The 72089-nt window shown below is 48.9% G+C and overlaps 1 protein-coding gene across 2 annotated transcripts; it reads right to left on the bottom strand.

Moving 5' to 3' along the window:
- Nucleotides 1-32099: 32099 nt before the first annotated feature.
- Nucleotides 32100-51787, bottom strand: CCNA2 (cyclin A2). 2 transcript variants are annotated; one of them, XM_078676845.1, is made up of 8 exons: nt 51235-51787; nt 45842-46127; nt 45181-45296; nt 44258-44481; nt 36195-36399; nt 34500-34613; nt 32783-32916; nt 32100-32499 (listed from the first exon to the last, which is right to left on the bottom strand). In XM_078676845.1, exons 1-8 carry the CDS (start codon nt 51409-51411, stop codon nt 32448-32450), a joined length of 1308 nt encoding a protein of 435 aa, XP_078532971.1. In that variant the 5' UTR covers nt 51412-51787; the 3' UTR covers nt 32100-32447. The 2 variants fall into 2 exon arrangements, with proteins under 2 accessions (XP_078532971.1, XP_078532972.1); XM_078676846.1 differs by having other exon boundaries at nt 45878-46127.
- Between the last annotated feature and the right edge of the window lie 20302 nt (nt 51788-72089).

The raw sequence follows: 72089 nt of genomic DNA, 5'->3' as shown, positions 1-72089 counted from the left end.
ATTTCACAATTGATCCCACTACACTCCAAATTTCCTGGGATATCAGCACCGCCACAGAAAATGTATTCCTTTAAGGAGGGTATGCTGTAGCTATTTGGCTACCTTCCAGCCCCTAGAATCCACAGAGCCCTGTATTGGGTTACAGACAGCAGATCCATCCTGCACTTAAATACTAAGGCCCACTGTGGGGAAATGGATGCCTGTTTGTTTTGAAATTTTGCTTGTATATTATCAACAGGACACATACTTTCATATTCCAATTTACCCTAGACATGGAAAATTTCTAAGATTCATAGTAGCCAATCATTGCCAATTCAAAGTCCTCCCTTTTGATTTGAAATCTGCTCCCAGAATCTTTAGCAAGTGCATGGCACCAGTGGCTGCCCATTTCAGGAAAAAAGGTCATCAGATACTCCCTTTTTAGGATGATGTGGCCATGCATTCATCTGATCCCACACTGCCAACTTCATATGAGGCCATTTTAACCAAGAGGCATTAGAAATGCAGTGGGTACAGAAGACAGGTTAATTCGAAAGCCGGATACAGATAACTCTTCAAATGCAAAAGACATGGGGCTTCAATGCAAAAACACAGCAGTTTGACTGTACATTTTGCAAAAGAAGATGCATTTTGCATTGACAGCAGACACCTCACTGGATGGAAAGCTGGGGTGCGAACTAACAAGTGTTGCAAGTTAGTAGAAAATGAAACCAGGATTCACTCTTTTCTTCTCCAAATAAGGAACTCCGTTTTGATACGAACCGACAATACAACCAGTATACATTATGTCACCAAATGAGGGGGAGGGAATGTGGGAAAGCAATCACTTTCCTTGTCCAAGGAAGCACAAAAAATATTGAAGGAGTAGTTTCTGTGCTGTAACTCCAGTTCTGTAGTAGGGGTATCTCTGTTATAGTCATAATCTAGTGAATAGTCCCGAAAAATGCAGAACTGCACAGACACTTAAGAGAGAATTTAAAGACAGATAATGCAGCCTATATCCACAGGCTACACTGTCCAGTACTTCAACTAGAAATTCCACCACAAATCCACAAACAGCAAAGCCTGTCCAGATTTCCCTTGCTTTAACAGCATAAACCCTAAGGAATGGTAGAGAGGAAGAAATGGACAGACAAGCCCCCATAGGCTGCCATTATGTGGCTCAGAACAGGATACTGTCCCTTTTAAGAGAACTTTCCAGAACTTCACAGTATCCCAGAATGCACTGCAGGTCCCAGTTACTTTCAGTTCTTTTTGAAGGCGTAACACGCCAGACCTGTAGCATTCCTTACATGAATATCTCTCTCCACCGGGCGGGCGCTTATGACTATAACAGAGATGCCCCCACTACAGAACTGGAGTTACAGGACAGAAACTACTCCTTCTGTAGTAGGGGATCTTTGTGTATAATCATAATCTAGTGAATAGAATGGCATGCCCATCCCCACACCAAAGCGGCGGTGGAGAAAAGAGAAAATAACACCACTACTGTGCGAACAGATTTCGCAGCGAAGCCTGCCCAACCTGAGCGTCTGCCCTGGCATCAGTGTCCCGGCAGTAATGCTTAGCAAAGGTATGGACCGACTTCCAAGTGGCCGCCTTGGAGATTTCTGCAATTGGAACATTACGGAGCAAAGCAGTCGTGGCAGCTTTGCCCCTGGTGGAATGAGCCTTAGGCTTACCCCCTAAGGTCTTATTAGCTTTTAGGTAACACAATTGTATACAGGACACAATCCACCTAGAGATGGACTGTTTAGAGGTAGCAAGACCCGTCCTGATGGATCCATAATTGATAAACAATTGGTCTGACCTACGAATATCCTTGGTTTTATCCAGATAAAATTTCAACACCCTCCTAACATCCAGGGAATGCAGGGACCTTTCCGCTGGAGAGGAAGGATTCTGAAGAAACGTAGGCAAAGTTATGGTCTGGTTAACATGAAAGTCAGATATAACTTTAGGAAGAAATTTAGGGTGAGTACGCATAACAACCTTAGCAGCATGAAATACAGTTTAAGGTTTTTGGCAACACAACGCCTGAATTTCACTCACCCTGCGGGCCGATGTAATGGCCATGAGGAACACCACCTTCCAGGACAGGTGCTGCAACGAAGCCTTATGAATAGGTTCAAAAGGCTCCTTCATCAATCTGGACAGCACCACATTCAATTCCCATGAAGACGAAGGAAGCCAGACAGGAGGGAACACTTTCTTCAAGCCTTCCAAAAAGTCTTTGATCACAGGGATCTGAAAGAAGGAAGTCTGTGAAGGGCATTTCCTGTAGGCAGTCAAAGCAGCCAGATGAACCTTAATGGAATGGACATTAAGGCCAGACTGCGCCAGTTGTAGAAGATATGGAAGGATGACATCTTCCTTACATGTCATCGGTCATAGTTCTTGGACTTGCAACAGATGCAAAACCTCTTCCACTTGTAAGCATAAGAAGTCCTAGTGGAAGGTCGCTTAGCCTCCTTCAGTATGTCCATGCAATCTTCAGGTAGATTCAGATGGCCATATTGCACTCTCAGGAGCCATGCCGCCCAACTCAAAGACGAGAGGTTGGGGTGTAACATCTGCCCCCCGAACTTCATGAGAAGGTCCGGCCTGCACGGCAACCATACGTGAGGAAGGAGAGACCGGTGAAGCAGGTCCGTGAACCACCACTGTCTGGGCCATTCCGGGGCAATCAGAATCATCCGCGCCCTGGACTGGGCTAGCTTGATGAGCACCGCCGGAATCAGGGGAATGGGTGGAAAAGCGTACAGAAAGATGTTAGACCAGTTGATCCATAACGCATTCCCCAGCGTACCTGGCTGGTAGTACCTGGAGGCAAAGTCTCGGCATTTGCTGTTTTCGGCGGTGGCGAACAGATCTACGTCTGAAGTCCCCCACCTTGCGAAGACTTCTCCTAGTACTTGGTCGTTTATGACCCATTCATGGTTTTCCTGAATCAGTCTGCTCAGTGCATCTGCCTGAACATTCTGCACACCTGGTAGAGGGGTGGCCGTTATCGTCAGTCCTCTGGCCAGAAGCCAGATCGCCTGCGCCTCCTGCGACAGAGTGCGCAATCTCGACCCCCCCGTGCTTGTTGAGGTAATACATCGTGGTCGTATTGTCCGTCTGAACAAGCAAAGAGTTGGTCCGGAAGGACGGAAGAAAGGCCTTCAGCGCCAAGTGAACAGCTCTGAGTTCCAGGAAATTGATGTGGTACATGGACTCCGTCTGGGACCATGTCCCTTGAATCTGTAAGTCTCCGGAGTGCACCCCCCAGCTGTGGAGAGACACATCCATCACAATAGTCTGCATGGGAATGTCCTTGTGGAAGGGAACCCCTCTCAGGAGATTCTCCGCCGAACACCCCCACTTCAGAGACTGAAGAGCATGTCAAGACAGTCGTATCCTGTCATCCCAAGACCCTTTACTCTGATCCCACTGATCCTCCAAGCACTCCTGCAATGGTCTCATGTGCAGCCGTGCGTGTGGCGTGAGGAAGATACAAGAGGCCATCGATCCTAGTAGAGAAGACACCGTCCTTACTGTTGTAGATGGAGTGGTCATAAGAGCCTGAGCCTTCCGAAGGAGTGATATTCGTCGCTCCTCCAAAGGAGACACGCTTGCTGACAGCGTATTGATGGAGGCTCCCAAGTACTGGTTGCACTGGACCGAGTCAGGACAGACTTGTACATGTTGATGTGCAACCCCAGCTTGTTCAAGAGAACGCACGCCTTCTGGAAGTGCGCTTGAGCTTCCGAGAAGGAGGAGGCCTTCATCAACCAATCATCCAGGTAAGGGTAGACAAACACCTTGTTCTTCCTTAGGTGTGCGGCTACCACTGCAATGCACTTCGAGCATGTTCTGGGCACAGACTTCAGTCCAAATGGCAGTACTGTGTACTGATAATGATTGGCACAGACTTGGAATCGCAGGAACTTCCTGTGTTTGTGTACAATGGGCACATGGAAGTACGCATCCTGTAGGTCTATAGCACACAGCCAGTCTCCCTGTTGCAGCTGAGGATAAATCTGATGCAACGACAGCATGCAAAACTTTTCTCTGCGAAGACTGTATCCATTGCAAACAATATTCAGCACCCACTTGTCCTGAGTAACGGATGTAGGGGAAGTAACAGCTCAGGGTCGAGACCTGGCCGCGCCCTTGTTCGCTGTAGAGGACTGCTGACCTCCTCTACCCTTCTGGAAGGGCCTCTGGAACTGTTGCTGCTGCTGTCCCAAAGCCTGCCCTCGCCCTCTGCCCTGCGCCCCAAACCGTCTCTGGAACAGGCAGTAGGCTCTTTTCTTTGGGCTTCTCCAAGCCCACAGCCGTCAGTCTCGGCCTCCGCCTTCATGCAGGCCATCTCATCTGCATGTTTCCCGAACAGGGTCCCCCCCGAGAAGGGCAGATTAGCCACTCGCTGCTGGGCCTCCAGCTTGAGTGATGTGAGCCTGAGCCAGGCATGGCGTCGCTGGTTGATCCCATGACAATACCCATGGGCCAAGGATGGAACCTATAGAGTGTCCCACATGGAAGACAAAACCAAAAGGTTAATGCAAAAGAAAGACATAAGTACAGAAAAGACCAGGAGAAAAGGTACAGAGTCCTAAGACTTAATAAAAATGTTCTTATGACATCAAGATAGGTATTTTTAATCACTTGGATTATGTTTCTTTCCTTTCCTTTTTTTCACAATCTTTGAGCACTGCAACTTTGCCCCTCTAGCCTAAACTCGGTCATCTGCCCTGGTTGAGGGTTCAACCATTGGGTCCAAGAACTGCTAGCCTCAGGTTTGTCCTGAGGAGGGGCATATTGGACACCACTTTTTCAATGAAAAAAACCCAGATGACGAAGTTCCACTAATGAGTGGGCTGATGGGTACACTTTCCAGCTTAGGACTCTGTACCTTTTCTCCTGGTCTTTTCTGTACTTATGTCTTTCTTTTGCATTAACCTTTTGGTTTTGTCTTCCATGTGGGACACTCTATAGGTTCCAACTAATTCAGACTTCCGGTACCTTTCGTGTGTTCAATTGTCTAGTTGGGGGACAAGGTACCATAAGGTCTATAAAAACATTTCCCCTCAGGCCCTCCACCACTTTTTGTGTCTAGTCAATACCCATGGGCCGCCAAAAGCGAGCCATCAGCGGCCGCGGTGATGATCTGGTTCGAGACCAGCATCCCTTCCTTTAGGATCTCCAGGAAATCCTCCCTCCTATCTCGTGGCAGGAGTTCCGCAAACTGCTGGAGGGATTCCCACAGGGCCCGATCATAACGCCCTAACGGAGCCACATCCCTAGCGGCCTTCATGGACGTAGAGGCCGTCCAACAGGCCTTCCTGCCATTTGAGTTAATCCAACAGCTCTCCTTATCCGGAGGCACGGTAGAAGACGGAGAGGTAGAGTGTTGTTTTCTGGCCGCCGTCACTATAACAGAGTCCAGAACAGGGTCAATCCTCAGGAAAGCCGGATCGGAATCCGGAGCCCTGTACTTCTTAAGAAGACAGGATGGAGCGGCGTTGTTGCAGGCGTAAGGAACAGCTCCTCCGCTGGCTCTACCAATCCTGGCACGAGCAGTAGTAGAGGGCGAGACAAATGCTTCTTGTGAAGTGTCTAAAAATCACGGATGTTGTAGGTGTAGGAGCCGTCACTGTGATTCCCAATTTCGCAGCACCCCTCAAGAGAACGTGCTGATGTCATCCACGGGAGACACCCTCGTCCCCGGGGAGTCTGATAAGATCGGGGAGAAGGACCAGGTTCGGGAAGAGTCCGAGCGGGACCGTGATCCACACCTCCTGTGGCGCCGTCTTGACCTCATAGAGGACCTGTGATGACTGCACGACCTCCCTCTCCGTCCAGAGCAGGATCGCGACTTCCTTGGCATCGGTCGCCCTGCCAGTTCCACCGGGACGGGAGACTTAGGCTTGGATGGAGTCCTCTGCCGAGGGGTCCCCTTAGGAGGAGTAGGAAATCATGGCAACGAACCATTCCTCGGAGGAGGCCTGTCAGCCGGCAACTAGGGTTGCGGTGGGGGCGGCAGAAGTCGGGGTGGGGTGGGATCCCACAGAGGACATCCTCTCAGCGGAGGAGGCGGAGTAACTGTCTTCGGCCCAGCAGGGGTATACACAACAGAGTACACCGAGCTCAGTGAACCGCCCTCCTGACTAGGCTGGGACTTTGGAGAGTCTTCCCTAGGCACTGGACGCCTGCCAGATTGAATCCTGGCGCCAGAACTCCTTCCGCACCTACCCAGCATCGAAGAACGGCGACCCGACGGCAAGCTTCGCCGGCAAGCACCGATCCCTCGACGGCGACCTTCTACACCTCGACGGAGACCTTCGCCTCGACGTCAAGGATCCCCTCAGCGATGACCTTCTCCTCTTCCCAGACGGCAAACGGCAGTGTCGCCTCGACGGCATGCGCAGACGCCGGGCCTCTCGACATCGAAAACTCGACGACGAAATAGTCACTGGAGACTTAGGCGGCGGCCTGTTCAGGTCCCTCGACGCCGAACGTCGGCGTCACCTCTACCCAGAGCCCTGGGGAGACAGGGAACAGACTGCAGTCATCCCTCTCGACGTCGTGGTCGGTGCAATCGACGCTGACGGAGAATGGTGACGTTTGCTGGTCTTCCTGCCCCTGGGGAGCCCCCCAGAGGCCTCAGCATGGTCAGAAGAAGCCCCTCCAGACCCACCTTGTGCCTTCCGTCTTCTGTCTTCAAGGCCCTGAAGCCTGATCTTCATCCTATCCCTCAGGGTCCTGCTAGAGAAACCCTGGCAGATGTCACACTCCTCTGGGACATGGGATGAAGGAAGGCAGATGATACACATCTCGTGTGGGTCAGACTTGGCCTTCTTCCTGGAACACTCAGGGCATTTGTCGAATAATGCAGGCATATTTGACAATCAAGAGTGCACCCAAAGACAAACAGGAAGAAACAGCAAAGTACTTCAAGAAAAGCACTCAAATAACTTTGAAAAAGTGATAAATATCACCAATAAACCCTTGAAAATGGTTTAATGAAGATAAGACTCAATCACACATGAAAGACTCATCGGAACATAACAACAACTTTGATCTGACAATAGTAACTGCTGTATTTTAAATTATTTGTATTGCCATGGCGTTTTATAGTTTTGTAAAGATTTTAATTAATCATATACAAATAAATATTACTTACTTACTTACTTACCTTGAAAAGGGAGAGCTCAATGCTCCAGGGTCCTGCTTGCAGGAGCCGGAAAAAAGAACTGAAAGTAATAGGGACATGCAGTGCATTCTGGGATACTATGAAGTTCCGGAAAGTTCTCAAGGCACAGTATCCTGTTCTGAGCCACATAATGGCAGCCTATGGGGCTTGTCTGTCCATTTCTTCCGCTCTATCATTCCAGAGAGTTTATGCTGTTCAAGCAAGGGAAATCTGGACAGGCTTTGAGGTTTGTGGATTTTTGGTGGAATTTCTAGTTGAAGTACTGGACAGTGTAGCCTGTGGATATAGGCTGCATTATCTGTCTTTAAATTCTCTTAAGTGTCTGTGCAGTTCTGCATTTTGACACCTTAAGAGATTATTTTTGATTGCTCCGGGGTCCACGCACATGGGCGGGACTATTCACTAGATTATGACTATACACAGAGATCCCCTACTACAGAATTGGGTAATACATCATATCCTGGTTAATGCAGAGCATCTACCAGGCCTGTTGAACCACTGGGCAGATAGTTTCAGCAGACCAACAAAGGGATTTCACAAATAGGAACCAGTTACAGCTACGGAAAATATTCCAAAGACAGGGCCAACCAAAACTACACCGATTTGCTACCAATTATAACAAGAAATGCCAGTTTTACACCAGCAGGCAGACATCTACCAGGTTCGCTGGGGAGGGGGAATGTCCTTCTGATAAATTAATCATGGACCTTTGCGTACACATTTCTTCCAATCCCATACATACTAAAAGTATTGTGGAAAATGAGAAGGGAATCATGTTGAATAATCCTCATAGCTTCATCTTGGCCAAGACAATATTAGTTCACAGAGTTGTTTCTTCTATCAGCAACGATTACTATTGGAATCAACACCGACTTTACTGTCTTGCCACAATGGGCAAATCCTTCACCTGATCGCTCTCTCAACTGGTCAGCTTGGCTCCTGAATCCAACATATTCCATTTATTAGACATCCCACAGGAATGTAAAGAAATACTTTCCAAAGCCAGAGCAATGTCTACAACCAGAATTGGTTTTGTAACTGATGTATGCTAAAAAGAATCATATGTCTGCCTTGCCTAAAAAAATATTATCGTATCTTGTACATTTGTCAAAATCAAGACTCCGTCATGCTTCATTAAGACTATTTGGCTGCAATTTCTCATCTTAAAAACACATGGAATCAAGCATCTCTATGTTCCAACAGACATATAGAATAATTTCTCAAAGGCCTCGGGGGGGTTGGGGGTGGTCCTCCAATAAAACATCCTCCTCCTTTGGGGAGACTCCAGTAGTGACTCAACTAAAACCATTTGAACTGATTTACAAACCAGACCTAAAATATTTCTCATGGAAAGCAGCACTTTTATTAGCTCTCACGTCAGCCGGAAGGTTAGGGGAGACCCAAGCCTTCTTGACAATGGAGCCTTTCCTTCTATTTGGAGAGGATAAAGTCATCCTATGAACCAATCCTCGATTTATTCCAAACGTACCTTAGGATTTGCATTTGAACAAGCCAGTAGTTCAAGGCATTTTTCCCCAAATCCAACTACTGCAGTTGAAAGAGCACACCACCCGTTAGCTGTTGGAAAATGTCTAAGCCTTTACAGCGAGAAAACAGAGCGATCCGAAATCAGATCAGTTACTCAGGGCATATGATCACACTCATAAAAGATCACCTCTACCAAAGTAGGGTATAATTCGCTGGGTGTCTACAATCGTTTTATGCTATAAAGAAGCTGGCCATCCATTACAAGGAACTATTAAGCCTCACTCTACAAAGTGTCTCAACGTTCACAGCACTCTTTCCTGGGGTATCTACTGCTGACATATGCATTTTGTAGTAACATGGAAAAACAGACATTTATTCAACAGTACGGGGTAAATTCAGCATCTTGAAAGGAAGTAGCAGTAGGTCAAGCAGTCTGACTTGCTTCACTTTTGTTTCCCTTCAACTGCTTTAATGCATGCGAGTATGAAATATATATTACAGAAGAAAAATTATTTACCTGTATCTGAAGTTCTCCAGTATTGGTATCTTTTGTAGATTCACATGCCACCCACCCTCCTCCCCATCTCAGGCAGGCAAAAGAAACGACAATACTCCTGTGCTCTAAAATGTGAACTTGCTGGCCTGAGTGAAAAGCGAACGCTTTGCTTTGCTTGGTTGAGTTTGGGCATTTTATAAAGATGGACCGGCTACTGTTGTGTAATGTTGGAATGTTCAGTTTACTGAAATTCTCATAGTTAAAGCACAACTGCCATCTGAGTTTATATAATTGTTCTGTGAAGAGTCTTTGCCATTTTCTTTTTTTACTGCTCTTTACTGTCTATATTCATGTGACACTTTTCTGGCACAAAGCTACACAAATGTGTGCCTCCTGCAGGATTAAATCTCTGAACCAGTGAAAGGAGTAGTTTCTGTCCTGTAACTCCAGTTCTGTAGTAGGGGTATCTCTGTTATAGTCATAATCTAGTGAATAGTCCTGCCCATGTGCGTGGACCGCAGAGCAATCAAAAATAATCTCTTACAGTGTCGAAGAATGCAGAAATGCACAGACACTTAAGAGAGAATTTAAAGACCGATAATGCAGCCTAAAAAGGCTACACTGTCCAGTACTTCAACTAGAAATTCCACCATAAAATCCACAAAAACAGCAAAGCCTGTACAGATTTCCCTTGCTTTAACAGCAAAATCCCTCAGGAATGATAGAGAAGGACCTGGACAGACAAGCCCCATAGGCTGCCATTATGTGGCTCAGAACAGGATACTGTGCCTTTAAGAGAACTTTCCAGAACTTCACAGTATCCCAGAATGCCCTGCAGGTCCCAGTTACTTTCAGTTCTTTTTGAAGGCGTAACACACCAGACCTGTAGCATTCCGTACATGAATATCTCTCTCCACCGGGGAGGCGGGCGCTTATGACTATAACAGAGATACCCCTACTACAGAACTGGAGTTACAGGACAGAAACTACTCCTTCTGTAGTAGGGGATCTCTGTGTATAGTCATAATCTAGTGAATAGAATGGCAAGCCCATCCCCACACCAAGCGGCGGTGGAGACCAAGAAATTACGCCACTATTGTGCGAACAGATTCCGCAGCGAAGCCTGCCCAACCTGAGCGTCTGCCCTGGCATCAGCGTCCAGGCAGTAATGCTTAGCAAAGGTATGGACCGACTTCCAAGTGGCCGCCTTGCAGATCTCTGCAATGGGAACATGACGGAGTAACGCTGTCGTGGCAGCTTTGCCCCCTGGTGGAATGAGCCTTAGGTTTGCCCCCTAAGGTCTTATTAGCTTTGTAGTAACACAATTGTATGCAGGACACAATCCACCTCGAGATGGACTGCTTAGAGGTAGCAAGACCAGTCCTGACTGATCCATAATTGATGAACAATTGGTCTGACCTACGAATATCTTTGGTTTTATCCAGATAAAATTTCAGCACCCTCCTAACATCCAGGGAATGCAAAGACCTTTCCGCTGGAGAGGAAGGATTCTGAAAGAACGTAGGTAAAGTTATAGTCTGGTTGATATGAAAATCAGAAACAACCTTGGGAAGAAACTTAGGGTGAGTACGCATAACAACCTTAGCAGCATGAAATACAGTATAAGGTTCTTGGCAACACAACGCCTGCATTTCACTCACCCTGCGGGCCGATGTAATGGCCACGAGGAACACCGCCTTCCAGGACAGGTGCTGCAACGAAGCCTTATGAGTAGGTTCAAAAGGCTCCTTCATCAACCTGGACAGCACCACATTCAAGTCCCACGAAGGCGAAGGAAGCCCGACAGGAGGGAACACTTTCTTCAAATCCTTGATCACAGGGATCTGGAAGAAGGAAGTCTGTGAAGGGCATTTCCTGTAGGCAGTCAAGGCAGCCAGATGAACCTTAATGGAATGGACATTAAGGCCAGACTGCGCCAGATGCAGTAGATATGGAAGGATGACATCCTCCTTGCATGACGTAGGGTCATAGTTCTTGGACTTGCACCAGATTCAAAACCTCTTCCACTTGTAAGCATAAGAAGTCCTAGTGGAAGGTCGCTTAGCCTCCTTCAGTATGTCCATACAATCCTCTGGGAGATTCAGATGGCCATATTGCACTATTTCAGGAGCCATGCCGCCAAACTCAAAGACGAGAGGTTGGGGTGCACCATCCGCCCCCCGAACTTCGTGAGAAGGTCCGGCCTGCACGGCAGCTTCATGTGAGGAAGGAGAGACCGGTGAAGCAGGTCCGTGAACCACCACTGTCTGGGCCATTCCGGGGCAATCAGTATCATCCGCGCCCTGGACTGGGACAGCTTGATGAGAACCGTCGGAATCAGGGGAATGGGTGGAAAAGCATACAGAAAGCTGTTCAACCAGTTGATCCATAACACGTTCCCCAGCGTCCCCGGCTGGTAGTACCTGGAGGCGAAGTCTCGGCATTTGCTGTTTTCGGCAGTGGCGAACAGATCTACGTCCGGAGTTCCCCACCTTGCGAAGACTTCTCCTAGTACTTCGTCGTTTATGACCCATTCGTGGTTTTCCTGAATCAGTCTGCTCAGTTCGTCTGCCTGAACATTCTGCACACCTGGCAGATGGATGGCCGTGATCGACAGTCCTCGGGCCAGAAGCCAGTCCCAGATCGCCTGCGCCTCCTGTGACAGAGTGCGGGATCTCGAGCCCCCCTGCTTGTTGAGGTAATACATCGTTGTCGTGTTGTCCGTCTGTACAAGCAGAGAGTTGGTCTGAAAAGACGGATGAAAGGCCTTCAGTGCCAAGTGAACAGCTCTGAGTTCCAGGAAATTGATGTGGTACGTGGACTCCGTCGGGGACGTCCCTTGAATCTGTAGGTCTTCGGAGTACGCTCTCCAGCCCTGGAGAGAAGCATCCGTCACAAGAGTCTGAGTGGGAATGTCCTTGTGGAAGGGAACCCCTTTGAGGAGATTCTCCGCTGAACACCACCACTTCAGAGACTGAAGAGCATGTAGAGACAGTCATATCTTGTCGTCCCAAGATCCTCTCCTCTGGTCCCACTGATCCTCCAAGCACTCCTGCAGCGGTCTCATGTGCAGCCGCGCATGTGGCGTCAGGAAGCTACAAGAGGCCATCGATCCCAGTAGAAAAGACACCGTCCTCACGGTCGTGGACGGAGAGGTCATAAGAGCCTGAGCCTTCCGAAGCAGCGATAACCGTCGCTCTTCCAAAGGAGAAACGCTTGCTGACAGCGTATTGACGGAGGCTCCCAAATACTGGATGCACTGGACCGGAGTCGGGACAGACTTGGACATGTTGATGTGCAACCCCAGCTTGTTCAATAGAACGCACGTCTTCTGGAAGTGCGCCTGCGCTTCCGAGAAGGAGGAGGCCTTGATCAACCAATCGTCCAGGTACGGGTAGACAAACACCTTGTTCCTCCGCAGGTGTGCCGCTACCACTGCCATGCACTTCGAGAACGTCCTGGGCGCAGACTTCAGCCCGAACGGAAGTACTGTGTACTGATAGTGATTGGCGCCGACTTGAAATCGCAGGAACTTCCTGTGTTTGTGTGCAATGGGCACATGGAAGTATGCATCCTGTAGGTCGATGGCGCAAAGCCAGTCCCCCTGTTGCAGCTGAGGATAAATAATGATGCAACGACAGCATGCAAAACTTCTCTGCGAATCCACTTGTTTGCTTGTCGTAAATCCAGAATGGGCCTGAACTCGTTCTTGTCCTTCTTGCGGACCAGAAAGAACCAAGAGTACAGACCTCTTCCTCTTTGAGACAGAGGTACATCTTCTATCGCCCTTTTCGTTAACAGGATATCGGCCTCCGCCTGGGGCTCGCGCAGCTGCTACTGCGAGCTGACCGGAGGAATCGATGGAGGAGGGCTGATGAACCAAAGACTGTATCCATTGCAAACAATATTCAACACCCACGTGTCCTGAGTGATTTTTCTACACTCTGCCAGAAAAAATTGAACGCTTCCCCCCACCGGAGCGGGTAACGGATGAAGGGGAAGTAACCGCTCAGGGGCGAGACCCGGCCTGGCCTTTGGTCGCGGTAGAGGCCTGCTGTCCACCCCTACCCCTCTGGCGTTTTTGGAAGGGTCTCCGAAACTGCTGTTGTTGTCTGGAAGACTGTCCTCTTCCTTTCCCCTGCGAGCCGAATCGCCGTTGGAACTGGCGGTAAGGTTTTTTTGTCCTTGGGTTTCTCCAGACCCACAGCCGTCAGGGTTTCAGCCTCGGCCTTCATCCGAGCCATTTCGTTGTCTGCATGTTTCGCGAATAGTGTGTCACCGGAAAACGGCAGATTGGCCACCCTCTGTTGCGCCTCAGGCTTGAGCAACGTAAGCCTGAGCCAAGCATGGCGGCTCTGGTGGACTCCGTGGCAGTAGCCATGTGCGGCTAACAGCGCTATGTCCGCAGCAGCACTGATGGCCTGGTTGGAAACCAGCATCCCTTCCGAGACAATCTCCATGAAGTCCTCCTTCCTGTCACGTGGTATCAGGTCAGCGAACTGTTCCAGGGAGTCCCACAGCGCACGGTTGTACCGCCCCAGCAAAGCAAATCGCTGGAGGCCTTCGTCGTGGTGGAAGCAGTCCCACAGGCTTTCCTACCAGCCGAATCAATCCAGCGGCTCTCCTTATCCAGTGGCACTGTGGAGGACGGGGAGGTAGAATGCAACTTCCTGGCCGCCGTCACTATCACAGAGTTGGGCACTGGGTCCACCCGTAGGAAGGCCAGGTCCGAATCAGGCGCTCTGTACTTTTTCAGGAGTCTTGAGGGAGCAGCCTTCACCAACGCCGGTGTAAGGAACAGCACTTCCGCCGGTTCGACCAGTGCTGGGACCAACGGCAGAAGAGGGCGAGACAGGTGCTTGTGAAGCGTCTCGAATATCACGGACGTCGTAGGTGTAGGAGCCGTCCCCGTGATACCCAACTTCGCAGCCCCTCTCAGGAGCACCTCCTGGAACGTGCCAATGTCGTCAACCGGGGACACCTGAGTCTCCGACAGAGTAGGCGAATAGGAACGGGTCCTAGATGATGCTGTACGGGACCTGGACCTATGCCTCCTGTGGCGATGTCTAGATCTGGTGGATGACCTGTGTCTACTCCTCGATCCGGCTCTCTGCCTGGAGCGCGACCTCGATCTTCTAGGCCTGGGACGTTCTGCCGGTTTCCCCAGGGCAGACGGCTTGGGTGGTTCCTTAGACTTAGGAGGAGTCGGAAGCCTGGGCAACGAGACCGACCTCAGTGGGACCGGAGTCGGCTTGTCTGGCACAGGGGGTCCTAGGTCCTGTTGGAAGTGGCGGCAGAGGAGGCAACGGAGGAGGGGTTGGAGCCCTCGGAGGAAGACCTCTTGGCAACGGAGGAGGAGGCGGAACAGTCTTCTTCGGAGTATACACCTCCAAGTACACCAATCCCGGTGACCCGCCATCCTTTCCAGACTGAGGGGAGCCCCCCCACAGTCCTAGGCCTGCACAACTCCTCGACGTCGAAGAATGGTGTTCAGGCGTCGAACGTAGGTCCCGCGACGTTGAGCGCCCCTTCGGCGTCGACCGTCTTCCATGCTTCGGCGTCGAATGGCTTCTATGCCTCGACGATCCTTTATGCCTCGACGGCGACCTCGACCGCGACCTTGTCCGCCTCGACGGCGACTTCTTCCTCGCCGGAGATCTCTTCTGCCTCGACGGCGATCTCTTCCGCTTCGACGGCGGCCTCGACGCCGAGGATCCCCTCGACGACGATGTCCTGTTCGTCGACGGTGTCGCCTCGACGCCAAGCGCTGACGCCGGGCCCGTCAACACCAATCACTCGACGTCGAAGATGAAACCGTCACTGGGTTCGACGGCGGCCTGTGCAAGTCAGACGTCGACGGGCGAAGTTCTCGACCCAGAGCCCTGGGGAGACTGGGAACCGGCCGTGGACCTCCCTCTCGACGTCGTGGTCAGTGCTACCGACCCAGACGGAGACTGGGGACGTTTGATGGCCTTCCTGCCCCTGGGGAGCCCCCCAGAGGCCTCAGCATGGGCAGATGAAGCCCCTCCAGACCCACCTTGCGCCTTCAGCCTTCTATCCTCGAGGCCCTGAAGTCTGATCTTCATTCTGTCTTTCAGGGTCCTGCCAGAGAAGCCTTTGCAGATCTCACACTCCTCTGGAACATGGGAAGAGGGCAGGCAGAGGATACACACCTCATGAGGGTCTGACTTAGCCATCTTCCTGGAGCACTCCGGGCATTTGTCAAATAATGAAGGCATATTTGACATCAAAAGAGTGCAAAACACCAAGAAGAAAAGCCCAAAATTACTTAGAAAAGTACTAAAAATCGATTTTTTTTTTTTCACAACAATTTTATTGATAAAGATGAGCATATGAAATAGAGTGGTACCCCACAGTCAGGATGGTACCACCAACATACCGATACAATCATGAAATAGGACTGAGTGTCCAATCGAGGAACCAGTGTAACTCAAGGATTCAAAGAAACATTTTCCCCTTCTTTATCTTTTCGGTTACTTACTCACCCAACTCCCAGAACCCTCCCTGGAACCCACCCTAACCCCATGCATGTGTGTACGTACTGCGCCAATGCAAAGTCCTGATGTGGCAATTGCGTGTGTGGGAAACGGGGTCACCGGGCCACATGGGGCTAAAGGTCTTCCTCTCGTTCCGCTGGGGGGTCCAGTATCAAGCCCCTGTAGTCCGCCCACCTCCTCCATACCTTAAAATGCTTACGGGGGCAACCCCGTGCTTCAAAGATCGGTCTCTCCAGACCCATGCAGAAGTCCATGCCAGCCTTCCATGCACTCAGGGGGGGGGGGCCTCACATCTTTCCATGCTCGGGCTAGGTCTCTTTTGGCTACCACTAGCCCCAGAAGGAGCAGGTGTCTCTTGTAGACATTGCCACCAACCCCCTCCAAGATGTGCAGTAGGCCCAGACGGTGAGTACGGGGGAGGGTCCAGCCCAGCACCTCCGACAAGCAGCCCCACACACCCCTCCAGAAGCCAATCAGTCTGGGGCACAACCATACTGTGTGGAGCAACGTACCCATCTCCACCCCACAACGCAGACACTCCGGGGACTCAATCAGTCCTGCCTTCCACAGGCGCTCACGTGTATAGTAGGCTCTATGAAGAATTTTAAATTGTATGAGTCGAAACCGTATTGCAATAGCTGCTCCCCTCGGGGATTCCAAGGCCTCCCGCCAATCATCTTCATCTAGTTGACCGATATCAGCCTCCCAGGCCGTCTTCAGTGGAAGAAGGGTGGAGGAGCAATGGGTGACCATTGTCTGGTAGATGCGTGAAACTTTTTTATCCCCAAGGTCACCCATAAAGACCTTCGCCTCAATTGGGCTAAATTCTGGGAGTGAGTCAAGGTTGGCAAGGCTGGGCATCAGTGCATGCCGGAATTGTAGATATCGGAAAAACTGAGATTGGGGCATATCGAATTCAGTACTAAGAGCCTGGAAAGACTTGAGCGCCGTTCCGGACATCACATGGCCCAGCTGCGAGATACCGATTGCGTCCCAGCCATCGAAGCCTGATAACTTAGACAGTTCGGGCAGCATGCCGTTATGCCACAAGGGCGTTTCCGCGGTCAGTCTGCCCCACCAGCCCATGCGACGTAAGGCCTGTCGCCACACTGCAAAGACAAGTCGAGTAACCCTCGGCAGCGAGCGACGCAGTCGGGGTGAGTAGAGGACGGTGTGGAGCGAGTTATCGCCCATCAAAGCACGTTCCAGGGCATAGGCTGGATCTCCACCGTCACCATACCACCATTCATTCAGAATGAGAAGATGCGCGGCTTGATAATACGACTGTAAATCTGATGTGGCTAAGCCCCCACAGTAGGTGGACAAAAAACACGTACGCAGTGCCACTCTGGCGGCACCCCCAGCCCAAAGAAAGCGGCCCAACACTGAGTTGACCTGCTTGAACCATTGAGGCGGGATAGGATACGGATGATTCTGTAGTTGGTATAGGAGGCGCGGTAGCGCCACCATCTTGAAAATAGCGGAGCGGCCAAAGATCGACAGGGGCATCCGAGACCAAGTCTGGACATCCATCTGTACCCGCTCCCAGACGGGCATTAGATTACGTTCCCAGGCAGTGTCCGCCGAGTCCGAAAGAAATACTCCAAGGTACTTCAGACCGGTCGTAGCCACTCGCAACCCCGAAGCCCAGGGATCCGTTACCGTGCCCCCTTCCAGTACCCACAACGTGGATTTATGTAGGTTCAGATACAAGCCTGAAGCCTCCCCAAATAGTTGCATAACCTCTAGGACACGCGGGCCCGAGCGCTGCAAGTCGGTAAGGAAGAAGAGGACATCGTCCGCGTATAACGCAATCCTATCCGACAGGGTGGCATTCCACTGAAAGCCCCGAATCAGCGCATCTTGGCGCACTCTGGCAGCTAGAGGTTCCATGGCCAGTGCAAATAAATAGGGGGAGAGAGGGCACCCCTGTCTGGTCCCACGGCCAATGGGGAACATTTCCGACACCGCCCCGGCGACCCGCACCGAGGCTGTGATGTCAGTATAAAGGAGTTCGATGTATGACAAGAAGACTGGGCCTAGGTTAAGACAGCGCAGTAATGCAAATAGGTACGACCAGCTAACAGAGTCGAAGGCCTTGTTAATGTCGGCCAGCAGCAACGCCGCCTGGTCCCCCAAGACCCCAACCGCGTCAATCGCCGCCTGTGCGCGTCGGATATTATGTCGCGTTGCCCTGTGAGGCATAAAGCCTGCTTGGTCCGAATGGACCAAGTCCGAAATATACGGAGCCAGACGGTTCGCCAGGGCCTTGGCCAAAACCTTGGCTTCAACATTAATTAATGATATGGGTCTATACGAGTCATGGCTATTCGGGGGTCTGCCTGGCTTCAGAAAGACCACTATTTCCGCATGGCGCCAGTCCGGGGGCAATATCCTCCGTGCACGTGCCTCCTCAAGCACCTGGCGATAATGAGATCCGAGCTGCACATGAAATTTTTTGAAAAATTCGCACGGGTAGCCATTTGGGCCAGGGGCCTTACCGGCATTGAGTTGCCCCAGTGCGTCTCCCAGCTCTTCGGCTGTGAGGGGGGCATCCAGGGCCGTCTTGGTCTCGTCTGAAACCGGTACAGGCGGCAATTCTGCGAGAAAACGAGCTAAGTCGCCTTCAGACAACTGGTCGCGAGGAGCGTATTGGGCTGTATAGTATGTGGCGAAGCTCGCCGCCAATTCGTTTGGGTCGGTCAGGACCTCCCCATCGCCATTCGTGAGACCTGGCAGTATGAGGGGTTGGAAGTTGTGTTGGCACAGTCTATGGAGCATTGAACATGATTTGTCCCCCCATTGGTACACCCGACTCCTGGTGGCCAGCCATGCCTGTTTGGCTTCATCCATCAAGAGGGACGCATATGATTGCTGTGCCTGCAGAAGCAGCCGCATCCCGACTTCACCACCTCCCTCGCGGCTTTCCCGCTCCAGTGTCGCCACTCGCGCAGCCGCCTCGGTAGTCTGTTCTCGACGCCTCTGACGGGCCGCCGAGCACCATGCGATATCCACCCCCCGTATGGTAGGCTTCATAGCCTCCCACACCACTCCTACATCAGCACCCTCCACTAGGTTTTCACGCCAGTAATGGTCAATGGTTTCTCGCAGGTGCTTAGTATAGGCCGGTTGTAGGAGATGCCACGAGGACATCCTCCATCTAAACGGCTGTCGTCTCCGGAGGAGTTCCACTCTAACTGAGACGGGGGAGTGGTCAGATAGGCCCCTCGGCAAGATGTCAGCGCCCCTCACCCTATACAAACATTCCCTAGGCACAAACACAATCAAGCCTCGAGAACGAGCCGTGGACAGCTGAAACATAAGTATATTCTCGGGCTGCAGGGTGCATATGTCGCCAAGTATCTACCCAGCCCAACCCCTCACTCAATGCATGCAATCTGGTGGGTGGAGGGGAAGGGGGGGGGGATCGCGGTCTCCTCTAGGCGCCTTCGGCGATCTACACATACATCCATCACATCATTCCAATCACCCCCAATCACTGCCAGCGATCCGGAGATGTCCTCCCACACTGCAAACAACCTCTCGGCCAGGGCCCACTGCAGGGGGGGAGGGGCGTAAACACTGCCAAATACCACAGATTCCGTGCCCACCATGCCCTTAACAAACAGGTAGCGACCCTGTGGATCCACCCACTGCTTCTCATGGACGTATGCCACCCTGTGGTGAATCAATATGGCCACCCCCCTGGACCCCCTAGAAAACCCCGCATGGAAAACCTGTTGATAACCAAACCTCTGCAGGCCCAGAGTCTTTGTGCCCATCATGTGAGTTTCTTGAAGCAAAAGCACATCTGCAGCTTCTTTCTTCCCCCAGCGTAACACAGCCCCGCGTTTAATTTTGTCTAGTAAACCCCTGACATTCCACGTAACCACCCGCATAGAGTCTTCAGGGCGGCGATGAGTCGATTCAGCCATGGTCCATTAAGATCCACCATATGAGCCCTCCATTCCCGCGCCACCCACCGCACACCACATGGAACATTATTGCGACACACACATGCATACTACTGTCTACCCCAAAAAGGAAGAAGCCCACCAACCCCTCAGCCCCACAACCCCAAACAGTCCCCAACCCCAACTCAGCGGCCACATCCCCGACCGCCCACATCCCGCCTCCCCCCGCCCTATACCTCAATGAACTATGAAGTACCTGTCGCGGCATGGGTGGTCTCGAGACCAAAACGTAGGGCCCGGGCCCACCCATACCAATGGATCCCAACATCCCCAAAAAAAAGAACAGTAAAGTCACCCCCCCTCCCTCAGTGTCCCTCTCTCTAATGGGAGAGTGGTAGCCCCTATCACGTAGTCCCCGACACCCCACAACTCTATCCACGATCAGGAGACAGAAGCAGCACTGTCCCAGGGCAGCAACACAGCCAGGTAATCAATGGGTCTCAGGCGACCCGGTGAGCCCAACCAGAATTCACAGCAGTAACAGTAGAACAGGGGAGCCGAGGCCCCGGAGTCCTCAGTGATCTGTCCCAGATTGTTCCGAATCCTCGGTTCTACCACTGTTCTGTGTGCCATCGACCGAGGCCGCGCGCCTGCGCGAGTTGGAGCGTTTGTTACGACCATTCTTCGTCGTCCGATGTCTCTGCGCCCGTGGTGACCCCTCAGGAGAGCCCGGATTGAGCCCTGGTTGAGAATTCGGCCTGAGCAGCACCGTTTCATCTGTCCATTTGAAAAGGTCCTCCGGCGTATCAAAGAACAGTGTCTGTGATTGGAAGATCACCCTCAGGCGCGCCGGGTACAACAGGGAATACTGGAGCTTAAGGCCTCTCAACTTTGCCTTGGCGGCCAAGAAAGAGCGACGCTGCTGTTGCACAAGTTTAGTATAATCAGGGAAAATCATGATCTTACTGTTTTCATAAAGGAGGGCTTCCTTGGTTCTAGCTTCCCTCAGTATGGCGTCCCTGTCGTGGTAGTTCAGCAGTCTAGCGATTACCGCCCTAGGCCGCTCGCCCTCAGGTGGCCTTTGCGTCAAGGCGCGGTGCGCTCTTTCAATAATGAAGCAAGCAGATAGCGTCCCTGGGGGCATCCAGGACTCCAGCCACTGTGTGAGGAATTGTTCCATGTTGCCTTTGTCACAGCGCTCCGGAAAGCCAATAAAGCGGAGGTTATTGCGGCGCGCCCGCCCTTCGGCATCTTCCACACGGAGCGCCGTGTTTCGTTGCGCAGATTCCATCTCCGCCATTTTCTTTTTAAGGGTATTCACGTCGTCCTCCACCACTGATACCCTGGATTCGGTCTCGGTGATTCGCGCCACGGCATTTCTCAGGTCCTGGCGCAACAGGGTCACATCCGCGCCAACTGCCCCAATCTTGGCGTCTAGCATGTCCCTTGACTGGGTGATGGCCGCCATAAGGGCGGCATTGTCCAGCCCCCCTCCAGGCGGAGCACCCCCCGACGGTCCAGGGCCCCCACCCTAAAAATCGATTTTACAGTGAAGAAAAACCCACCAATAAACCCTTGAAAAGGGAGAGCTCAATGCTCCAGGGTCCTGCTTGCAGGAGCCGGAAAAAAAGAACTGAAAGTAACTGGGACCTGCAGGGCATTCTGGGATACTGTGAAGTTCTGGAAAGTTCTTAAAGGCACAGTATCCTGTTCTGAGCCACATAATGGTAGACTATGGGGCTTGTCTGTCCAGGTCCTTCTCTATCATTCCTGAGGGATTTTGCTGTTAAAGCAAGGGAAATCTGTACAGGCTTTGCTGTTTTTGTGGATTTTATGGTGGAATTTCTAGTTGAAGTACTGGACAGTGTAGCCTTTTTAGGCTGCATTATCGGTCTTTAAATTCTCTCTTAAGTGTCTGTGCATTTCTCGACACTGTAAGAGAATATTTTTGATTACTCAGGGGTCCACGCACATGGGCGGGACTATTCACTAGATTATGACTATACACAGAGATCCCCTACTACAGAAGTTTAGCCATACAGAAACGAAAGTCTTTCTTCCTGGACACTGGCCCCAATACAAATTAGTGACCCTCTACAGGACTGGTCAGTTTTGGTCTCATTTAATTCTGAGCTGGCCATCCATTACAAGGAACTATTAAGCCTCTATCGAGCGTGTGGGTCGAAATTACAAAATGTAACTCCATCTTGCTTAGACCAAGTAGATTCATCACCACATTACATGGACATGCATTAGAGAATATTGTATTGTGCAGAGCTAGACTGCTGTTAAAATCATAGGTATATTCCAGTCTTTGGCGGCAGATCGATTTCGAGTTTGTACCACGCTGTAAAGGATGCTCCTTTTTCTGCTAGTCTTATCTGCGGTACCAGGCTAAGCTATTACATGTTAACTAATTCCAACTGTTGTGTGTTCAAACTGGTTGGTTAAATTAGATTGCTGGAAAAGGGTATATGCCATTTTTAGAAATAACATGCTAGACCAGGGGTACTCATAGTACGGCCCGCAGGCCAGTGGCGGCCCGGCAAGCCTTCCTGGGCGGCCCGCGGACATTGCAGACACATGTGTTAAAAAAAAAAATTAAATAGTGTTGCAAATACAGTTGCAGCAGCGCGAGGGGGCCGGGGGATTCCAGTGATTGTCAGAGGGGAGCAGCAGGGGCCTAAGAGGTGAATTTTAACAAAGCCTCATTAACATGTAAATGGTCTTTTAAAGACCATGAAGTACTTGATGGGGCTGTGTGCGCGCGGCCGGGGAAGCTGTCTCAGCCCGGGCTGACACAGACACACACAGGTGAGAGGACAGGGAGGGAGGGAAACAGAGTGGGAGACAGGGATGGAGACACAGAGTATTAACTCGAGCAGCTTAAATAAACAGTATTTCCAACCGAGTTACCAGAGAAACGCTTTTTTGGTCCCGAACCCGCTTTTGCATTGATTCCCGTAGTAGCAGTAATAAGTTCTGTTCGGCAGTAAATACCACACAGATGCTAATTCGATCTGCTGTTGGTACTCAGTTTACTGGCTTCGGAATGATGGACGTTTAAATCTTCCTTTTGGAAGTTGAATTCCTGCTCTCCCAAAGACTGCATTTTGTCAGTGACGAGTGATCAGCCCACGCTCTCCAAGCAATGAGAGTCTCATTACCAAACTTTCCGAATCACCTTATGCCCGAAAGGGAGCTTTAAAGTGGCGAAAATTAAAATGAAACTGGATGGTCCGACCCTACCTGCTCATCATTAGGATTGTGCAAATTAACTATTCTGCCTCCGAAGGCAGCAAACACCACACAGCTGTAAAGTTTCACGTTGGTACAAAATGGACCCAACTGATATTTTGCAAGGTATTTCACACTACCATTTATTTTTTACGGGAGCTTTGGCATAGAAAAAAAGTCTTATTGGATATTTCCCTGCATAACCATCCTGTGGGATTTTTACATATACTATTTTTCGGGGGTTTTTCTTACAAAAATGCCAAATCCGTGGCTTTTGGAAAGTTCTTTTTTTTAAGAATGCACAACATTGATATTTCAGCTTCGTACACCCCTCCTCACATGCACAAACCCAATATCCAGATTTGTTTATCCCTCTGTTTCACGCAAAACTATCATAACAAATATAACTTTCAAGGTAAAGCGCTTTTAAGCCTGAAGTTGCTAAAGACCATTTTGAATACTATTCCACAATACTGCACGCGACGTAAATAATATCAGGATAGGTTTGGACGATGTATGTGTAGCAAACATTTCTGAAGTGGCAGCAAGGAGATGAACGTGGTTTTCTGGAAAAAAATTCAAATAAATAGATCTAAAAATATGCCAAATCAAATTCACTTCCCACACAACGAAACACAAAGATTAAACTATCTACCTACTAACTAAAAGTTGGAAAAATATACAATTCCAGTTGGAAATTCCTGCACATTTTTTAAGGCAGAGATCAATTTACATGCAGGACATGAATTGATCGAATTGGCCCCAGGTCAGGTCTTTGGTGGCAGTGCAGCTGAAACCGTTTACATTCTAGCTTGGTTTTTGTGACAGATTGGAAGCCTCTTGCCTTGCATATTTGATCATTCACTTTTGTTGTGCCTGTTTATGAGGGAAATGGGTTTAATTGCAAATTGATCAGGAAACTCATCCTCCGATGACGATTCTCTGGGATTGAGAGAGCACCTTGGGTAGCACAAACCTAGCTGGGAGTTAATCAAGTACTGAACAGTGAGAGACAGCCCAAAGTCAGAGTAAAAACACACATGTGTGTCTCGGCTGCTACCTGGAAGCAGCAGTGGGGCGGGGTGAGAGATGGTTTAAAAAAAATCACTTATCTCCCGGCCGGCCGCCACCTCTCCTGCATTTTCTTCCTGGCTTCTTGGGGGGAGACAGGAAGCACCAGGGCTCTTAGGCTCCCTGCAGCCAATCAAAACGTTGTAGTGCAGTATTATGATTGGTCTGAGCGCCGTGAGACTGCGCTCAACAAGGAGCTGGACTGGAGCTGCAGGGGCCTAAGAGGTGAAATTCAACAAAGCCTCATTAACATGTAAATGGTCTTTTAAAGACCCATGAAGTACTTGATGGGGCTGTGTGCACGCGGCCAGGGAGGCAGACACAGTGGGAGGGAGGCAGACACAGTGGGAGGGAGGCAGACACAGTGGGAGGGAGGGAGACACAGTGGGTGGGAGGGAGACACAGTGGGTGGGAGGGAGACACAGTGGGTGGGAGGGAGACACAGTGGGTGGGAGGGAGACACAGTGGGAGAGTGGGAGACACAGTGGGAGAGTGGGAGACACAGAGGGAGAGTGGGAGACACAGAGGGAGAGTGGGAGACACAGAGGGAGAGTGGGAGACACAGAGGGAGAGTGGGAGACACAGAGGGAGAGTGGGAGACACAGAGGGAGAGTGGGAGACACAGAGGGAGAGTGGGAGACACAGAGGGAGAGTGGGAGACACAGAGGGAGAGTGGGAGACACAGAGGGAGAGTGGGAGACACAGAGGGAGAGTGGGAGACACAGAGGGAGAGTGGGAGACACAGAGGGAGAGTGGGAGACACAGAGGGAGAGTGGGAGACACAGAGGGAGAGTGGGAGACACAGAGGGAGAGTGGGAGACACAGAGGGAGAGTGGGAGACACAGAGGGAGAGTGGGAGACACAGAGGGAGAGTGGGAGACACAGAGGGAGAGTGGGAGACACAGAGGGAGAGTGGGAGACACAGAGGGAGAGTGGGAGACACAGAGGGAGAGTGGGAGACACAGAGGGAGAGTGGGAGACACAGAGGGAGAGTGGGAGACACAGAGGGAGAGTGGGAGACACAGAGGGAGAGTGGGAGACACAGAGGGAGAGTGGGAGACACAGAGGGAGAGTGGGAGACACAGAGGGAGAGTGGGAGACACAGAGGGAGAGTGGGAGACACAGAGGGAGAGTGGGAGACACAGAGGGAGAGTGGGAGACACAGAGGGAGAGTGGGAGACACAGAGGGAGAGTGGGAGACACAGAGGGAGAGTGGGAGACACAGAGGGAGAGTGGGAGACACAGAGGGAGAGTGGGAGACACAGAGGGAGAGTGGGAGACACAGAGGGAGAGTGGGAGACACAGAGGGAGAGTGGGAGACACAGAGGGAGAGTGGGAGACACAGAGGGAGAGTGGGAGACACAGAGGGAGAGTGGGAGACACAGAGGGAGAGTGGGAGACACAGAGGGAGAGTGGGAGACACAGAGGGAGAGTGGGAGACACAGAGGGAGAGTGGGAGACACAGAGGGAGAGTGGGAGACACAGAGGGAGAGTGGGAGACACAGAGGGAGAGTGGGAGACACAGAGGGAGAGTGGGAGACACAGAGGGAGAGTGGGAGACACAGAGGGAGAGTGGGAGACACAGAGGGAGAGTGGGAGACACAGAGGGAGAGTGGGAGACACAGAGGGAGAGTGGGAGACACAGAGGGAGAGTGGGAGACACAGAGGGAGAGTGGGAGACACAGAGGGAGAGTGGGAGACACAGAGGGAGAGTGGGAGACAGAGGGAGAGTGGGAGACAGAGGGAGAGTGGGAGACAGAGGGAGAGTGGGAGACAGAGGGAGACACAGAGGGAGAGTGGGAGACTGGGAGGGAGACACAGAGGGAGTGGGAGACTGGGAGGGAGACAGAGGGAGAGTGGGAGGGAGACAGAGGGAGAGTGGGAGGGAGACAGAGGGAGAGTGGGAGGGAGACAGGGAGAGTGGGAGGGAGAAACAGAGGGAGACACAGCGGGAGAGTGGGTGACAGGGAGGGAGACGGAGGGAGGGAGACGGAGGGAGGGAGACAGGGATGGGGAGAGGGAGAGGGAGGGATGGGGAGAGAGAGAGGGAGGGATGGGGAGAGAGAAAGGTGTGTATGCTGGGTCTGGTGGCTCAGTGGACGAAGGTGTCTGCTGCAGGGACCTGTGTTTAACCTCATGGTCACAATTTTTGTTTGCTTTAGCCCCTCCCCCTCTGACCCCGCCCCCACCAGTGCAGCCCTCAGGCACAAACCACACTGTATATTTGGCCCTCGAGAGAAAGTTTGTGAGTACCCATGTGCTAGGCTTTTCTGGAGCTACTGGCTTAAGAGGTCATTCAGCTGAATGAAGCTTTGCTGTCAAAGAATAATCCTGCTACCGATTAAAAATTGGGCACAGACATAATTACCCAGTTGAGTGACTGTTAGCCTCTCATCTGTAGTTCTTTACTAATAGTCATCAGATCTTTAAGCTCATTTACTTTATCAGGAAGACCAGAATTATGGAACAGTACCCTCCCTCTTCATAACACCCATGTGTTTTCAAATAATTGTGTAAATGAAACCCTTACCTGTGGTCATTCTTAAAATTCCTTCCATTAATAAACCAACTTCAGCAATAAGAGGCCGAAAGACCCTCCATCACCAGAACCTAGCTCAAGCTTTGTGACCGACCCACTCACTGACAAAACTTGCCTGTCAAAGTCCTAAGTGTACAGAGACACAAAGCAGCCCACCATCATATGCCAAGATGTTCTAGAATTTCTCCTCAATCTTGGAGGAAAAGGAAGTTTTAAGTACTAAAATGCCTCAACACCATCCAACAAAAATATGAATGCACAAAAAACTACCACGTAGGTTGGTGGCAAGGTTACGCATACGTTACCTGAAGACCACACATTTGAAATCCAGCAGGCTGACCTAATCTTCAAAACGCACATTGAATTACCCCTTTGTATTCCATCAGCCACACAACCGGAATCAAAATGTGCATTTGTTTTTGAATAATCAGACGGAGGATAAAAGTAAAACCATGAAGAGAACAGCATGCTTTCCGATGCCACTGACCGTGGTTTGTTCTTCTAAGGCGGCCCCCCTACCCTCATCCAGATTTACCAGCCAACCCCCCTGGGGTGATCGCTGCGCATTATTCTACTCACTTTCCCACATTACCTCAGAGTTACGTTTGTGGGTGGAGTGACTTACTCACCCCCTTTTTAAAACACATGAAAAAGGGACTGGTCCTCATGCTGCACCACTGCATAGATCACACACCTTTGCATTTAGAGTTATTGCAAATACTGGGGACCGACTGATTTGATAATCATGGACACAATCCCCATGCCAGACCTCAAGATGGCCGCCTCAGTGGGTTGCTCCATGATACTCCACTACTCCTGGACAATAGAACTGGTCTTCGACCTTGATCACAGCCCTCACCCGACCTTGCTCACCCTTCTGGACTTACTCTGGGATCTTTCCTGTGACCATGGAGACTTCGCTATTTGACTGATGCCCGGTGGAGCTACCAGATAGCTAAAGAGGAGATGGGCTGTGGACTCCCCTCGGCCATCACCTACCCAGCCAGACTTTATGCAGATTTTCCTTAGTCTCTCCATCATACTCCCACCCCATCAAGATATGGAATCTGAACCTATGTGACCGTGGAGACCTAGCTTTTTGACCAAAGCCCAGTGGAGCTACTTGATAGCTGAAGAGGAGATGGGCTGTTGACTACCCCTTCAGCCGTCACCTACCCAGCCAGTCTTTGGCCAGAACTTACTACGTCTCCCCATTGTTTTCTCCATCCTACCCCTTAATTACACCCAGTTCTTCCTCACGCTCCCTTTATCCCTCCACTTTGTTCATTGTTTTCCCATTGAGACGTAGCGGTTGGCTGATGCCCGGGGGAGCTACTTATTAGCTAAAGAGGAGATGGGCTTGTGGACTTCCCCTCGGCTGTCACCTATCCAGCCAGACTGACTCTTTCGTCTCTCCATCCAATCTACCTACCCCATTACCCCACCCCCTTATCCTTCTAAGCTTCATTTATTTCGTCTTCTACACTAAATGTTTTTTCTAGTAACTGATGTAATTTGTAATCTGTGGAAATTTATGTAAAGCACTCTGATACCTCCGGGCCTAGCCAGCACTATATAAAACTCTAAAAAAAAAGTTAAAAAAATAAAGTAACGTGATAAACTATAGTCTAGCCTAAGCTGGTATGTTATTTCTTCTAGTTTCAATAGTACAGGAGTGTGACTGCTCACCCTTGATGTTCCAAATCAATCTGGGCTTTGCATGAAAACTATCAGTGCTAAAGGATTACCCGAGTGCAACAACCACTCCGTTTCTTAGCACCAAGCATTTGATGAACTCATACGTCTAAAAAAATTACAATCTAAAAACATGGCAGGCCATAAGAATTGCAGTTCGCTTCTGCCAGTACCCATACACAAAAAAGTGCATTTGCAAATATAAATTCAAAATGAACATGCCCAACACTTACTGGATGCACCTACTCCCGCTTGGAGTAATAATAAAGATGCATTTCATGTTCCCATGTCAACTACCACTGGTTGTAAATTGACAGGGCCAGCTCGTGGAAATGTTAAGCTCCAATTTGCATGCAAATGGCAGCATTCAGACTACTGTGCTGGGTTTAACTAGTGAATAACGATTTGGATGGCTACATCTTCGTATCTAATCCTGATCCAGGGATGTAAAAAACATTTACCAGCAGTAAACTAACGCCACTAGGTGCCACCATAAAGCTGGACCGACCAGACTACCAGTGTATATAAAAAACACCATGCAGACATTGTTCGTTTTCTTAGCTTCTATAGGAAATAGGTCGGATGTCTCCTCCAAAGCTTTCAGGGTTTAAACGTAATTGTACGTGCCCCGAGCAGATATCTTTGGATCTTCACAGCATGTGTGTGGTACAGGGAAATGCACCACACTGCAGGATCTGCTCCATGTTCCTGAATGTGAAGGTCATAGAGGACCAAATGGCAAAGGCCCTGACACCAAAAAGTATATCCTGGGGAGACAGGAAAACATTGCAGTTTGGTCCTGGTAGGGACTCCAGGTCCCACTGCTGCCCTGAGATAGGGGCTGCTGTTGCACTCTTAAGCACCAGCACTCTCGAAGGTCACGCCCAGGCCCATCTCAGATCAGAAGAGGCAGGGCCAGCCCTCTTGGTTTTTGAATTCTGTAAGCCCCAGGACAGACTGACGCCAACCCAAGAAACAGTTGTTGCAAATACTTTTTTGCACCCTCTTTTTTGTAGTGCAATTGGCTACTCATTTTCAAACTAGAGTCTCTCAGATCTCCAGTCACCTGCTGCTCCTTTAAGCCATTTTTGTTGTACATCTGTGCTTTTAAAGTTTGCCAGCCCAAGGGCTGGTGCTCCTGGCCATGGGGGGGGGGGGGGGGGGGGGGGGGGGGGGGAGGGGTGCAAAAGTGATTGTTAGGCCTGCAGTGGCCCCGCTTCCTACTACCCTACCTTCCAACTACCACCAGACTATCCTACCTGCAAATCTGCACCCAAGCTCCGTTGTGTTGAAAAGAAAGCCAACGGACTGGGAGCAGGGAGGCACAGCCAAAATCTAGTAAAGCCAAACAGGTCGGTAAGTCTGCAGGAAGCATCTGTGTGCTAGATCGCATCAACGATCTTTTAGTCAAATGAGAGGAAATTCTTGTTCCATCTGTTCCAATTGAGCCTACTGCCCCTTAAAACAGGCCTCCCATTTAGCTCAAATCACAAAAACACATTCCCCAAATGCTCAAACCTACCACACGCAGTACTAATAAATCCCCCACCTAGCCACATCTCACTACCCTCCACTGCTGATTAAGCTGAACCAGGATCTCAGCACCTCCTACTATTGACCCAGACTTGGGTTCTGCTGACACATCTTATTCGAACCAATAGATGCTCACCGCTTCTGAACCAGAGTTGTACTCAAATGTGAGGAGAGGGGGAGGCAGGGAGATGGCACTGTAGGCAACAAGGGAAGGTGGTATTGTTGAAATTGGTGGCGAAGTCTCCTCAGATGGGCTAGCTATGAACGACCATGTTGCTTCAAGGAACAGAGACTCTGTCCATCACCACCCCTTGTTGTAAATATTTTTGTCCACCCTAAGCGTGGAAGGGTATACTCCGATGTGAGTCCCTTGCTCATTGCACCATCAGGATTCAAGCGAGCCGAGCCGAAGACGGCTGAAATGCCAGAAACCGGTCCCCGGAAGCTTGTTTCCTTCCCAGTGTAAGAATTGGCTTTTGTAGTCTGGTCTGCCCTGTTCCCATGATGCACTGGGCCAGGGACAGACTAATTTGCATACAGCCAGGTTCTGAAACTGGGATGGTGCAATGAGCTAAAAAACGGTGTTGGATCTAGCCCTGATCTCTTGACTGGGTGAGAGTATTCTGCTTAATTCAGAGACTCTGTCCATCACCACCCCTTGTTGTAAATGCTTCAAGGAACATAGCAGATTTGAGGATAGAAGTCAACACGCTGAAATCCGCTGTCCAAGATCTCAAACGGGTCAAACTTCTACTAGCCAGAGGAGACTGTACTCCAACCCCCCCCCCCCCCCCCAGCTCTACCCAGCAAATACTCAACTTATCAATAATCCACACTTTCCCATGACAGAACCCGATCCGCACCCCACAAGCGCTACCACCAAGTGCACCCCTGTACCACCAGTTACGCAAATAGCTCCTATAGGGACACAAAATGCATGGCCACAAGCCAACAAAGGTAGCTGTGTACAGCAGGGCACAGTTTCTAGCCTTGTCCACTCGCCTCTATTCCCTAGTGCTGACAACCCCCCCCCCCCCCCACTAATTGGCACAAGCAAATCGAAATGCCTCCAAAGTGTATTTACATGACCAATGTGACCAAAGTACCATCTCATGGGCAACACGACAGTGAAGACTCCCGAACCAATAAAACCATCCATTGGATCTGCCGCCGGAGGGGCTGTCACTCAGTTATAAGGGAAGACTTCTTGCATGTTAAAAGGCTAATCCGCCCCAACAATCAGACTGCATAGAATTGCTCCTGGCAGATGGGAAGGTGGCCCACAATCTGATAGCTTTGGAAGCTAGGTCAAGCTCTCCTAGTATCCAGCTTAAGTACAGACTCCCCCCAACCTACACCCCTGTCTATTTTCAATCATTCATGCTCATTTGGGCTTAGACTCCAACCTAGTAACAAATTATTTATATTATTAAGCAAACTGCATGCACTAGAATATATTTGGCGAGATTTCATAGCATCCAAACTGGTCGATCTATCATGTGAACTTTTAATTTAAAATATTGTTACACACAGGAAACATTCACTGAACAGTGTCCGTCAGGCATTCACTTCAGAATTTGATGAGCAGCAGTTCCTCATGACGTTAAGTGTCCCTGTAATTCATACAGCCAGAACTACATTTTTCAACTACACTGCTGCAATGTCAATTCAGCTGAAGTGGTTGACACTTTAGTATCCAACAGTAGGCCCGTTAAATGACGGACATCTGGGTTACTAGCAGTCATTAAGGTGCAATTAGAGTACAGGGCGAAAGGTTACCAAAAATAGAAATACATTTAGCTCACCCCAGTGAAACGGTCTAAGTGAATGGGTTCAGGCTTTACATCTTCCTAGATGCAAGTATGGTTTGTTTCTTTGGAGGTCTGCAAGCGTCACCACTTATTCGCCTTCTCCAATCTGGATAGATGGCCGTGCTCAGACGGATTCAGCAGAATAAAGACTTAAACAGCAAACTCCAATTGCGTTACTTAAGTCCAAATTTTAGCTTTTTTTATAGCCGACATGGTGTTTAATCAAATTGGAGCATCACTAATTCTGATAAGGGAAAGTCTGGATGCACCAGTTGCAAATGTAGTGGTGGAGGGAGAATAGCAGTTTACCACAGGTTATTAAAACTTAATAGCTTCAACGCAATTAAAACCCAGGGCAAGATCACTAGCTAAAAAAAGCCACAGGTTGCACCACCTGCCTCGCATAAGGCATATTAAATGCATGGCTGTGCAGCAAAGTGATGTCTACAGCCGCCCCCGCCCAAAAAACCAACCCCTCCCATACCTTCTGTGCTCTTTGAAGGTTCACCATATCCCAATCTTAACAGTTGTCCAAGCTCACTCAAGTGTCCATTTCATCCGAACATGCTAATCCAAGAAAGGCTCCTTTTTTGGCAATATTTGTAAAAGCAATGTACTGCATTTGTCAACATTTATTATGAAAATATTAAACATTGATGCATACAGCTTCGGATTAACAATTTGCTATCTGCCTGGTTGTGTTCAACAGACCAGCTGTATAAAAGCATAGCCAAAGCTAAATATCTAAATTAAATGTACAAAAAACAAATTTACACTTAAAAACTTAATTTAAAAAAGTTGAACAGTTGGTTTCATAATTGTGTAATCTAATCAATCCCGACTGAAGTGTGATTGTAGGCATTATGAAACAAAAAGTTGAACTCAAAATTAAAATAACTGTACAACGTGTGCTTGCAGCGTAATATACATGATAAAAGCTCAGTCCATTAAAATAAAGTGAATGTCTCTGGAGGGTCAATGAGGGATACTGCATGGTACCTGCAACAAAGGAAACAGATTAATGCATTGAGTGCGATTCAAAGACTTAATTTAAAATCACCATTTATGTCACAAGCTTAATGATGCAGTGCTGAAGGGACCAATTCTATTGACAATACAAATAAACCCTCTACCACAGGCCCAAGACCTAGGTGACCAGAGCAGACCGCCCCAGAAAATTAAATGTTGCCCAAGCACCCGAAAAAACAAATTGCTCCCAAGAGATGGCCCATAACTCTACAACCAGCTCACCCAATAAACCACTAAAATGATTTGCTCTTACTTTGCGGATTTGTACTTTTCCCGCACAGACTGCTGTTGGTGAGTTGCAGCTCCAATGAAGGTTCGGTGCAAGTCCACAATGCATGGTTTCAAGTCTTGAAAAGTGTAGCCAGTCAGTTGAACTAAAGGTTCCGTCTGTTAAAAATAATTTTTAAAAAGCTACGTTGAAACGCCAAACAAGCCAATTTGTAACAATCATTTAACACCTTTTTTAACCATATGGGCTGGGATAGCAGTTAATCTACTGCAGTAGTTCTTAACCGGTGGTCTGCAACGTCTACGCCAGGGGGCTGCAAATGCGCAGAAAGTCATACACTATGTGCTTCTCCGATTAAAGATTGAATAAAGAGATATAGATTAAGGGTATAACTAAATGAAGGAAAATGTAACATTGACAATTTGAATATGTTAAAGTGTGAAGGAATTTGAAATTTGAGGCTAAATATTTACTGATTCATGGGAGCAGTCAAGCAGAATGATATGCACAATGGGCAGGCTCAATTAAATTTCGAAAGCTCCAACCATGCCATGAAGATATTTTTTTGTATTTGTGAATTAAATAAAACCTCCTTGGTCTGATTAATGCTTGTAGCCAAATGTGTGTACAGTTTTGTGGTTCAAACCATCAAAATGGCTTAAAGCAGCGGTCCCTGGATTGCAATAATGATCATTCAGTGTATCCAGAGGTCAAAAGGTTAGGAACTACTGAAAATTCCCCAATCTACCCAAAAGTGAGCACGGGAGGCAGTACGTTTAACGTGAAAAATCATGTCTAGTTATCACAAGCAATTTACTTTATGGTGCTCAAATCAGAATGTGTTTGCAACTTTAATATGGTGCACACCAACTACCACGAAAACCCATCCCTGCTCCACACCTGCACAATTATATTAGAAATGGAAAATAAAATTTCCACTTTTACAGAAACTAAAGGGATGTCAGCATTCCTGTGCATCTTCTGGAAGCAAGAATTTTACACTTTAATTGTAAATTCACAATTGTACAGCCGGTTCTGCACTTCATGGACAGCCAGCATGAAAGTCCTAGAACTTTGGCTCCAAACTACACAATTGAGCTATTCAGTAACCTAAAATTAGAACCTTTAGTGAATGAAATATCACTACACAGAACCACTGACTGCTGGAACAAATTGCATCCAACTGTACTAGACCATCTGGCTTGTCAATCAAGTTCAAGCCCTACCATGAAGTCAAACGGCTGTTGAAACATTTACCTCCATACTACTATGGAGGCGCACACCAAGCCCTTAGTGGATTAGGCATGCATTTTATGATGCCCTCAAACGATGGAGCACAGAAGTTTAAGGAACCCATATATATATATATATATATATATATATATATATATATATATATATATATATATATATATATATATATATATATATATATATATATATAGGCAATATAATGCCTCATTAGGACTCACCGACCAGTTTTCCGTGGCTGAAATTGGTTGCTCCCCTAACAACCTACATTCTTTTAAAGCCATTCTCTGGAGACATTAATCTCACCCTACACCCCCAGTATACTGCAATAAACTGGAAGCCACCTAGTGGCTTTTGAGCTTGCAAGTGGCAAGTCCGCAAATGGTTAAAATCTTGCTTAAACCGATACATGCTCATGGCAGACAGTTCATGATTAATTCTTATACATAAACCCCCCCCAACCTTAAATACCAATAAACCCAATACATACCCAGGGTACACACGAGAGTGTGTAGTTCGCTAGAACGAATGCGGCAGAAGCAAGCACAGATGGAAGATATTTCAGGAAAGGGTCTGCATCTATTAAGCTCAGCTCGCCAAGATACTGTAAAGGAAACGCAGCATTAAAACCACTCTAAGAAATCAGAAGTTTTTCATACAGTAAGTAGTGTGTGATATCTACCCATGGGTAGGAGGCATCTTGTGGCCTAGTGGTTAACCTAAACGGTAACCGTTCCATCCCAGACTCACACCTTCACTGTAAGGCCACGAATCTTCCCATGCCTAGTAAAGCAAGAGCTAGGCTACAGCAGTGGGTAAACCTCACTTGCTGTGCACAATCTGGGGCATCTTCCAATCACACTCCTGTTCAGTACTGGGTCTCCCCAGCCAGGTGAGTGCCAATGTGTTTTCATTCATTTTAACATTAGCAATATCCACCGACACTAGCCTAGTAATGAAGTGTTAGTACAGGCGATTGCAAACAGTTAGCAGGGAAGTACGCAAAGTGTAGCTTTGTTAGTGGTTGTGACTAGTACACATTGAGATACAGTTTACAATGGCTGAATGTTTAGAATAGAACACCAAAAATTCACTTAAAGCTGAAAACTCGTTACTAGATTTAGAAGTTACAAAGCCCACTACAGATGCATGGTCAAATATTATAGGGGGGGTTTGGGGAGCACGGATGATGTGTTCCTCTGGTAGCCCCCGCCACATAAGATACCCACCAGGAGGTAAACTTCTGAGAACAGGACAGTCACATTTAAAGTAGTGATCCAGCAAAGGGCCCTCCCAAAGGGGGAGGGGGAGCTGCAAGAAGGTCTGTTGAGGCATTGGCTAGTACTGGGGCTCAACTCTCCCAAAAAAAAAAAAAAAACAAGTCTGGAAGATAACCGGGAGTAGACTGGAGAACTACACCCAAAGCAGTCTTTATATGGCAATTGATACCAGCCCAGATTCACCATAATATAGACATCACACCTGGACGAATTTAAGGTAACAAGATGCATCACATTGGGGCATCTGCAATAGGATGTTTAAATACAACTTTCCACTCTGGCTATGCCATTGATCAGCATCACACCAGAAAAACCTAAAGTGACTAGGTTACATTTACTTCTAAAGTGCTCAGTTAACAAAGTTCTGGGAAGCAACATGCTGGGTAACAGGTGAGCAATAAGCAGATGGCACAGCTCCCCCACAAGACACAGAAAGAGCCATAGTGAACGCACAAGATAGTATGCAAAACATTGTAGGTGTAGGACATCTAGCGCTTAACACTGGCATTTAAGAAACAGCAAACAATAAAGTAACCCTGAATCACAAACCTTAAAGTTTTACACCCTTTCAGGTATGGCTAAGAATAAACAGTGGCACCCCTACAGACAACTGACAAAAGTGATAGGTCTACCACACAAAATAAAGTTACAAATATAGGAGACTGAGGAGTCTGCATGTTTCCTTTTGCAGCAATGTTCCTTCACAAGCCAACTGGACACAAATGCAGCAGACCACCAAGATGGATACTTCAGGTAGACATTCCTGCACCGACCCTAAGCTGATCCAGACTGTTGTAGAAGTTTTAGCAGTTGAACAGGAAGGCAAGTTAGTGTGATTGCTATACAATGCCAAATGACAACTTATCTAATTCTCTTTAAGAAAGAGAAGATATCCATGCGCTTACCATACACAAGCTCTCCACTTTAGGACTGACATGCTGGTGCATAAAGTACTGTGTGAAAAACTGTTGTATTGTCGGTGCTGCCAAGTCAAACGATAACACTTTCAGAACTAAGTGTTCCATCTTCAATACTTGTTTTTTCGTGTAAGTGTCATCTGTGATGTAAACAAACTCTGCAACTTCTGGAGGGTAGATTTCTTCAAACTTTCTAGAATCCAAGTAAAAGAACCACATCACAAATTATGGACTACAACAACTCCCTCCCCAGCCACACCACCATTGAGAAAATTGCAGACATCACTGGTAGAAACCTATCAAGGGGTGCATAACATCCTGCCAGGCCAGTCTGGCACATGAGTTTCTGGCAGAAAATGGTAAATTCATCTCATTTTAATTAATTAAAACCTCAAAGAACTGGCATCAAGCATACACGGTTTTGTAATATATTTCATTTCACCCGATGTGGGGAAGGGACATAGCGAATCCTATTATGGAGAAGGATTATGTTAAGCCCCCAGCACCTCTGAGCCCAACAAGATGCATTAGACTTTATCCCAGACCATCAGCAAACCAATGCTAGCGTCCCTAGCACGCACTACAATGTCCATGCGACATCTGGCAGGGGAACTACATTTTAACTCAAAGGCCCACACCCTCAGATGTTCCAGCTCCTACACAGCAGGCAGGGGACATTGACTAGACAGTGCATGCTTGCAAAACTTGTGGCAAGGAAGAGGGGGTCAAAGTTGTACCCACACACCAGAGGACCCTCAGCTTATAATGGAACAATGAGTGCCTACACCTGCTACAGTTCTAGAAAGCCATTACCTTACATGAAACTTAGCGAGCAACATACAGGTTCCAGTTCGCCCATTGCCTACTGCATGGCATCGCTCAACTCTGCAGTCCGCTTTACATCCAAAATGCACCAACCACATGAAGCACTTTATTGCTAGTTTACTTCACACAAGCTCCTGCCCATTAGATACCCACTTCAATCTGAAAAATTATTCAGGTCAAAGTTCAAGCCAACATCCCTCTATTCTGGTCTCATTTTAAAGCATGCTCACTAAGCTGTGAAGGCAGGGCCTCTGGTTAAAGCATGTTGCACCATCTCACAAATGCAATTAACAGGAAACCTTCTGTAGTAGTCACAATCAGATGTTATGGTGACATCAGGCAACCACCAAACGTTCAAGGAGATCATAGTTGAATAAGGTCTAAATTAACATTTAGGGCCATGTGTGACCAAAACCAAAAAATACAAACCACAATGAACAATTTACTCAAAGACCAATTCCAGTACTGTGGGTAGAACTGCCGAGTTAATAAAATAAGGTCTGTTAGTACAGGCATTTGTTAACCTCCAGCTGAGAGAATCCACATAAATACCTTTAACTAAATTGACAAGTCAGTTCTGCTTCTTGGGTCTCAGAGAGCAGAAGCTAGGAAGCTACTATTGGAGCTGTGGTCAAGCGAAACTTTAGTATCCAACACTATAGAACAATGTGACTTGCAAATATTCTGTTAAACCGAAACCCTACACCAGCCAAACAGTGAGGTCAATATAACTAGTTTACCATCTTTGCTCATGAAGTGTGGTACTAGACTCATCTAGAGGGCATACCTTGCACGACCACTTCTATCCAGGTATAGAAGCACTAAAACTAAGGGCATGGAGTGGACTTTTGATGACTATGCATAAATGTAGTTTCATTAACCAACGGTGGCCAATCTTCAGTTAAGTGAGAGAGAGGGAGAGACAAACGTTTACCCATTTCACATTCCTACACTGGATCACAGCTCAGGGCACCAATTTAAACCACTTTAAGAATGTTAGCCGGAGATGCAGGATAAAGAAGAACTAGTTGGGGCATTGGTTATAGCAGGAGAAATACCACTACAGCTTGAAGGACTAGCATAGTACAAGTTAAGCTGAAAAATCCCTTTGTATAATGAGCTAGTAGGTCAGGCCAGCAGTTTAAGAGACATAGGTTAAAAGACCCAATCCCCGGATGCTACAGAATCTTTAACAAAAGATGACCAAAGAGGGGAAATGAACGGGGGCGTAGCCAGCCAACATGGCGGACGCGAACTGTTAGTGCTACGACTTAGCGACCTTCTGCGGTTGCCAACGGCGCAGCAGCTAGTGAGGTGCCGGCTGAGGGACAAATCACAGAATGGACAGCCTAGGGCTGACAGTCTTGGCACCCCCCCTGTTGGGGCTTCAGAGTGGAAGAATGGAGCTCCAAGCGGCGGCCCTCGCAGCTAAAATAGACACTGCAGCAGTGGAATGGATCGGCACCACCCTGGAGCAAGCAAAGGAGTCCTTAGAGACACAGATCGATAAAGTCACGTCGGAGTTCACCCTTCTCCACACCCATCGTAAGCTAGCAGAGTCGGTCACCCCACAAAGCCAGACCCTTCAGGAGATCCAACCTGTTCAAAACCACACTATTGCACTCCAAGATATGATCGACAGAGTCCATGCGCTCGAAGACTGCATAGAGGATGCGGAAGGGTGCTCACGGTGCAACAGTGTCCGCAAGTTGGGCCTTCCGGAGGGCAGGAACCCAGAGCAGTACGCTGAGAACTGGTTGCGCGACCTCCTGCCCTCGCTGCAGTTTGTGGTAGAGAGGGCGAACAGAGTGCCAGCGCAGAAACACAGGCCAGGAGCTCGCCCTAGTCTGTTCCTCTTCAAACTCCTTAATTATCGGGACAGGGACGTGGTGCTCCGTGTAACCAGGAAACTGGGCAACCTGACTTTGGGAAACTGTTGTGTGATGTTCTTCCCAGGCTATACAGCACTGGTGCAGAGACGGAGGAGTACCTACATGACAGTGAAGCGTCAACTAAGGGAGCTGGAGCTGCCTTACTCCCTGTATCCGTCCCACCTCAGAGTGGTCACGAAGGAGGGTACCCGCTTCATAATGCCCAGTCAGAAGTTTGGGACTGGCTGGAGAAGACGGGGCAGTGGAACGGACCAAGACCCCCAGGCCCGGCAAGGCAGCTGGCAGGAGAGGAGATCGAGACGGAACAGACTGCGGGGGCCCACCGAGACATGGCGGGCCCAGTTGCACCCAGTCCAGAGAAGATCAGAATGGAACGCCAGGAAGCTCTTGAGGCGGTGGCGACCCTTGGAACAGCGAGTAGCTGCATGGAGACACCTACACAGTGACCTAGGAACCAGTGGATAGTCATCCCCATCCACCGTGTTCTCCGAAGATTTGAACCAGCCTGTGGAGACGCCTCAGCGGCTGACCAGATCATGCGATTGAGCGCTGCTGTCGCATCACTCCACGACTTAGAAGCATATGCACACAGTTCTTTCATATGTCCGCACACATGCGGTTGAAAAGTGCTGCACGCTGGAAGCGCCTTTGACACTTAATGCGATGCATGCGCACAACCGAGAGGTGACTTGCTTGTCGGGTGTGGACACACTGCACAGATGTTATAGTCGCAGGCTCCTACCGCTGCAGCCCACACCGGACCTGCGGGACGGACCAGCTTATGGCTCATTGTACACCTCTTGCGAGCACAGGAGGCTTGAGACAGGGGCATAGCGCAGACTAGTTGCTGACATCACACACACCCCACCAGCTACTACACTGGACTAGCTCTCCACCATAAGTGTTTTAATTTGAGGTTTGGATGTATGCCCTTTCGGGGATTCGCCCCACTAGTGGCACTGTTTGCGGTTGTTATGGTTTTAAGTTGCAGCACGCTAACATGCTCCCCTTGGGTCACAACTCTGCCTCCTCCCCAGCCCCCCCGACGCAACTCCTTTGCCTCGCGCTGCGATGACTTACCCAGACACATGATGCACACTAACATCGTGGCTTGGAACATACGTGGTATGCACACCGTTGAAACACTACTCAGTCTTTTCCTATCTGCAACGCCACTCTGTAGGGATTGCCCTCCTGCAGGAAATCCACATGACCCAGACATAACTTGACAAACTCTGCAGGCATTGGAGGGGGCAAATCTATGGTACGGTCTTATTGGCGCATGAGCGTGGAACCCTGATCTGGGTACGGGCGGGCATTCCCTTTATATGTGAAGAAACAAAGGTAGACCGAGAGGGTAGGTATTCCCTAGTGCGGGGGAAACTGAATGGTCAGGAGGTATTAGGATCACTATATGCCCCGAACATAGATCATCCTTCCTAGTGCAGCTGTCCCAGATCCTCCACCCTTAGGTTGGGCTCCCTTGGTGGGGATTTTAACATTGTACTAGATGTACACGTGGACATTTCTCCCACCTCCCCCTTAGAGCTACAGTGGTAGCGTCCAATGCGCAGGCGTTCAGGAACTGGCTTTCACACTGGGCATTACAGGACTTGTGGCGTGTACTACACCCAAATGACAGAATTTATTCTTACTATTCAGCGGTCCATGGCTTATATGTCCGGTTGGATAGTGGGTTCCCAGTACCTGCTCCCACTTCTTGCACAATCTGAGTACTTGGGGAGGACACACTCCGATCATAATCCCTGTGGTTTCAGATCAGCTGTGAGGCGGACCGCCGCCTGTCCCTACATGGAGACTGCAGCCTAATGTACTGGAGGATTCAATGTTTCGCTTGTCTATGGGCACGGCCATCCTTGCATATTTCAATGCCAATGAAGGGACAGCGAGCAATGCCATGGTAGAATGGGATGCTCACAAAGTGGCCGCCCGGAGGCCACATGCAACATACACAGAATGCTCCACGCCTCCCTGGCGCGCCTAGAGGCTGAGCTCCTGCGCTATGAGCGGGAAGGTAAGGGGGTGGGGGAGATTGGCACTCACGGGCTGGGGGACCTTCGCACCCGGCATGCGGAGCTTGGAGAGGTTGAGATGCCACAACTATGCAGCACACACGGCCAGAATGCATGCCAAAGCGGACAGAGCAGTCAGTCTGCTGGCCTGGTTGATAAAGCAAGAGGTGCACAGTTGCCAGATAGGAGCTCTCCATACAGCAGGTAGAGTGATAGTGTACACAATGTGAAATCCACCATGCCCTAACGGCTCGTTACAGTTACACAGATCCCAGGGCATTGGCCCCAGGCCCATATTGGAGGAGTACTTGGACTCTGTCCAACTGCCCACGGCTTCTGAGGAGCAGGAGATGCTCAATGCACCCCTCATTGGAGGTGATCCAGTCGATGGCATCCGGAAGACCACAGGGCCAGACAGCTTGCCTGCCGAATACTATAGATCATATCAGGAAACCTGGACATCATTACTCCATTAAGTTATACGCGGTGGAGGAAGGATCACTGCCCCCCCCTCTATGCTGGAGGCGTTCTTGGGTTTCCCTGCCTAAACCGGACAGAGACCCCCACGGCCCTGGGCTCATTTAGGCCTCTGGCGATGCTCAACGTGGACTATAAGGTCTTTGCAAAGGTGCTAGCGGAAAGGCTGGCACCAGTGGTCCCCCACCTAATCCACACTGATCAGAATGGGTTTGTCCCTGCGAGATCAGCGTCATTGAACCTCAGGAGCTACTTCAGGGTGGCAGCTGAGGCCAAGCGGGAGTGGCCCAGGGCAGGGTGCCTAATTCTGGATCTGGAGAAGGCGTTTGATTACCTAGAATGGGGCTATTTATCAGCAGTGTTGCTGCGCTATGGGTTGGACATGGGGTTCCCCCCACATGGTCAACTTATTATACAGGAACCCCGTAGTACGGGTGTGGTTGGGCCCTTACATCTCAGAGGAGGTGAGCCGAGGCACTGGTGCCCTGTCCCAGCTACTGTTTGCGCTAGCAATCGAGCCCCTGGCCGTAGCCATACGAATGACTCTCGGTGATTGTGTCCCGATGGGAGATGCAGTTCATCAGGTATCGCTTTATGTCGACGACCTGCTGGTGTTTGAGGCATATGGGACGCATACCCAAGCAGCTGGCCAAGTTACTGCACACATTTGCTGCCATCTCAGGGCTCCGAGTAAATACAGATAAATCTTGCCTTTATGCTTTCAGTGAAGGGATCGGGGACCCGGGATACCACCTCGGGGGGGGGGGGGGTACATGAGTCCAATGGAAAGAGGACACCTTCAGGTACCTGGGGATACAGATATATTGTCGCCCAGCTGACCTGTTTGTTGGGAATCTTGGGAGGGTGGTTGCAGCGCTTAGGTTGCAGGTACACGCTCCCACTGACGACCACAGGCAGAGTGGTGCTTGCTAAAATGGTCATGCTCCCCCGCCTCCTGTACAACTTTGTCAACTTACCGTTATTCATCCAGGCTTCTTTTACTATGCTCAATAAGATGCTGCGGGACTTTATCTGGGGCACCTCTAGGCATAGGCTGGCGCTGCAAAGCTATTCCTGCCAACGGACCGGGGGGCCTGGCTGCTCCTTGTTTTGAACACTACTACCTAGCCACGCAGCTACAATGGGTTGCTCGCTGGCTGGCAGGTAGAGATGATACAGCCACAGTAATGCCGCCATACTCTCTAGAGCGTATAACTAAACATTTTCACCCCATAGCTGTGACTGAGCGCCCAACGCTGCTCCTCATGGCGGTGGCATACAAGTGCTACTGGAGAGCCTTATACCTTGCAGTACAGTTCCTTATGCGCAGGCTATACCCTTGGAGGGCTCGCCTAGTGGAGGGGTGCTCACGTCTTCTATGCTCACGGAATGGTGGGAGGCCGACATTCATATGCTCGGAGATCTATAAAGGGAAGGGGAGCTTACGGCATACGAGACGCTGGTGACAGGAGGGGCTTCCTTCCGGGGGTTCTTAATGCACTGCTCGCTGATGGCGAAGCTGACCACCAGATGGGGAGATGCAACCACGGAGCCCAGGCAGTATTTAACCATGCAGTATCTCCACGTTATGGGGAGGGGCAGACACTGGCTTTGCTGGTTTGCGGCATAATTACAGGAGCACGTGGCAGTTAGTTTGGACCCCCTTAGAGACAAATGGAAGCTAGTCCTGGGGCGGCCACTAGCAGACAGGTAATGGGAAAGGGTGCTTAAAAGTCGGTACGAATCCCCAGAAACATGATTGCCAGATCCAGCTTTTTATTGTCCACAGGGCTTACCTCCCGCCCGAGTAGATGAAGTACTTCTGTCGTGACGATGCGCTCTGCCCCAGGTGTAGAGTTAGAGACGGATTCCTGCACATGCTGTGGAGTGGTCCTGGGCTGGGCACTTACTGGTGAGCAATTAGCGAGCTGCTGTGGAGTTGCACAGATCGAACCATACCCTTTGACTGGCCAGAGTACATCCTACACCATTTCAAGAGATCCCCCAAAGATAAGGTGACATCCAGTTTCCTGGACCTAGGGCGGGTGGTAGCAAAGCGCCTCCTCACAAGGAGGTGGAAAGCATATGACCTACAATGGGCATGGAATTCCTCATTTCAGGCAGGGGCCAGGGCAGAGTGGACAGCCACACGCAACGATGGGGATATGGAAGGAACCCATGGCGGCACACTGGGAGCGAATGCTTGGTGCATTACAGCAGACGGCCAGGTAAGGGGGCACAAGTGGTGCAGAGGGGATGGGAAGCACACATGAGGGTGGGTGCATGCCACAGACCGTTCTCCTGCCGGATAGTCAGATATGCTTTACTCCTGCTCCACTAGGACACAGACAACCATGCCAGCGCAGCCACAGATGAGTGTGTGCACCAGTAGGGAGGGGGTCGAGACAGCGAGTCAAATATACATGAGGTTTCTGCTGCCGCAGTATGTGTATATATATATATATATATATATATATATATATATGTATATATACACATATACACACACATCTGTTTGCAAGCCAAAGATGGGTCAGCCCTGAACTACACAGACATTGAGAGGTCAGCACTCGGTACTCCTGGATAGTCTCGGAGTCTGCATCAGGACTGGCGAACTACAGTTCAGTCAACTCTGACGAGCATCTTTTATCCCAGTCATTACAAAGCTTGAATTCTTGTTACATAATATGACAATGCTCGAATGCATTTATGAATGACATGCCTCTGACTATGACCTTTTATAAGTGATGCTTGTAAAGTAAAGAGTAATTCTAAAATAAAAACAGATGACAAAAAAAAGGGAAATGAACAGCCAAATACTTACGAGGCTAACAACATAGCAGCAGTTCCTACAAGCTGGAGTTTCCCTCTTAGGACAGACATGGAGGAGAGGAAGCGGTCTATGTAATTCACAGCTAGATACAGAGTCTCATTTTGCAATTTATATTCTTCGCCAACTTCTACCAGCCAGTCAACAAGGATGGCCCTCATATTGTTTGTGATATCTGGCTGTTTCTTCATGTAACCTGCTTTAGGTTTACATTTTATCTGTAAAACAAAATCCAGGTGTCATTGCTAAGAATTTGAAAAAGTTTTGTTCTATGGTCATTTCAAAGAAGGCGATTATTCAAATAAGTTAAGGTACACATTATAGACACTAGTGTTCAATGTTAACAAAATACTGAATAAGTTGCCTCCCCAAAAATAAAGAGTATATTAATAGTTGTTTTGTGCATGTATCCCTGCATCAAAAAGTCACAAATTTGTTAATACATGCCAACTCCAGCATCACAATACATGTTGCTGCAGTCTTAAGGCACACAAAAATAGGGAACAAAATCTGTTCCAACGGGGGAGGAGGGGCACACAAAACACCATCCTTCACCAAGCCACGGGATTCAGCTTTAGACATGAAGAGTTTAAATGCATCTATGTGGCACTACTAAATACTTGCTACTGCCACAAAAACTAAAATGGTGTAAGCCTACTTCTAGAATCCCTTACATTACTGACTCTGCAACCAACACCACATACACAAATATATCCGTTGTACAAGAAATGGAACCGACAGTAGCAAGTTAACTACTTCTCGCAGCAAATGGGACTAGGACAAATAACCAGAATATTCCCTTAATGGCTAGTGATTGGCAATGTAGCAATGTAGCATTGGGAGCAGACCAAGTTTAAGACACTCAACATCTCAGGATTTCAGCCTGAAACAGTGATCACTCAAGATGATTTTTTTACCTCCATCTCCCGGATGTAGGCATGAATATCTGCGGCATAATCTGGAACTTCATTCGCGTTTACTGGTTTATCTTCACCTTCGTGTGCAATGGACATATCCAAAACCATTGGTGAATCTGAAGGATGCAAAAGGAGGGAGGGGATTGAATGGATGCTAGCAGGCATTCAAATATGTATTGTCATTTAGAGTGTGACTAACATTAAGCACATTTTAATTATAGAGCAACGTCTTAAGGTGCAAATAAGAGGAGCTGATGTGAGGTTGCACTGTACTGAAAACATAGCTTCTATGTGGCTTAAAAATAAGTTCAAGAGGAAAATTATACGATATTAGTTGAGCAGAGTGCAAAAGAGGTAGCTAATGAAAAGCTTAGATAGGAAAACCTTTAAGTAAGATGTTCAAATGCCAGGCAAGATAATTTGCACAAGGCATTTTTCAGAATACTCTAATGTGTTAGCTGACCTCCAAAAGAGAATGATCAGGGCCCCCCAAAACCTGGAAAATTCCCCATCCCTCTTAAAGCCATGGCCATTATAGTAAAACTACAAGCATGCACTAAATTCTTGTACTCCCACTTCACCAAAACATGCGATTGAGAAATGTGTTTAGGCAGCCCAAACAAGAGATTTTCTCCAAAGCCCACAGCAATTTGATATTCACCAAGCGCAAGGCATTGAAGCGTGGCACAAGACGCACCAAAGCTAACGTCCATTGAACATTCTATTGGTATAGGTGCCAGAGGCCTCCTCTGCCCAAGGGAGGTTACTGCTGAAGTTAGTTCCAGAAGGTTCTCCTGCGATGCGTTCTTCTTAAGGGCAGTGGGCCTCTTGCGACTTGCGCCATCAGGCTCGTCCACGTGTATAGTGAAAGCAGGTTGTTTGCTGCCTGCTTTACCAGCTGCAGCCTTTCCATAGTTCTCATCATTGATACCTTGAAGGCCAAGTACCTGAAAGGAAGAAAACAAATGTCAAATAGAGTCCTATAGAACTGCATAAGCCATATTTAGGACCTGTTCCAAGACTCCTAAGAGACTCCCCACAAAGAGGCTCGCATGTGACATTTAACAAGGCTCACGTTCATCTCCACAATAAAGTACACAAGATCAACATTTTGTAGACATAGGGTGCCCTTTTGTGACAGTACTGATCTAATCACCAGCAAGGTTAAAAGTCCAGCATAAATACTGCATCAACTGTACAGATAACAGAGGTTACATGTACTCGTCCATGGAACTTCTATTCTTCCTTAAATTTACCTGGGGTGGTGGGATAATTTGATTCAGACGCCACTGAGCCATAAATGAGGACTAGGTTGTATAAGTGCATCATAATAACATAACATTTGTAACTGGAAGTGTTAAAGTTTGTATTTGTGTTCAGACTCGGGGTTGCTTGCACTGAAGAATTTCTTATGAATGGTTGCAGTAGGCTGTGACCCTTGATGTCAGGTCAGAGGCTTCCATGATGCCCCACGAGAACAAAAGTAATTGTTTTAAAGTGGAAATCAGGATGAACTGGACATTAAAGAATACCCCCCCCCCCACCAGGAGCATGGTAAACGCATACCAAAATTTAAGGAGTGATGTTAAAATTAGGGATCAACGTGGAACTTTAGAGAATATACCTCAGTCACAATTGTTCCCTGTGAAAAGTCCTTGACATTGCTCAGAAAGCCTGCATTTCCCACAGCAAGTCGAATGGTTTACACATAGCTCTTAGAAAGGCAATCATACTTGAACTTTAATATGGAATGCAACCCAGGGAAAGACTAGTCTTTAAGGGCAGATCATGTGCACCCTTCTTTACGAAGAAGGTTCCTGCCAGTTCTCCAGGCTGTGGAAGACTGAATGTGGTAGCAACAACTGGTTTTGGTGGCAGAACAAGTCTTGTACTTGCTACCTAGTGAAGAATTGTCTACTGGCCTCTGCAGCAGAGGCTTTAATTTGTCCACACTCCCTAAAAACACACTACAGACGTGTATATAGCCTTTGCATGGAGAGGGCAGTAAATGCGGCAGTGGCAAACCAGGAATCCATTTTGAATTCCTGCCCCATGTGGTACCCAAGATGGTGTAGAGAGGGTTTAGAGAGCAATGTTAATTACAGGGCTTCTCCAAATCAGTCTTAAGATGCTTTATATTGGACCACACACACTAGTGGATGGTTGGTGACAGAGGGTCCCTTTGTAGTTGTAGGGAAAACCCTTGCCTGCTATACTATTCTACAGAAGTCTTTAGCACAAGTGGAGGGAAATAGGAAAGCATCTAATAGGGAAGATCCAAAACAAGTCCAAAGAGCTCCCATTTCCACCCCATGTTCCTGCTGACATTAGAGGTCAGAGCCTAGCACGATCCATTCAGAAAGAAAAGCCTGAATGCAGTCTCCGAACTAGACTTGTGAACTATACATTCCCTGTCTGCAAACCATGAGGTGGAATCCCTCAATCACGAGCCAAGTTCTCAACAAGAATCTTAAGGTCCCACAGAGAAGGCAGCAACTTGTGCTCCAGGTTTTGGAGGAGTCACCAACTACCAGCTTGTGTTGGCAGGTTGGGAGGGGCGGGGGTTGAGATCCTGAAATCACACCATGCAAACACTGAAGGGAAAGCCCACTGACTGCACAAGATGGACATTGGAGGCAGCTGAATAATCGGCCTAGGAGGAGGACCTCCAAGATATGTGCGGTACCAGAATGGCCAACCCCCAAGCTAGGGAAGGATCTGCACTGCCAGCTAAGAGGCCCTTGTGCGCTGGGTCCGTCCACAGTGAACTGACAAGCTTGCCGAGCACCTACAGGTAGGACACTGCCCATCTCCCCCTAACCAAGCGGTGACGATAAGTTACCCCTCAAGACACTTAAGTGAATGGTAAATTAGCACTAGACAAGAATCACTAACTCGTTCGGCGATGGCAACGAAAGCAACAGGACCGGGGACAGGTGTGCAATGTAGAAAGCCACAGTGCCACCTGGGTGGGTTCTTAGTTTGGCAGGTATGAGCACACCCTCCATGCAAGGACTAAGAACAAAATCACGTTTGGACAGTTGGGAGCAGGGGTAAGCACATCTGCTTCCCAGGAACTCTGCAATCACATTAGCAAAGAGGCTTCCCTACTGGCCAGATCTGGTGAGAACACATTTCAGTCAACAACAAGCAAGGAAGAGGGCGAACAGACTTTCCACAATTGCCAACAACAGATATTGGGACAGTTAAATAGCCAACCCATTAGGGTTTCAGAAGGAAAGGGAGGGGGCGGGGAGAGGATGGACTACAAATAAACAGGGACTAGTCAACCTCCCAGGAGGCAAGTGTCCGAACTGGGCAGCGTGTGAACACGATAACCCATTGTTGCCAGAAAGTCTTGGCCAGCCTTGTATCTCAGTGGCTAACCACGCACACAGCAACTGCAGTCTACAAACTGTGCCTGCTAGTTTGACTCCAGTATTCCAGTTGCGTTTTTGGTTAAAGTAATTCCATTAACAGGTAAAATCACTGGCCAGAAAATTAACATTTCTTTGTCACCCCACACGGCCTTCCCAAGAAACCCTTGAACTGATGGGCTTTGAGACCCTGAGGACCAAGTGCTAACGCGTTGACCCTGGAGCTCAGTTTTGGGTTCCAGTTAAGTGAAGCCACAGGGACACTGGTTCAAGTGGTAATAAGCATTTTTCCACTAATAAATAGCCAAATTACCATTGGACGTCCGAACATGTCTTTACAGTGTTAAATTCTGAACTCTTTGTATCTAGAGTTCATCTAGATCGTAGAAGCTAGAAGTTGTACCCTCCCAAATGTTTCCATAATATAGCATGATCCTATTAATTTGCACAGAAGCTGCAATTCAAAGTAGTTTAAAAATATGCTATTTTAAAAAACAGGTTAATTCCAAAGCAACGCCAATAAAACATTTGAATTATTGATTAACAGGAGGGGTGGCTGGTATGGTGGGCATGTAAAATGGTGATGCTACAAAAGTGAATGAAGTTTAGAGGGCGACTCAGGTTTGACAGAAGGTCAATAAGTGCGAAGTGCAAAACCCACCAAATGAGGCGACGTGTATGCTATGAGAGATTAGTTTAACCAGGCCTTTATGTTTGTGTATACTGTAATCTGAGACAATTTAATCACACATACATACACACCCACCATATGTCTGTCTACATTTGTTTCTGCACCAATCCTTAAGGAGGCATTGTAACCAACATTCAAAATAAGGCTCGCGCTAAACCTTTAAAAAAATGTGTACTAAGGTGTGGCTGGCTGTTGGCCTAGGTTAGAGCGGTAGGCAGTGTGGCTGTGAAAGACACCAATGTTCCTCCAGGTCAGTGGTAATCCGCACCCGCACATTCTAAAGAGGTTAATGTGGTGTAGACAGCCCCCACCCCCTCCCCAATTCCAGTTGAAAGGTCTGCATCCTCAGACTTTAGCATGTACCGGATGTTGACATACCCAGACCATAGTTAAAGCTGCTTAACTGCTAGGAATAAGCTTTAGGTGCTAGTAGGCAGTTATGGTTAACGTCTACTGAAGCCATCTATATCAAGTAGGCTGCACCCCAAGTGGTCTTCACTGGGTAGGGTTGTGCGAATACCACCTCCTTTTATTAAATAAGTAATGTGCGGCACTGCTCAGTGTTATGTTACTGTGTTCAATTTAGACTATTCCACAAGCAACTGAGTTTAGTAGTCGACATAGAAGAGCCCGTAGTACTGCTGTTGGGTTCTGTCCTCTAGCAGTATACTTAGTGTAGGCGCCTCTTAGTGGCTCGTACTCCCGAGGCACCAGTTTCGAGAGACCTGTAGTGTGATTCGCTGTAAGGGTCTTGGTAGTAAGGGTACAATTATGTAGTACGAATGATATGGAAAGTGTTCCTATTGCGCGCGATGGCCAGAGTAGTGCTCGTCTGGTCTTGTATAACAGTATTTGAACGTGTAGCATACGGTGCTTTAGCTGTATACAAGAATGTAAAGTTGCAGATGTAGCTGCGTGAGAAGTAATTGCATTTATATAGCGCTTCCTACCCCAGACAAGGCTTTGTTGCGCTATACAGCAAGTAGCACGTTACTCTGAATGACTGGTTATTGTTCGAGATGAGCAGGAGCTTTCTCTTCCATCGTTACGAGGGCACAGCTCGTTACGATTATAGCGCAGGAGTGACAACTGCGTGCCGGTGATAACCATCCGTGTAGTGTGATCAGTTTCTTGGGCGGGACGGAGTAAATACATTTGGGCTAATTGAGACTTTTAGGTACTTACGGCAGCGTAAGAACGCACCTGCTTAAGAATTACTTTTGTAGCCTGTCGGTACAAGCAGGTGTTACGCTATCGTCTTAAAACGCTGCATGTGGTTGGCAGGTAAGAATATAGTCACGGGAGTAGTAGTTCCCTAGGCCGTGCCTTCTAGATAGTCGCCAGCTTCCAGTCGGAATGGGAACACATGCATGGCAAAGTTCTATAGTTAAAGGAAGGGATTGACTGCTGCGAGTTGGGGGGGGGGGGGGAAACGTAGCAGGGTGCAAGAGTTTCGGAATCGAAAGTGAGCAGACTCCGCTTCCCTACAATGACTAACTAGATAGAGGATTGCTGATCGTGATCGAGTCCCCGCTCATTAGGACCGGGGACAATGCAGGTCAGAGGCAGTGGCCGCCAAAAGCGACGCAGCAGCTGGTTGTCAATTGAACTACAGGAGCAGTGCGCCCGGCCAGGGCCCGCACAGTGCAGAATGGGGCCACGTCCCACGGATCAAACCACCCGCCAGCCTTTACACTAACTAGCGCACACCGGGAACTGGCTTCTTGGGTACACATACCGGTTGCTATATATATATATATATATATATATACACACACACACATACATACACACACACACAGAGGCGGGGAATTGGACGCATTAATGAGACATAATGGCTGGCACTGGAACAATGCTCAGTACGGAGATAACCCGGCCTGCCAGACAACCCATCGATGGCACTGGAGGTGCCCCATGGTAAAGCAGACTAAAGTGCGGCCGTACCGCCTGGACAGGATCCCTAATCAAAGAAGTACTGATACCGACCTGCTGGGGCTGCTGCTGTCGGCTGCTCCGCTGAGGCTGCACCCTGGCCACGCGGTTATTCTGCAACACGCCCAGCACAACGCGTCCGCCGGCGGCGCCCAGAGCGGCCCCGTTCTTGCCCGGCTGCACGTTCTCTTGATTCTCGTCTCGCATCTCCGAGGCCATTTGCGTGAACATGGTGCCGCAGGCGCAGTTCTTGGGCAGTGAATGCAGAGAGAATCGAGTTAAAGGGGCAAGAGGAAAGCAACAACATGCGGATCCCGCACACCGCGGGGTCGTAGAAAGGAAGCTTAGGTCCCGGAGGATCAGGTGCTGTGCATGGCGGCAGTGCAGAGTAGCCACTCCCCGGAGCAGCGCGAGCCTGGGATCGGGTACGGTGCAGGGCTCCCCTGCTGCCGGCTCGCTTATTTCAGTGCGCTGCTCTATGCTTGCGTCGGGGGTCTCTGCGCGCGAACTCCACCGGCTTCAATCGCTACTTTTGGCTGCTCCTGCAATTTCTCCTTCTTCCTATGCAGGGCAGCTGCATTCTGAATTCAAGTAGCCCGCGACTATTGAAACGGGCCAATCGCAGCGCCGTGACGATGACGTAGGCCTGGGTACGGCGGCCTGCGTGGTTCCAAAGCAAGGAAAAGGCGAGACAAGGGCGAGAAGCGCGTATTTCGAACGGCTTAGTGGCAGCTGCGGAATGTAGTAGTGCGGCTCACGTCAAGCACGCCAGGAAGGGCGCAGGCGCAGTGTTGCATTAATTAGGTAAAGGATTCAGCAAAGATTTTGAAATTGTTTGAGTGGCAAATTAATCTTATATTTTCTTCTATGTGTACCGACCAAGGGTTTGGAGTGATAAGAGTGACCTGTAGGAAAATAATCTGGCGAATTTAATTTGCAAGGAATTGGGGGGAATTACAAGGGCGAAAGGAAGAGTAAATGACACCTTTGGGTTACAGTTCCCCGAGCCTCAACTTTAAATGGGAGTGTTGGCATTGTAATTGTATTGTATTCGTTATGTTAGAACAGAACCTTAACTTAAAGGTTCTGTTCTGAATGTTGGGTTTTGAATGGGAAGGGCAGTTGGCCCTGAGGCTGGCAAGGGAAAGGTCACATCTCTTGGTGGGCTGCATAAAGAAGAACTGTAGTAAAATTCACACTTCACAAGCGTCTTGACCAGTCCTTTTATTGGAGCATCCTGGTTTAAGTGTCATCCTCAGATAACTCCCAACAGAAAACCCCACATTCATGCCGCGGTCCGTGCAGGTAACAGCGGTGGGGCCGGGTAAGGGGGGATTTCGAGGGACGATGCAGAGGGAATTTTATTTATTTATTTAATTTACCGTCTGCATCGCCCCTCGAAATCCCCTCGTACCCTGCCCCACCGCTGTTACCTGCACGTACCACGGCTGCCACATTCCAATTTCTATTCAAAGACACACATTCCTAACTAATATTCCTAAAATATTGGTCACTGGAATCTAAGAAACAGAACATTCCAATATTCCAACACATGGACCAAGTACATAACTACTACATATCTTCCTTCCTTCCTTCGGGTAAGTGGCAGCACAAGAAGAAGGAAAAGAAGTATCGTCGCTTTTCGCGTTCTCCCCGTCGGTCAGCCAGCGTGACGCAGGAAGCAAAAGGGAGTCGTTCGGCTCTGCCCGCGGAGCCTGTTGGGTTGACTCAGGCCTTCCCTCGCTTTCCGAGAGCTGGAGCGACCCCTGCCCAGCTTCACAACTTTTACGAAGCCTTGCATTCCAGCTTTGGGCAGCCTGACTCCGCCGGTGCACCCTCCGTCCTCGAGGACTCGGTTGGGCGCTCTAGGCCTTCGATTGCAGCGAATTCCCCTCCGGTGCCACAGAGCCCCTAAGGATCCAGGCCTGGATCCGTATCGATGCCGGTCGGCGTTGTGACACCTTTTCCGGCGCCAAATCCAGTGACACCTCCGCCCCCTCTGACGCCGGTTGTGTCCCCAGCCTCCCCCTCGATGAGGACACGGAGCGGGACCGACATCGTCTAACGTCGGGACCGTCGCCGACCGGTACTTTTGTACCCCTGTTCTCTCCTGATGTTTCCTACCGCCCTGATGAGCTACCAGGAGAGGGAGAGGAGGACTGGGAGGGGTCTGTGGTCCCTCATGCAGACCAGTTAGGGGAACCGGACTGGAGAGAGGAGATGGGTGATGCCAGTGGTCTGGACACCTCCCGGGACCGTGGCATGCTTTCTTCCTCTACTGTGGCTACGGAGGAGGGTGCCTCTTACGCAGTGGTGTTGCATAGGGCGGCAGAGGCTTTAAACCTCGAGTTCCTATGGTGGCGATCAGGGCTAACCTCCTGAAAGAGGTGCTTCAGCAGACAGCGGCCTCTTCGGGGCCCCTGCTGCCGTTCTATGAGGCCTTCACGGACTTTCTTTTGGGCACTTGGTCCGAGCCCAACACAGGGGCTCCTGTGGGTAGAATGATTGCCCGACGCCAACGCCCGGCCCCGGGCAACCCCATTTTTCTCTCTCACCACCCTACCCTAAGAGCTTGGTAGTCCAAGCCTCGACTTCCAAGGGCGCATTCCCTAACACACCACCTGATAGGGAATCCAAGAAGCTGGACCACCTTGGGAAGAAGATGTTTTCTTCCTCCAGCGTGGGACTGCGGTCGGTGAACACTGCATGTCTCTTAGGCCTTTACTCCTACATGGTGTGGGAAACGGTTACGCAGGTGCTGCCACAGTACCGGGAGGAGGCCCGGGCTGTGCTCTCCCTTTCGTGGCTACATAAGGGGTGTCCCACCATGTTCCCCCCAGAGCCACAGGCCTGCGCAAGCTGTCCAACCTCTGCGCGGCCGGGGACGTGGGACCTACCGTTGTGGGTCTGGGGGCCCATCAGGCGGGCCAGTCCACCAGCGCCCCCTCTGAAGCAGTCCACAAGCCTTCCTAGTCCGACCTTTCAGGGCCACCTTTTGCCAGTGGGTGGCAGGATTCCCCATCACCTCCCCCACTGGCTCAACATCACGTCGGACAGATAGGTGAGTTTTGCAGATAGTTTGAAGGGGCTACTCCCTCCCCTTCGAGACTGCCCCTCCATCCATGCCACCTCAGACCGATCGCATGTCAGAGGATCACTTGGCCCTTCTCCAACAGGAAGTTACGGCTCTCTTGGCCAAGGGAGCCATCAAGCACGTTCCTGCCCCAGAACTAGGTCATGGTTGTCATTCCCACTGCTTTCTGGTGCCCAAGAAGGACAAGGGCCTGCGTCCTATCTTGGATCTCCAAAACGTCAATCGCTTCCTCCGGAAGGAGAAGTTCAAAATGTTGACCCTGGCTCAGGTCTTGTCTGCTCTCGACCCTGGAGACTGGATAGTAGCGTTGGACTTGCAGGACGCTTATTTTCACATCCCAGTCCTGCCCGCCCATCAGCATTACCTTCGGTTCACGATAGGCCACAAGCACTTTCAGTTTACCGTGCTCCTCTTCAGCCTTACCAGCGCCCCTTGGGTGTTCACGAAAGTGATGCCGGTGGTCGCAGCTCACCTGCGCAGATCAGGGGGTACCAGTCTTCCCCTATCTTGACGACTGGCTGTTGAAGGCAGGCTCGCCCCAGGCTGTCGTCTCCCACTTCCAGTCTACCGCCGACCTCTTGCATTCGCTGGGGATCACCATCAAAGTGCCAAAGCCCCCCTGATTCCTTCTCATTTTTATTTGTAATTTTTATTTTTTTTGTAAACAGATTTTATTCAGTAATATCCAATCAAGCAGGAGCAATACAATGGGAGTTTAGACTTCCATCATGCTGTTGACAACATTTATCGACAATCATATCTGCTGGTTGCACATTGCCAGTTACGGATTCTCGCCACGCATGGCCCTCTCACAAAAGGGTAACAGTATTTGGCGGTCAAATCAGAGTCCTTAGGTGAGCTATGCTCTATATCCCTGTGACGGCAGATCGACATCTCTATTGTCCGTTCCAGTACTAACTCACAAAAATCTCAGCAAACACTAAAATAACAAAACCCTCTCCTCCCCCTCCCCTATTCAACTCCTATCCATCCCACCCCACATGTCCCTCTATCATCTCTGTGTCTGTGGAGAATGGTATCTAGTCATGCAAGTTATCAGGCTCAATGGAGTAGCGTGGCTCAGTGGTTAGAGGCGGCAGACCCGGAAGCTGAGATCGGCCGTGGACCAGGGTTCGATTCCCCGCCTCGGCGGGTCTCGGGCTCAAAATTCCACGGACTCAACAATTCTCGCTCCGGTGCCTACTCGACTCACGGGGTCACACTCTGCGACTCTGGGCAATAGCTTGCTTAATCTCCACTACGGCCCCTCGCGGCGGGATGCCTGGCTTTCACCTTGTGGATACCCTGCCGGGGTATCTCACAGGGGAATACCAGGATGGGTTCCCTAAGCAAGCGCCTTGATACCTTCGGGTGATACGTGCGCTATATAAGTCGCAATACAATAATTCAAGTGGGAAGAGATCCAAAGAGGGGAAGCCGCTATACAATACATGCTTTCAATCCCCCAGGTTACCTGCCCAGGTAGGGCAATATTTCAACCCCCACACACAGTTCTCCTCATTCAAGGGGTGGTTCTTTATTATCAGTCGGGTGCTTGAGCAAGTCTACTAGCGCCACCCATGCTGTCGCTGTGTCCATCTTTTTTTCATTACTTAGTCTCTGGGCCATTTGCAATCGGAAAATCCCTTCACAGTCAGCCAATTTTATAAATTCCCGGAGCCACCTTGAAACACTAGGGGCACTGGTCGCCTTCCAGTGACTGGTAATTTCTCGTTTAGCCAGGACTAACCCCAGGTCTATGAGTTTGCTGGTAACTTTATTTCGGGCAGAATGAGGAAACCAGTGTAGTAGGCAATATCCCGGGGTCAGTATGCTGTCTCTTTCCGTTATGTCTCCTAGCTTAGTCGATACCGCCCTCCAGTAATGGACACTCCCAGAACATATGTAAAAATGCGGCTTTTCTAACTTACACCACGGACAGGCTGTTCGGGCCCCAGTATACTCATTAATCTTGTGCAGGTGAGATATGCTCTGTGGAGGACAAACAAAGGAATTAGCTGGAATCGCGCATTTCTTGAGCAATTCCATGCTCTTTCTACTAGTGAGAGAGAGAGAGAAAAATCTGTTTATTTAGACCATGGTCTTTAAACTTCAAGATCATATAAAATATAAAACTTTACAGATCCGATCAATGACAAAGTGATACACAATAACCTCTAAAATCAGACAATTACTTTTCCGGACTGCTCTACTTATATACATCTATAGTAAAACCATAACTACCATTGAGCCATATACCTCAATATTTCCAGTTTTAAAAAATCAGTTAAAATGTTAAAAGTGTCTAAACTTGGTAAAACGCGCATTACAAATCTCATACAGTTAAAAAGTCCTATACATACATCATTGTTATTTTACAAAATTAAAACCATTTTACTAGACTTACATCGGTCTTTAGCCATTATCTCGTGCAAGAGTAGGTTTAAAATGAATGGGTCACGGTACTTTCCTGAGTTTTTCCCTAGCCAATCGATTTACACCTCTCAAATAATTCCCTAGTGCAATTGCAGTGTCCAATATTTCCATTCCTATCAATAATGTAACGGCTTGGGCTCGTGAACGTATGCCATATTTTATAAATAGTGGCCGTAAGAACTGCTTTCTCACTGCTAGACTCGTAAGGCAATCTAACAGTATGTGCAAGATATCACACTTGATCCCCAGTCCACACTTGCATAGTCCATCGGGATATAGCATTTCTGCTTTTAATCTCCCCTCCATTAGCCAAGGGTTAATCCCAGTTCGGATTTTCAAAATTTCCTACCTCAATCCATAGTTCGGCAGGGTTTCTAAATATGGATACCAGGCATCATTTTCCCATGCTTCTAGCATACATTGGACCAACTTTTTCTTTCTCAGATATTCTATGTCCTGGTTTCTTGATTGCTCCTTTCCTTGTGCTCTAAGTAAGCCCTTGGTGAAAGCAATTTCTAAGGGATTCATATTAACTCTCACCTTTAGACTACCGGTTACCTAATTTATTTTTCTTTTTGCTTCCACTACCCATTTTAGGCTGCTATGCCGGATTTCATTACTACACCAAAGGGACACCTTCTGGGTTTCCTCTTGCCATTGGCGTTTCCAGAATCTTGCCACAGCCATTTTGGCCTGGATGTTCCATGCTATTGTTCCTGTCTCTAATCTGATTGCCTGTATCATAGCTGACTTTGGCAGGGACAGAGCCTTACCTTCCTCCCGATCCACCCCCCTTTGCCGCTGAAGTGGAGAACTTCTACCCCATACAATACTTGGGGTGGAATCATTGCTTCATAAGCCTTTAGCATGGGTTTATGTGACAAGTCCCAGTAATCTTTATTACATTTTTTCTGACCACAAATGGAAGATGATGCCTTTGCCATTTGGGCTTCGATATGTATGCCCCATTTTAAGGAGCTTTCAAACCATAGGCCTAGGTATTTATATTCCTTTACAGTTTCCAATTTTGTTTTACCTAGGTACCAGCTAAAGCTTTTGGACCTTTTACCGAAGCACAGAATCTTTGTTTTGTCCATATTTACTACTAAAAGTTTGGCCTTACAATAGTCACTAAAACATTTAATTTTCTCTGTAGCCCTAGCTCCGTTTGGTCAATTATCACTAGGTCGTCCGCGTATAGCAGGCTTGCCACCTTCCTGCCACTCATTCTTGGGCTAGCGCTTCTTTATATTTCCAGTGCTGCTGGCAGAGCTGCTAAAAAAATTGAAAAGAGGAGTGGGGCCAAGACACAGCCCTGTCTTAGCCAGTTTGCTATGTCTATTTTCCATGTCAGTGCCCCGTGAGTGTCTTTAATTACTTGAGCCCAGTTCCCTCTGTGCAATTCGTTTAGGATTGCTAATAGGCTAACTGGGATATCATATTTAATCAGGCACTCCCATAGCCTCCCGCGGTCCACCAAATGAAAGGCTGCCTGGAAGTCGACAAAACAACAGAACATATTCCCCGTTTGTTCCGTCGACTTCCGGGCAAGTGCCCAAAGGGCGTAGCAATGGTCCACTGTAGAGTGCCCTTCCTTAAATCCCCCCTGTTCTACAGGGACAATTGAGTTGACTTCTACCCAAGTTTTTAGTTTGGCTAACACTATCTTAGTAAATATCTTCTCCCCAATATCTAACAGATTAATTAGCCTGTAGTTTTTTGGGGTGTGCTTATCACCTTTCCAATGTATGGGCCTTATTATTGCCCCTTTCCAGTTATTGGGGAACCTCCCAGTATCTAAAATAACTCGGAACATATTGGCAAAAAATTCAGCCCACCAGTCTGTTTGGGTTTTGATTGTCAGCGCTGGGAGGTTGTCAGGGCCTGCTGTTCTTGTTAATTTCAGGCCTTTTATCGTTTTTTTAACTACATAGACTGAGAAGTCAAGTTTTATATCTGCTACCAGACCGCTCCAGTCTGTGTACTGATTCTCTTCCCGGTTACTCCCAGGGCTATATAAGTCCTGTAGATATTCCTCCCAGGCTGCTTCCTCCACTACACAGTTCATTACAGCTGGCTGGTGGTCTGCTGCTGAATGAACTAGTTTCCAGAACTGGCGTAAGTTCTTTGCCTCAATAGCCTCCAATAACTTTAGCCAACAGCCTTCTTCAAATTCCCCTTTTGTCCTCCTAATTAACATATTATATTCTCTTTTTAGGGATGCTAGGGCATTTCCACTACCCTGCCCACCCTTTAGGGCTTTACGGTGCGCCATTCTCCTCACTTCTCTTTTCTTTTCCCGACATTCCCTTGTGAACCATCCTCCTTGTTTCTCCACCTTTAAACTGTTCCCTGTAGGGTTTTTTTACCGGTTCTCAGTCCCTCACTGAGGATTTGGACCACCTCCTCCATTTTTCCCACGTACCAATCTAGGCCCTGGCCTCTTACTGCATCCAGATTTAAATTCTGTTGTAGCTTCACTAGTCTGGCCACATATTCTTCCGTTAACCTAGTTGTAAGTCGCTTTGGATAATCTATCCATTGTTCCATTACTTGGGTACGAGATTCTAGCTGTACATCAGGGATCTCCAAGACTACAATGTTATGGTCGCTTACTTCTCTATTCAGGATCCCGAACCCTGTTATAAGTTGGAAGCTCCAGGGGGACGTACAAACATAATCAATTGGACAATTGTGAGTACCCAATTTAAATGGTTTTTTTGCTGGACAGTCTAAGGGGCATCTTCCATTTAGACAGAAAAGATTTTTAGTTCCCAAAAAGTTTCCCAACTGGGAATCCTTAGCACTTGTTATACATTCTGGGAAGCTAGCTTGTGGTATCTCATAGGCCTCTAGTATTTCTTGGAACCAGCAGTCTACATTCTTGGGGTGTAATTTATGATTAAAATCGCCCGTTAACATAATCAAATCCATGCCATAGTTTTCACAGATCGAATCTACGTCTTCTATAAATAACCCCATTTCCACAGCATATTCCTCTATGGTGTCCCATTGCATATATACATTTATAAGCAATATCATGTTCATTTTCATAAATCCCGATAACATTATTCTACAGACAAGTAACCATTTACATTTTACTGTAATTTCTGTCACTTTCTTCACAATTTTTGTTGACACCAGAGTCATTATTCCCCCGGCAGGATGGCCAAATCTTTGTTTCTTGGCTAATCGGTTTAGCTGGAAGAAGCCATCGATTGCAGGGGTTTTGCCACATAGCCAGGTCTCCTGGATACACATGATCTTTGTGTTTTCACCTAATTCCCTTATATTTTTTTGTTTAGCTTAATCTCCTAGGCCGTTTATATTCCAGGAGGCCAATCTTATGCTATGTGGCGTACCTTCTACCTATTTGATGTCATCTAACCATCCTTCCTCCCCCTGACCTTCGAAAGCTCTAGATGAGGGACCCGCTTGGCCCGTAACCTTGCTCCAATTTCCCCACCAGTTTTCTAAGTTTGAATTATTTGCTACTATTTGTATATTTCCCAATGGGGTTACTTCATCTTCTTCTGGATCCCTTATCCTTACCTGTCTCTTTCCCAAACCTGCGTGACATCTTAGGAAGTTATTTCCTTGCCACCCCTTCCCATCTATTTCTCCTAGTACCTCCTCTTCGGCTAGTAGTCTAATTCCCTCTTTCTGTAACTCGTTTGCTGCTTTCTCAATCATATTTTTTACCAGTTTTGAATACAGCATAATACTAGTGACCCCCTTCTATGTTTTGCCTAAAGCCCACTTGTCTTAGGTCATTCGATCCTATAGCTTTCAGATTATGGCATTTGGCGAAGCCCTGCAGAAGTTGTGACCTATTAAGGGGCAACCTCTTTTCTAACTTCTTCCCCCCTTTCCATAAAGGTATTGGTTCAAGGTATAGCCTCATATTCTCGCTCCTCTCTTTCATTGTCCTGTTTGGTATCAGAGGTTCTATCATATTGGCCTTGTTTGTTTGAATGTTAGGCCTGTTGACTCGCACCTCCCGGGTGACCCATGACTGCAAATTTCCTCCTAACGGTCTCCCGGACTCCTTGATCTGTGATGTAGTTTTCTTATTAACTTGTTTCGTTTGAGGTGCTGGGGTATTATGAGGGCACACATTTTTTTCCTGCTTTTTTGGGGTTCTCTTCTTTATTGTACTCAAATGGGGTTTGGGTCCCTTTATTTCATTCCCTTTTTCACCGACTTCCTTTTCCACCCTTAGCCTTTTCTCTAGAATTTCCCTCCCTTTCCTTAGTGATCTCCTACCTGCCCCTCTCACTCTATTTATTTTCCCACGTCTAGCCAGCTCTCCTCTTCTTATTATCCTCATTGGCCACTTTGAGATGTACACCTCGTGACTTTCTTTAGGTGGTTCGACAATTTCCACCTGAGCCTCTGCCCGTGCTTCCGGCACAGGGTCAGGATCAGGGATTTGTTTTACCATATCTGGCATGTGGGATCTGATTCCCTGTAGCTCCCCCTCTATTTTAGCTAAATAAATTTTTTGTGTTTTTAAAATTACATTATTAGACAAAGTCACTTCTAGGAGTCCTTGAAGAGTTCTTTGTAGTATTAGCATTAGATCCAACATTGAGGTAGCAGAGATTGCAGAGAGATCCCGATTTATCTCTGGAGCCCTCGTCCTCTCTGGGGACATTGGCCTGTGAAGCTGTCAGCAGGGGCAGAGTTGTTCTGAGCCAACAAGGGACACTCATCGCGCCAATGACCCTCCTGGCGACAATAAGCGCACTGGTTGGGTCCCAGTGGCGGGCGAGGAGTCACAGGGGCAGGTCTCTGAGCTATTCGTTGAAACTTAGGGGCACCTCTGTTTTGGGTCGGGCTCAGGTATGCTTGTTGGAGTAAGACCTTTGTCTTTAAGTCTTTAGTCTTTTTATCCGTTCTATCTTGCTCTTCATTCTCCCCATTCTCTTAGTACTGGGTCATTGTCAAAATGCCGGACGGGGTGGAGATGGGCCATGCACTTTCTGACATTTTAAGCTTAGTCCCAAGCTCTGGTAACAGATTTACACAAATTTATCCACAACAGTCGCTGTCCCCCTTCTGAAGTCATGTCCTGTCCTGTCCACTATAGTCGGTGAATGTGCTTTTGAATCGTGTGAAAAAGTCAGAGACACTTTCATCTTTCTTTTGCCTGCAAGCAGCTAATCTGTCCCAATTAATACGGTGAGGTGTTAACATCTTTTTCATGGCGGTAAGTATCTGGACCGGAAGGACTAAGATCATGGGATCAGGTTTCTCACCACCAGTTCGAGCCCTGTCAGCTTCCTCAAATTCTTTCCACGTATGGCCAAATTCTGCCTGATCATTATGGCGTATTTTAGACCATACTTCAGTCGGTACTACCTGTCCCATTAACATATCTATATCTGCTAAAGTCATCACGCAAGATTGGAGTGTCTGAGTTAATTCCTTTTAATAACCTGCTGGATTTGTACACGGGTCAGGCAATTGGCTTTTAAGGGACATGGACCCACATCTGTCTAAAACCTGCCGGTGTGTCAGGGGTTGCCATCTATGACAACAACGCGGTCTCTCCAAACAGAGAAGGAGTCTCTGTAGGCTACCAGCATGATTAGATCGCATAATAGTGCTGGGCCCTGCATGTCCCCTTTTTCAACCTTATGGCGAAGGTCAGACAGACCTGGGGGTGGACCTAATTCTACAAAATCTTCCCACATTTGGATCAGTATGTCACACATTTCACAAAAAATATCAATCTGTTGGATGCGTGTCCACTGATCCATTGTCATCCATATATCCTGAGCGGTGCACATAGTGTTACTTTCCATCCACCTACAAGCTTGTTGACCCATAGCGAGTTGTTCCTGTGTATTACCTATTAGTCTGCGCAAAGTGCGTCGTCTAGGAGTGGGTGGTCTATGCGGAGTTACATAAGGGATATAATCACGGACCACTGACCAGGCATTCGCTAATAGCCCTGTACTGGGGGAAGTTGTTGGATGACTGTCAACAAGAAAAGGATTGGTTGCAATTGGAGTTGAAGGCATATTAGGTTGGACAGGTACGGGACCAGTGGAAGGTGCAACAAGGGGAACGGAAGGGTAAACTTGCATTGGTACAGTGGCCTGAACAGTCGGGGCGTTGGGAACAAGTGGTTGAGGAATCGGACAAACCAGGGCATGGGCAGGGGCAACAACTGGAGCAGTAGCGGGAGTCAATTTTGCAGGATCAAGGGCCGGATACATGGCAGGGGTATAAGGTGGAGGGGTGCTCAACAAAGAGGACATGAGAGGGTCATCCTCCTTGTCCCGGGCCTTTCCGGGAACCTTCTTTGTAATGTAACATCCATCTACCTGCATTGGATGTAATCTATCATGTATTATTACACCCTCTTCTATTCTCAGATTATCATGATCCTGGGCTTTCTGAATCACACTCATACGCATTACTTTAGCTTCACTCTTTTTGAGTTTGATTTCTTTCTGTTTGGATTCCTTGCGCCAAACCCGAAAGGAATCAAACATCGCAGGTCTAGCTTTTCTTTGAAACAACTTCTCCTCTAAATTATCTAGTACAGGAGGTTCAAAACTACCTTATATTGGCCGTTGTAACTCAGCATTACCCTTTGTATACTTATGCCAAAGTGAGCAAAACATAATCGAGCCAACACCATGTTTAGCATACACTTTCCCCCAAAGGAGGAATCGGACAAGATTCCTCCAATGCGGAGTCCTGTGTACAATAACAACAACACCATTTCCGAAACTTACTAAATCTAGGCATCTCTAGACGTGAATCCTGGTTCCAAACATCAAAGGGTAAAATCTAATGTTTACAGCCAACAACTGTACTTACCCTTTGGCTTCGGCTTTTGCAAAAGTCGAACAATACCCAAAACCAAAATACAATTCACCAAAGAAGTGGGCCACTCCCACTCTTACCTGACCATTAATCTTCCATCACACGGCAGGTGTCACAAAGGTCCCGATCTCCCAAAACTAGGAACCAGAACTGGGGGGTCAGTCGGGGCCACAGTCGGGTAGCCCACTGGAGGGAGGAATCACGCAATCGGAGACCTCGGGCCCACAAAGACAATTTTCAGCCAATGTAGTGGCGCGCCTCCCTTAGAATTCGATCACGGACTCCTCACGACCACCAGGCTCGATGACGACCACCGAAGACGCCCCACCTTGGATGCCAAATTGTAGAACCGGCTTTTTGGAGACCCCTCCCCACTAGGAGATTTAAAGCCAGCAGTGCAGGGGACACCTAGAATCTATGGGTTCTTCTTGCTTGAATCATACATTACCAAAGAGACCAGGACAACCAGCCATGGAGGGAAGTAAGTTATTTATTAGCTCAAGCTAAGGACAGGGTCCCAGAATGGTACAAAGACAATTCTACGGAGACTGCTGCTTTACTCCGCAGCGCACACATATTTTTAGCGCTAGCCACGCCCATTTGCAAAATACAAAGTTCCTCATTTTGACAAGTTCCTCATCAGACAAGTTCTTCGTCAGTCTTATGTGGCGCAATCGTGGCCAAGGGACATCTGTCTCTGATTGCACAAGGTACACAGCCTCGTGCTTCCTTGCCCAATTGGTGTGGTCATGGGGCATAGCCTCGTGCTTCCTCTATCAGTTGGTGTGGTCACGGGGCACAGCCTTGTGCTTCCTCTATCAGTTGGTGTGGTTACGGGGCACAGGAGTTGCTCGTGACAGGCTGAGTTACCAATAATGAATAGGATGTGGCTGAGTCTCTGGCACAACTGGGGGGGTGAGGCACACAGGCAGCTTCTCGGAATCGGCTCGACCACAAGGAGCGGGGAGGGTTGTGCAAGTTTCAACAGGGACGTGGAAAGCAATTCTTCACCAGGTTGCCGAGAGCATGGCAACACAAAATGGAGTCATGTGGGTCATTTTAAAATACAGTTCAACAGTTCCTGCCATCGTCTAAGCCTCGCACACCGGTCCACCAGCCAGGAGGCGTTCTCAGCGCATCAGCCTCCTTCACCAGTTTCTATCGCAAGTCGCGGCCCCCGTTTTGTCCGCAATTGAGTCAGAGTGCGAGCAGAAGGGTAAATCGCAGTTTTCTCCGCACCCCGTCTCGCCAACGCCTCGGGGTGTACCTAGAGGAGCACCAGGTATTCCACCACAGTTTGCGGTACCGGGAGCCACCTCCGCTTGTCAGGAGTAATTGCAGTGGAGGGAGGCCACGGAGGAGCTCCGAGCGGTTCTGGACACAGCACAGTTTTGGGCTTATCCTCCCGAGCAGGGAGTCTGGGATATTCGGGCTATGATTCCGAGCTTTCAGCCTCTATCCCGGGGTTTTGTCAGAATGACCCTGAGGCTACTGGGCCTCATGGCCTCCTGCATCCTGCTGGTGGACTATGCCAGGTGGCATATGCGGGCTCTGCAGTGGGACCTGAAGTTCCAGTGGGCACAGCATCAGGGGAATCTTTCTGATTGCGTCCAGATCTAGGAGGGCACTGCATGTCAATTACAGTGGTGGCTAACGATCCAGGATTGGGTCAACGGCAGATCCGTCTCCGTTCCGCAGCCAGAGTTCACAGTGGTAACAGATGCATCACTGCTGGGGTGGGGCGCCACATGTTAGAGGCAGAGATCAGAGGCCTCTGGTCTCCGGTGGAGTCCGGACTCCATATCAACCTCCTGGAGCTTCGGGCGATTCATCTTGCACTAAAGGCATTCCTTCCCTCTGTCAGGGGAAGACTAGTGCAGGTGTTCACCGACAACACCACCGCCATGTGGTACTGCAACAAACAGGGCAGGGTGGGTTTGTGGACCCTATGTCAAGGGGCTCTCCGTCTTTGGACACGGCAGGAACATCAGGGCATGTCTCTGGTGGTTCAACACCTTGCAGGTTCTCTGAACGCCAGGGCGGACGAGCTCACCCGCAGGTGCATGATGGATCACAAATGGCGTCTTCACTCAGAGCTGGTGCAAGGTCTCTTTCAGCAGTGGGGAGAGCCTTGGTTAGATCTGTTCGCCACCGAAGAGAACGCGCAATGTCAGCAGTTCTGCGCGTCGGCATTTCCAAGACGGCACTGGCTACGCGTCACTTTTTGTCGGGAGTGGAGTTGCGGTCTTCTATACGCCTTTCCGCCTATACCACTTCTGCCCAGAGTGCTAAAGAAGATCAAGCGCAACCGGGCCCAAGTCATTCTTGTGGCCCTGATTGGGCACGAAGAGTCTGGTATCCCGAGCTATTACACATGGCCAGCGATCCTCTGATCAGACTGCCTCTTCGGGAGGATCTTCTGTCTCAGCAGCAGGGGACGGTCCTCCACCTCCTTGCGTGGAGATTGAGCGGCGACAGTTGACAGCTTTCGGCCTTCCTCCTGAAGTCTGAAATGTTATCTTGGTAGCCAGGTGTCTCTCCACTAAAATGGTATACGCCTGTAGATGAACAAGTTTGTGGCATGGTGCGCAGCAAAGGCTGTGGATCCCCTTTCAGCCCCCTTTTCAGAGGTTGTCCTCTTCATTCTTTCTTTGGCCCAGCAGGGCTCTGCTCTGGGCGTTCTCAAAGGCTATCTTTCGGCCTTCCTTCCGCTGCCTGACCAGCCTTCTCTTTTCAGGTCCCCTATTGTAAATCGCTTCCTTAAGGGTATTACTCACTTGTTTCCTCCAACTCCTTTTGTGATGCCCCAGTGGGATTTGAACCTGGTTCCTACTTATCTTATGTGTGCTCCTTTCGAGCCGCTACATAACTGTCCTCTCAGACTCCTGACCCTTAAAACAGCATTTCTGGTTGGCATCACCTCTGCTCGCAGGGCGAGTGAGCTACAAGCCATTTCTTTTAAGTCTCCTTTGTTGGCTGTTCATCCGGACAAAATTGTCCTCCACTCTAGGCCTTGTTTCCTTCCCAAAGTGGTTACCTCTTTCCATATAGGACAGACCATCACTTTGCCCACCTTCTTTCCGCCTCCGCATCCTTCTAAAGAGGAAGAGACGCTTCACCGTCTGGATCCAAAAGGTGCACTTTTATTCTATCTGCATCGCACAAAACTATTCCGGGTGGATGACCAGCTCTTTGCTGGTTATGTGGACGCCAAGAAAGGTCGGGCCGTGCAAAAACAAACCATCTCCCGAAGGAAAAGGAACCTCAAGTGGGGTTGCATGCCCATTCCACCAGCGCGACAGCAGCCACCAATTCTTTGAGATGTGGAGTCCCTCTTCTTGACATCTGCCAGGCAGCTATGTGGGCTTCTCTGCACATGTTTACCAAACACTACTGCCTGGATAGCAAGTCCGGAGAGATGGCTTCTTCGGCCGTTCAGTTCTCCAGAACTTTCGGGTGTGAACATGGTTCGCAGACCCACCACCGGGGTTGGTATTGCTGGGGTATCTATTCTAAGGTGAGGAATCCATAACTAATTGTCTCTTTCAGATGAACAAATTACTTACCTTCGGTAACAATATATCTGTAAGAGACATTGATTAGTTATGGATTCCTCACCGCCCCACCCATCCTCCCTGTTCTGCGAACTGACTTCTAGGGTAGGGGACTTCCCTTTCAGGGCCCTAGTTTTTGTGCACCAGTGGTCAGTGTCTCGCTTCTGGCTTGGAATGTCGTGTAAAGAACTGACGTTAGCGCACGAGGGCGGCGTCTAGGTAGATACCGCAGCGTCATTCCGCCGACCCTGTCGCCAACAACGAACACGGAGTCGACCGACGCCAACTATGGACGTGCATGGGTACCGCTGAGGAAAAAATTCTGCGGATCCAGTCTGACGCCTGGGGGGAATTCTAAGGTGATGTATCCATAACTAATCTATGTCTCTTACAGATATATCATTACCGAAGGTAAGTAACTTGTTCGTCAGTGCTTCTGTTTGTTGGAGCTTCTAAGGCTTTGCTCGGTCGGAGATGCTTTCCGCCTCATGTGGAACTAGGAACTCCTCTATGCTATTCCGCTGATACCACTTCTGTCCCAAGTTCTCAAGAGGATCATGACCACCTTTACCCAAGCCATCCTAGTGGCTCCAGACTGGGCACAGAGAATATGGTATCCAGAACTCCTGAGCTTGAATAGATAATTTGGGCTGAAGGGGGCTAATCTGGCATGTGCCGCACCAAACCACACATTTGTCCCAACAACCGGTGTATACAGTTTTCGTCACGGGACACATGGCTGCCAACATGACATCAACCACCTCTGGAGGAAGGCCGACCGGGTTGGATCGTGGGCCGGCTACCGGGACCCAGTTAGGCCCTCTAAACAGAGTACCTTAAATTATGGTTTGAAAAGCATTGCGTGGGTCCGTGTCGAAGATGCTTTGTGCGGCCAAAGCCATGCTTCGGTTACGAGATGCAGCAGAGCTGCATTGAGGGTTCTTGCACCATCATCAAGGATGCTGTCAACAAGGGCTTGCGCTGTGAAATCTGGTGTTGAAGATGTGTTGTGCATTCGGGGGCGATGGATTGGTTCCGATGAGCTGCGAGGCAGTGTTGTGCAGTTCTCCATCATCGTCGAGGCTGCTGTGGGCGAGAGATGTGAAGGCCTACTTTGAGGATTTGACGTCCAGCGGCGAGTCTAATAAAGTGGCGGACTGTGATGCAGATCTTTGTGATGGTGGAGATTCGCGCAGCGGCAGTGATGTGTCAGTTCTGCTTGGGGTTGCACCGCACAGCAGAGGAAATGTCTGTTCCGCTGGGTCCACATAGACTGGCAGAGCACATTAGGCGCACTTCCAAGGGTCTGGGGCTGGGGTGGTACCACTTGGCAGGGTAGACTCAAAAATAGCAGAGTCCAGGTGCTGGGGTCCAGGTTGTTGGAGCCTTCTGTCCTTGAGGCTGTAGTCAGGAGGCCAGCCAACTAGCCTTTGGAGTCACTCTGAGGTCCTGGGTTCAACAGATGCAGGTCCAGTCCTTCTCGCTCAGGTAAGAGGGCAGCAGGTCAGCACAGTAGGGCAGAAGTCCTTCAAAGCAGCAGTCCAGCAGACTGGCAGCCCTTTCAGTAGCACAGCAGTCCTTCTTCCTGGCAGAGTATCCACAGGTCCAGAAGTGTATTGAAAGGTTGGTATCAGGGATCCAATATATGTACCTGGTACCCTACTCTGAAGTAGAGGAAGCTTCTAGAGGTTTCCACTCCCCTGCAGTGTCAGGCATCTTCTTCCTCCCTGTCCTCATCCTAGCTTGTCTAAGGTCACAATAAACTAGTGACAAGCCTTTTGTGAGGGTGCTCAGGCAGAGCCTTTGTGATGTGCAAATGTGGTAGGTGACTAGGGTGACCAACTGGCATTGGTGCAAATTCAGGACGGTGAGTGTAAAAATTCAGGACAAAGGGTCAAAATTCAGGACACAAATTCAGGACAGGAGGTCAAAATTCAGGACAAAACTTCAGGACAATAGGTAAGTTTTACAGACATCTCAGAGGTCGCGCAATAGTATATAAGTAAGCCCAGCCATTTCCAAACATATTCAACCATTTGCAAACCTATCCATCATGTATCCTTCCATCTATCATTTGACTCATCCATCCCTTCATCCATCCTTTCACTCATCCATCCATTATCCATCCATCCACCCTTTCACCCTATCCATCTGTACACTTATCCATCCACTCTTCATCCCATCCATCCATTCACTCATCCATCCAGTCATTTACCCTTTCACCAATCCAGCCATCCTTTCACTTACTAATCCTTCCACCCATCCACTCTTTTAGTCATCCATCCATCCTCCCTTTCTCTCTCCATCGACCTTTTCACTTAGCCAACCTTCCTTCCATCCATCCATCCATCTACTCATCCACTCATGAATCCACCCATTGACCCTATCACTCATCCATCTATCATTTCACTCCTTCACACATCTATTCATCCTTTTGTCCATCTACCCTCCCTTTCACTCACTCATCCATCCTTACATCCACCCTTTCACTCATACGTCCATTCATTCACCCGTGCGCTTATCAATCCATCAATCTATCCATCATTTCACTCATCCACCCACCCACCCATCATCCACCCAACCATCCACCCACCCACCATCCACCCACCCATCCACTCATCCATCCTTTCACCCACCCACCATCCACCCACCCATCCACTCATCCATCCATCCATCCTTTCACCCACCCACTCATCATCCATCTATCCATCCTTACACCCACCCACTCCTCATCCATCCATCCTTTCACCCACCCACTCTCCATCCATCCATCCTTTCACCCACCCACTCATCATCCATCCATCCTTCCCCTCATCATCCATCCTTCCCCTCATCATCCATCCATCCTTCCCCTCATCATCCATCCATCCATCCTTCCACCCACCCACTCATCATCCATCTATCCATCCTTCCTTCCCCTCATCCATCCATCCTTCCCCTCATCCATCCATCCTTCCCCTCATCCATCCTTCCTTTCATCCATCATCCATCCTTCCCCTCATCCATCCATTCTTCCCATCTATTTATCCTTCCCCTCATCCATCCATCCTTCCACTCATCCATCCATCCATCCTTTCACCCACCCACTCTCCATCCATCCTTTCACCCACCCACTCTCCATCCATCCTTTCACCCACCCACTCATCATCCATCCATCCATACTTCCCCTCATCATCCATCCTTCCCCTCATCATCCATCCATCCTTCCCCTCATCATCCATCCACCCATCCATCCTTCCTTCCCCTCATCCATCCATCCTTCCCCTCATCCATCCATCCTCCCCCTCATCCATCCATCCTTCCCCCTCCATCCATCCATCCTTCCCCTCCATCCATCCCCTCATCCATCCATCCTTCCCCTCATCACCCATCCATCCTTTCACCCACTCATCCATCCTTCCCCTCCATCCATCCCCTCATCCATCCATCCTTCCCCACATCCATCCATCCTTCCTCCCCCTCATCCATCCATCCTTCTCCTCATCCATCCTTTCACCCACCCACTCTCCATCCATCCATCCTTTCACCCACTCACTCATCATCCATCCATCCATCCTTCCCCTCATCATCCATCCATCCTTCCCCACATCATCCATCCATCCATCCTTCCACCCACTCATCATCCATCCATCTATCCACCCACCCACCATCCACCCACCCATCCACTCATCCATCCTTTCACCCACCCACCATCCACCCACCCATCCACTCATCCATCCATCCTTTCACCCACCCACTCATCATCCATCTATCCATCCTTACACCCACCCACTCCTCATCCATCCATCCTTTCACCCACCCACTCTCCATCCATCCATCCTTTCACCCACCCACTCATCATCCATCCATCCTTCCCCTCATCATCCATCCATCCTTCCCCTCATCATCCATCCATCCTTCCCCTCATCATCCATCCATCCATCCTTCCACCCACCCACTCATCATCCATCTATCCATCCTTCCTTCCCCTCATCCATCCATCCTTCCCCTCATCCATCCATCCTTCCCCTCATCCATCCTTCCTTTCATCCATCATCCATCCTTCCCCTCATCCATCCATTCTTCCCATCTATTTATCCTTCCCCTCATCCATCCATCCTTCCACTCATCCATCCATCCATCCTTTCACCCACCCACTCTCCATCCATCCTTTCACCCACCCACTCTCCATCCATCCTTTCACCCACCCACTCATCATCCATCCATCCATACTTCCCCTCATCATCCATCCTTCCCCTCATCATCCATCCATCCTTCCCCTCATCATCCATCCACCCATCCATCCTTCCTTCCCCTCATCCATCCATCCTTCCCCTCATCCATCCATCCTCCCCCTCATCCATCCATCCTTCCCCCTCCATCCATCCATCCTTCCCCTCCATCCATCCCCTCATCCATCCATCCTTCCCCTCATCATCCATCCATCCTTTCACCCACTCATCCATCCTTCCCCTCCATCCATCCCCTCATCCATCCATCCTTCCCCACATCCATCCATCCTTCCTCCCCCTCATCCATCCATCCTTCTCCTCATCCATCCTTTCACCCACCCACTCTCCATCCATCCATCCTTTCACCCACTCACTCATCATCCATCCATCCATCCTTCCCCTCATCATCCATCCATCCTTCCCCTCATCATCCATCCATCCATCCTTCCACCCACTCATCATCCATCCATCTATCCTTCCTTCCCCTCATCCATCCATCCTTCCCCTCATCCATCCATCCTTCCCCTCATCCATCCTTCCTTTCATCCATCATCCATCTTTCCCCTCATCCATCCATTCTTCCCATCCGTTTATCCTTCCCCTCATCCAGCCATCCTTCCCCTCCATCCTTCCCCTCATCACCCATCCATCCTTTCGCCCACTCATCCATCCATCCACCCATCCTTCCCCTCCATCCATCCCCTCATCCATCCATCCTTCTCCTCCATCCATCCTTCCCCTCCATCCATCCATCCTTCCCCTCCATCCATC

The sequence above is a fragment of the Lissotriton helveticus genome, chromosome 2_1, assembly GCF_964261635.1.
Source record: "Lissotriton helveticus chromosome 2_1, aLisHel1.1, whole genome shotgun sequence".
NCBI classification, from domain to species: Eukaryota; Metazoa; Chordata; class Amphibia; order Caudata; family Salamandridae; genus Lissotriton; species Lissotriton helveticus.
This window is presented reverse-complemented; position numbering and strand designations above follow the sequence as displayed.

Bases quoted from the DNA above. Each gene is read 5' to 3' on its own strand.
- CCNA2 (XM_078676845.1), bottom strand. From the start codon at position 51,411: ATGTTCACGCAAATGGCCTCGGAGATGCGAGACGAGAATCAAGAGAAC. The intron at 46,128-51,234 runs GTCGGTATCAGT...TCTTCCTTTCAG, and splicing joins GACAGCAGCAGCCCCAGCAG to GTACTTGGCCTTCAAGGTAT. The intron at 44,482-45,180 runs GTAAAAAAATCA...TTTGTTTTACAG, and splicing joins CCTACATCCGGGAGATGGAG to ATAAAATGTAAACCTAAAGC.